Source organism: Triticum dicoccoides, chromosome 4B (genome assembly GCF_002162155.2).
Source record: "Triticum dicoccoides isolate Atlit2015 ecotype Zavitan chromosome 4B, WEW_v2.0, whole genome shotgun sequence".
NCBI classification, from domain to species: Eukaryota; Viridiplantae; Streptophyta; class Magnoliopsida; order Poales; family Poaceae; genus Triticum; species Triticum dicoccoides.
The window spans coordinates 280,043,338-280,115,426 of NC_041387.1; the positions used below are offsets into that span (position 1 = coordinate 280,043,338).

At 42.0% G+C, this 72,089-nt stretch overlaps 1 protein-coding gene across 1 annotated transcript; it reads right to left on the minus strand.

The window, feature by feature from the left end:
- Positions 1 to 22,789: 22,789 nt before the first annotated feature.
- Positions 22,790 to 26,428, minus strand: LOC119295965 (XIAP-associated factor 1-like). The gene is made up of 5 exons (XM_037574389.1): positions 26,139 to 26,428; positions 24,638 to 24,773; positions 23,825 to 23,962; positions 23,610 to 23,731; positions 22,790 to 23,186 (listed from the first exon to the last, which is right to left on the minus strand). The coding sequence occupies exons 1-5, from the start codon at positions 26,195 to 26,197 to the stop codon at positions 23,024 to 23,026; spliced, it is 618 nt and encodes a 205-aa protein (XP_037430286.1). The 5' UTR covers positions 26,198 to 26,428; the 3' UTR covers positions 22,790 to 23,023.
- Between the last annotated feature and the right edge of the window lie 45,661 nt (positions 26,429 to 72,089).

A 72,089-nucleotide genomic window follows, 5' to 3' on the forward strand; every position in this document is an offset into this window, starting at 1 on the left:
TATTTAATCCACCCAGAAAACGTGCAAGCATAGCTTCATTCTCCTCAACAATACCTGATGAGGACATCAATACAATTGTTACACCCACAGCCCCTGCTGCTATACATACTGGACCAATTACTAGAGCTCGTGCACGCCAACTAAATTACCAGGTACTTTCGTTTCTTGGTAATGATTCTAATGTTCATGAGAATATGATGCTGCCTAAATTGGATACATTTGTTTTGCTTACAAATGAAGGGCCTAGCTTGGAGAAGGATGAACATTGGAGCAAGAACAAGCATGGAGATGATGGCATGCGCAAGGGAAACAAGAACGGAGTTACAAGTGATGATTTCAGGACTTTGAAGCCACCATAATGGGTGCATGAAGCCTTGGACGAAATATACAAGATGCCACTTCATAAATTTCGTCCTGAGGCTATTTTAGGTGCTGCGTCACCTTATTATTGGGCCAGGCCCATGTAATTTCGAAATACATAAGTATAGGCTATTTTTAGAGTCCGTATGTGTGGGGAAACAAGAGATAGGGTTGATTTCGGACCCCTCCACCAAGGGCCACGAAATTCCCCCCCTCTTCCTCCATATATACAACCCTTAGGGCATCGTTTAGACTTTGGGTTTTGTTTAGATTAAAAGTTCGCCATAGCTGCAACTTCGCGTACTTCGTTTGTGTTCAACGACCAGACAAAGGCGTCACAGAACCCCACCTTGATCAATAAAGCTTTCATCTTATATTCGCAATATCCAGATTGCAATCTTAGTTTCTTGCTTGTTCTTCGTTTGCTCGCAGGAAACAGACCCTCGTGGTCAGGTTGATCGTGCTCCGGCGTGGTCAATAACCTCTCGGAGTTGGTTTAGCGATTGCTAAGGCGCGACGTCCTCGCACGTTCGTAGTCGGATCGTCAAAGTCGACTTCCACCAAAGCGATATCCATCATCTCATCGAAAGACGGGACACCTTTGCCTCTATCAGTTTGGCAGTGAAGCACCGGGAATTAAGTCAATCTGATGCTCAATCCCTCGAATAGGCGGTAATCCCGGTGGCACGTCTTGTGGAAAAACGTCAGCGAACTCCTGCAAAATGTTAGTGACAGCAGGAGGCAAAGAGGAAGGCACGTCCTCGAATGAAAATAATGCCTCTTTGCACACAAAAGCATAGCAAACAGATTTGCTGAAATCTAGCTCATCAATATCAGATTTGGTGGCAAATAAACATGCACTTTTCAATTTAATTTCAGAAGCAACACTAGATGGTTTATTATTAGGCTTCATTTGTTGCTCAAATTCTTTTGCCACAATCTGATTTTCACTCTTATTCTTCTCCTGTTGTGCTTTATTAGCTCTATTAATATCATCTTTCAAAATGGAATCAGGAGTCATAGGAAGCAAAGTAATATTTTTATCCTTATAAACAAGAGTATAGTGATTGTTTCTACCATGGTGTACAGAATTTTTATCAAATTGCCATGGTCTACCAAGTAATAAGGAACATGCTTGCATAGGTACCACATCACAATCAACATAATCAGCATATGTAGAGATACTAAAATGCACACGAACAGTACGTGTTACCTTAACCTTGCCGCTGTTGTTGAACCATTGGATGTAGTAAGGATGTGGATGTGGTCTTGTGGTGAGAGAAAGCTTCTCCACCATCTCCATGCTAGCCAAGTTGTTGCAGCTCCCTCCGTCTATGATGACGCGCACAGAACGTTCCTTCACAACTCCCTTGGTATGGAACAAATTTTGCCTCTGATTTTGCTCAGCTTGTGTGACCTGCACACTCAAAACACGTTGAGCAACTAAACATTCATACCTGTCAGCGTCTTCAGGAGCCATGTATTGCGTCTCATGATCAGAATCATCTCCACCATGTTCTTCACGTGTAATAAGAGCCAAAGTCTCCTCATCATAGTCACTAGCGGACTCATATCCACCATCCGCGGTAGCAATCATCACACGCGGAGATTTGCATTCTCTCGCATAACGACCTCCTCCCTTACAACGACGACAAATAATATCACTTGTGTGCCCTGTTGATGCCATGGAAGAAGAAGAACGCTGTGCAGGCCCCGCAGGTGCGCTCTTGGCAGATAATGGTGGTTGTGCCTGTTTTCTTGTATCACGGCTGGAGGTGGCACCGGATGGAGGTGCTGGTGCAGTTGAAGTAGAAGATGCACGCGGTGTCCATGATGAAGGTCGGCCTGCAGAAAAGTTAGTTCGCGCCAATGCTTGTCGATCCTGCACTTCACGTTCAGCTTTACAAGCAAGATGGAATAAATGAGTGATATTAGTATACTCCTTATAGTCTAGAATGGTCTGAATCTCTCTATTTAATCCACCCAGAAAACATGCAAGCATAGCTTCATTCTCCTCAACAATACCACATCTAATCATGCCAGTTTGTAATTCCTGATAATATTCTTCTACAGAATTTTTCCCTTGTCTTAAACGCTGCAATTTTTGAAGCAATTCACGTTGATAATATGGTGGAACCCAACGCGTACGCATAGCAGTTTTCAAAGCAGCCCAAGTAGTTGGAATAGGATATAATCTACAATGTTCAGACCACCATACACATGCAAAACTAGTGAAAGCACAAACAGCAGCAGCAACTCGTCTCTCCTCAGGATATTGTAAACATGTAAATCGTTGTTCAGTTTCTAACTCCCAAGTAAGATATATATCAGGAACATATCTACCCTCAAATGGTGGAATATTCAATTTCAGTTTAGGAATGTGGACATCATCTCGTACCTGAGGTGGTGGTGCAGGCCTACCATTACGAATATATACCTGAGGTCGACCTGCTGGTGGTTGTGCTGGTGGCTGCTCGTAGATCTGATTTTGATCAACCTCATCCTCATAATCGCCCGCATACTCATCATCCTCCTGGGTACCAGCAGCAGCAGTAGCAGGAGCCAAAGAAGCACCAACAGTAGTAGCAGCGTGATGAGGACATCAATACAATTGTTACACCCACAGCCCCTGCTGCTATACATACTGGACCAATTACTAGAGCTCGTGCACGCCAACTAAATTACCAGGTACTTTCGTTTCTTGGTAATGATTCTAATGTTCATGAGAATATGATGCTGCCTAAATTGGATACATTTGTTTTGCTTACAAATGAAGGGCCTAGCTTGGAGAAGGATGAACATTGGAGCAAGAACAAGCATGGAGATGATGGCATGCGCAAGGGAAACAAGAACGGAGTTACAAGTGATGATTTCAGGACTTTGAAGCCACCATAATGGGTGCATGAAGCCTTGGACGAAATATACAAGATGCCACTTCATAAATTTCGTCCCGAGGCTATTTTAGGTGCTGCGTCACCTTATTATTGGGCCAGGCCCATGTAATTTCGAAATACATAAGTATAGGCTATTTTTAGAGTACGTATGTGTGGGGAAACAAGAGATAGGGTTGATTTCGGACCCCTCCACCAAGGGCCACGAAATTCCCCCCCTCTTCCTCCATATATACAGCCCTTAGGGCATCGTTTAGACTTTGGGGGTTTTGTTTAGATTAAAAGTTCGCCATAGCTGCAACTTCGCGTACTTCGTTTGTGTTCAACGACCAGACAAAGGCGTCACAGAACCCCACCTTGATCAATAAAGCTTTCATCTTATATTCGCAATATCCAGATTGCAATCTTAGTTTCTTGCTTGTTCTTCGTTTGCTCGCAGGAAACAGACCCTCGTGGTCAGGTTGATCGTGCTCCGGCGTGGTCAATAACCTCTCGGAGTTGGTTTAGCGATTGCTAAGGCGCGACGTCCTCGCACGTTCGTAGTCGGATCGTCAAAGTCGACTTCCACCAAAGCGATATCCATCATCTCATCGAAAGACGGGACACCTTTGCCTCTATCAAGTGGTATCAGATTTCCAGCTTGCTCGGTGAGATTTTACAGTTTTTCGTAGTTTAGATCGAGTCTGTTCTTCATACCTACAGTCCACGAAAAAGCCACAAAAAAAATTAGGGTTAGTTCATCATATCCGAACCAATCTGAGCCTTTGCATAATCTTTTTAGGGTTTTGCTTTGTTGAATTTGCGGTTGCATCGTCGTGTCTAGTTGCTGGTTTTAGAGTCTAGTCTTTTAGAGTTTCGAGTTCTGGTCATAAGTTGTCACGCCGCCGCCGCACCATCATCATCACCCCTGCCATCTACCACCACCGCTTATCCGCCACCGCTTCGAATACGTATCCATATACCACCACAGCTGTCATATACCACCACCGCTGCCATCTACCACCATATATCCACCACCAATCCGAGTTCTTGTCATATTAGGTTTGTTTTCGAGATCCATCTAGATTCCGATTCGTGTTTCCTTGCCGGAGTAGGTTTCGGAAAAAAAAAAGACTCGGGTAGCCACGCTCCGTTTAGGCCCAAAATTTTTCGAAAACGCATTTTTCGAAAAAATTTCTGGCTATCCTATTTTTAGGTGTTTCTGAGTGTTTTGAGACAGGTGCCATTATAGGAAGTTTTTTTTGACCCGTTTCCAGTTCTTGGGTCCGGGCAGTCAAAAAAAAAAATTGGTCAAAAAAAAATTTCGTGCCCATCCTGTCAGTTTGAGCTAAGAAGAGTTTTGAGACACTCGCCATTATAGTGATTTTTCGCAAAAAAAAAAAGCAGCGCAAAAAAAAAGAGCGCAAAAAAAAAAGAGCGAAAAAAAAATTCCAGAGTGTGCTTTTCCCTTGTTCACGTGCCGCGCCGTGATTTTGTTAGTGTTCTAGGCTCGCGTCTTTAGCACAGTCTAGCCTAGGACCAGCACAGTACCGTCGTTGAGCGTTTATTCAACTTTGCATCTCTGAATTGATTATTGCTGACCCTTTTTGCTACCATATTATAAGCCTTCCCAGCTCCACATACATCTACGTCGTGCGTTTGACTCTCCCTGGTAATCGCTCTATCCAAGCTTTGAGAGTTTTTGACTACAACGGTTGCCGATCACCGCCTGCTGCTGGGTAAGAACTGGTAAGAATTTGAGATTTGCTTGACGGATTTGTGACACCCACCACCACCACTTGTTCGTAGTCTGTAGGATCATATTCTTGTGTGTTTCTATTGCTGCTAACCATGCCAGGATCACAAGCCGACGAGATTGACTGGGAGAATTTATCGAACAAGGAGCTTCATGATAAGTTTCAGCAAATGATGACTGAACAGGTGCAAGATGTGCTGAACAATTTTGAGGAGGCCATGGAGAAGATCACTGGCTTTGGGAAGACGTTCGAAACAAAGCTCGATAACAAGTTTAATGAATTGCTCGCGCGTCTTCCACCACCACCACCCACTGCAGCTAACGCACCTCTCCAACAACAACAACAACGACTACCTCCACGTCGCGAAGCAGACCTCCGCCGAGCAAGCCGTGTTCCTCTTGCGTTTGGCCAAACTGTTGGTGCTGCTGTTGATACTTCTGTGGCTCCTGCTGCTGATGCGGAGGAGGATGATTATGTGGGAGATTATGAGGATGAGGTTGATCAAAATCAACACTACGTGCAGCCACCTGTACCACCACCAGCAGGTCGACCTCAGGTATATATTCGTAATGGTAGGCCTGCACCACCACCTCAGGTACGAGATGATGTCCATATTCCTAAACTGAAATTGAATATTCCACCATTTGAGGGTAGATATGTTCCTGATATATATCTTACTTGGGAGTTAGAAACTGAACAACGATTTACATGTTTACAATATCCTGAGGAGAGACGAGTTGCTGCTGCCGTTTGTGCTTTCACTAGTTTTGCATGTGTATGGTGGTCTGAACATTGTAGATTATATCCTATTCCAACTACTTGGGCTGCTTTGAAAACTGCTATGCGTACGCGTTGGGTTCCACCATATTATCAACGTGAATTGCTTCAAAAATTGCAGCGTTTAAGACAAGGGAAAAATTCTGTAGAAGAATATTATCACGAATTACAAACTGGCATGATTAGATGTGGTATTGTTGAGGAGAATGAAGCTATGCTTGCACGTTTTCTGGGTGGATTAAATAGAGAGATTCAGACCATTCTAGACTATAAGGAGTATACTAATATCACTCGTTTATTCCATCTTGCTTGTAAAGCTGAACGTGAAGTGCAGGATCGACAAGCATTGGGGCGAACTAACTTTTCTGCAGGCCGACCTTCATCATGGACACCACGTGCATCTTCTACTTCAACTGCACCAGCACCTCCATCCGGTGCCACCTCCAGCCGTGATACAAGAAAACAGGCACAACCACCATGATCTGCCAAGAGCGCACCTGCGGGGCCTGCACAGTGTTCTTCTTCTTCCATGGCATCACCAGGGCACACAAGTGATATTATTTGTCGTTGTTGTAAGGGAGGAGGTCATCATGCGAGAGAATGCAAATCTCCGCGTGTGATGATTGCTACCGCGGATGGTGGATATGAGTCCGCTAGTGACTATGATGAGGAGACTTTGGCTCTTATTATACGTGACGCAATACATGGCTCCTGAAGACGCTGACAGGTATGAATGTTTAGTTGCTCAACGTGTTTTGAGTGTGCAGGTCACACAAGCTGAGCAAAATCAGAGGCAAAATTTGTTCCATACCAAGGGAGTTGTGAAGGAACGTTCTGTGCGCGTCATCATAGACGGAGGGAGCTGCAACAACTTGGCTAGCATGGAGATGGTGGAGAAGCTTTCTCTCACCACAAGACCACATCCACATCCTTACTACATCCAATGGTTCAACAACAGCGGCAAGGTTAAGGTAACACGTACTGTTCGTGTGCATTTTAGTATCTCTACATATGCTGATTATGTTGATTGTGATGTGGTACCTATGCAAGCATGTTCCTTATTACTTGGTAGACCATGGCAATTTGATAAAAATTCTGTACACCATGGTAGAAACAATCACTATACTCTTGTTCATTAGGATAAAAATATTACTTTGCTTCCTATGACTCCTGATTCCATTTTGAAAGATGATATTAATAGAGCTAATAAAGCAAAACAGGAGACGAATAAGAGTGAAAATCAGATTGTGGCAAAAGAATTTGAGCAACAAATGAAGCCTAATAATAAACCATCTAGTGTTGCTTCTGAAATTAAATTGAAAAGTGCATGTTTATTTGCCACCAAATCTGATATTGATGAGCTAGATTTCAGCAAATCTGTTTGCTATGCTTTTGTGTGCAAAGAGGCATTATTTTCATTCGAGGACGTGCCTTCCTCTTTGCCTCCTGCTGTCACTAACATTTTGCAGGAGTTCGCTGACGTCTTTCCACAAGACGTGCCACCGGGATTACCGCCTATTCGAGGGATTGAGCATCAGATTGACTTAATTCCCGGTGCTTCACTGCCAAACCGTGCACCATACCGTACCAATCCAGAGGAGACGAAGGAGATTATGCGTCAAGTACAAGAGCTTCTCGACAAAGGTTATATACGCGAATCCCTTAGTCCTTGTGCTGTTCCTATTATTCTAGTGCCAAAAAAGGATGGTACATCACGTATGTGTCTTGATTGTAGAGGCATTAATAATATTACTATTCGTTATCGTCATCCTATTCCTAGGCTAGATGATATGCTTGATGAATTGAGTGGCTCTACAATATTCTCCAAAGTTGATTTACGTAGTGGATACCATCAAATTCGTATGAAATTGGGAGATGAATGGAAAACAACATTCAAAACTAAGTTTGGATTATATGAGTGGTTAGTCATGCCTTTTGGGTTAACTAATGCACCTAGTACTTTCATGAGATTAATGAACGAAGTTTTACGTGCTTTCATTGGACGATTTGTGGTAGTTTACTTTGATGACATATTGATTTATAGCAGATCTTTGGAAGAACATTTGGAACATTTACATGCTGTTTTTATTGCTCTACGTGATGCACGTTTGTTTGGTAACCTTGGGAAGTGCACCTTTTGCACCGACCGAGTATCTTTTCTTGGCTATGTTGTTACTCCATAGGGAATTGAAGTTGATAAAGCCAAGATTGAAGCTATTGAGAGTTGGCCGCAACCCAAAACGGTCACACAAGTGAGGAGTTTTCTTGGCCTCGCTGGATTCTATAGGCGTTTTGTGAGAGATTTCAGCACCATTGCTGCACCTCTCAATGAGCTTACAAAGAAAGATGTGCTTTTTCTTTGGGGTACCGCACAGGAAGAAGCCTTCACGGTATTGAAAGATAAGTTGACACATGCTCCTTTACTCCAACTTCCTGATTTTAATAAGACTTTTGAGCTTGAATGTGATGCTAGTGGAATTGGATTAGGAGGTGTGTTATTACAAGATGGCAAACCTGTTGCATACTTTTCTGAAAAATTGAGTGGGCCTAGTCTGAATTATTCTACTTATGATAAAGAATTATATGCTCTTGTTCGGACTTTAGAAACATGGCAACATTATTTATGGCCCAAAGAATTTGTTATACATTCTGATCATGAATCTTTGAAACATATTAAAAGTCAAGCTAAACTGAATCGTAGACATGCTAAATGGGTTGAATTCATTGAGACTTTCCCTTATGTCATTAGACACAAGAAGGGAAAAGAAAATGTTATTGCTGATGCATTGTCTCGTCGCTATACTATGCTTTCACAACTTGACTTCAAAATATTTGGTTTGGAGACCATCAAAGATCAATATGTGCATGATGCTGATTTTAAAGATGTAATGCAGAATTGTAAAGAAGGAAGAATGTGGAACAAGTTTGTTGTTAACGATGGATTTGTGTTTCGTGCTAACAAGCTATGCATTCCAGCTAGCTCCGTTCGTCTTTTGTTGTTGCAGGAAGCGCATGGAGGAGGATTAATGGGACACTTTGGCGTGAAGAAGACGGAGGACGTACTTGCTACACATTTCTTTTGGCCAAAGATGAGACGGGATGTTGAGCGTTTTATTGCTCGATGCACTACATGTCAAAAAGCTAAGTCACGACTCAATCCTCATGGTTTATATATGCCTTTGCCTGTACCTAGTGTTCCTTGGGAGGATATATCTATGGACTTTGTTTTAGGTTTACCTCGAACAAAGAAGGGGAGGGATAGCATATTTGTTGTCGTGGATAGATTCTCGAAAATGGCACACTTTATACCGTGTCATAAAAGCGATGATGCTGTTAATGTTGCTGATTTGTTCTTTCGTGAAATTATTCGCTTGCATGGTGTGCCAAATACTATTGTTTCAGATCGTGATACTAAATTTCTTAGCCACTTTTGGAGATGTTTATGGGCTAAGTTGGGGACTAAACTGCTTTTTAGTACTACTTGTCACCCCCAAACTGATGGACAAACTGAAGTAGTCAATAGAACGTTGTCTACTATGCTTCGGGCTGTTTTGAAGAATAATAAGAAAATGTGGGAGGAATGCTTGCCTCATATTGAATTTGCTTATAATCGTTCATTGCATTCTACTACTAAGATGTGCCCTTTTGAAGTTGTGTATGGTTTCCTACCTCGTGCACCTATTGATTTGTTGCCTCTTCCATCTTCGGAGAAGGTTAATTTTAATGCTAAACAACGTGCTGAATTGATTTTAAAAATGCATGAGTTAACTAAGGAAAACATTGAGCGTATGAATGCTAAATATAAACTTGCTGGAGATAAGGGTAGAAAACATGTTGTGTTTGCACCTGGAGATCTTGTTTGGTTACATTTGCGTAAGGATAGATTTCCTGATTTGCGCAAATCAAAGCTAATGCCACGTGCTGATGGTCCCTTTAAGGTGTTAGAGAAAATAAATGATAATGCATATAAACTTGAGCTGCCTGCAGATTTTGGGGTTAGTCCCACTTTTAACATTGCAGATTTGAAGCCTTATTTGGGTGAGGAAGATGAACTTCCGTCGAGGACGACTTCATTTCAAGAAGGGGAGGATGATGAGGACATCAATACAATTGTTACACCCACAGCCCCTGCTGCTATACATACTGGACCAATTACTAGAGCTCGTGCACGCCAACTAAATTACCAGGTACTTTCGTTTCTTGGTAATGATTCTAATGTTCATGAGAATATGACGCTGCCTAAATTGGATACATTTGTTTTGCTTACAAATGAAGGGCCTAGCTTGGAGAAGGATGAACATTGGAGCAAGAACAAGCATGGAGATGATGGCATGCGCAAGGGAAACAAGAACGGAGTTACAAGTGATGATTTCAGGACTTTGAAGCCACCATAATGGGTGCATGAAGCCTTGGACGAAATATACAAGATGCCACTTCATAAATTTCGTCCCGAGGCTATTTTAGGTGCTGCGTCACCTTATTATTGGGCCAGGCCCATGTAATTTCGAAATACATAAGTATAGGCTATTTTTAGAGTCCGTATGTGTGGGGAAACAAGAGATAGGGTTGATTTCGGACCCCTCCACCAAGGGCCACGAAATTCCCCCCCTCTTCCTCCATATATACAGCCCTTAGGGCACCGTTTAGACTTTGGGTTTTGTTTAGATTAAAAGTTCGCCATAGCTGCAACTTCGCGTACTTCGTTTGTGTTCAACGACCAGACAAAGGCGTCACAGAACCCCACCTTGATCAATAAAGCTTTCATCTTATATTCGCAATATCCAGATTGCAATCTCAGTTTCTTGCTTGTTCTTCGTTTGCTCGCAGGAAACAGACCCTTGTGGTCAGGTTGATCGTGCTCCGGCGTGGTCAATAACCTCTCGGAGTTGGTTTAGCGATTGCTAAGGCGCGACGTCCTCGCACGTTCGTAGTCGGATCGTCAAAGTCGACTTCCACCAAAGCGATATCCATCATCTCATCGAAAGACGGGACACCTTTGCCTCTATCAGGCATATATAAACCATGAGGATTGAGTCGTGACTTAGCTTTTTGACATGTAGTGCAGCGAGCAATAAAACGCTCAACATCCCGTCTCATCTTTGGCCAAAAGAAATGTGTAGCAAGTACGTCCTCCGTCTTCTTCACGCCAAAGTGTCCCATTAATCCTCCTCCATGCACCTCCTGCAACAACAAAAGACGAACGGAGCTAGCTGGAATGCATAGCTTGTTAGCACGAAACACAAATCCATCGTTAACAACAAACTTGTTCCACATTCTTCCTTCTTTACAATTCTGCATTACATCTTTAAAATCAGCATCATGCACATATTGATCTTTGATGGTCTCCAAACCAAATATTTTGAAGTCAAGTTGTGAAAGCATAGTATAGCGACGAGACAATGCATCAGCAATAACATTTTCTTTTCCCTTCTTGTGTCTAATGACATAAGGGAAAGTCTCAATGAATTCAACCCATTTAGCATGTCTACGATTCAGTTTAGCTTGACTTTTAATATGTTTCAAAGATTCATGATCAGAATGTATAACAAATTCTTTGGGCCATAAATAATGTTGCCATGTTTCTAAAGTCCGAACAAGAGCATATAATTCTTTATCATAAGTAGAATAATTCAGACTAGGCCCACTCAATTTTTCAGAAAAGTATGCAACAGGTTTGCCATCTTGTAATAACACACCTCCTAATCCAATTCCACTAGCATCACATTCAAGCTCAAAAGTCTTATTAAAATCAGGAAGTTGGAGTAAAGGAGCATGTGTCAACTTATCTTTCAATACCGTGAAGGCTTCTTCCTGTGCGGTACCCCAAAGAAAAGGCACATCTTTCTTTGTAAGCTCATTGAGAGGTGCAGCAATGGTGCTGAAATCTCTCACAAAACGCCTGATGAGGACATCAATACAATTGTTACACCCACAGGCCCTGCTGCTATACATACTGGACCAATTACTAGAGCTCGTGCACGCCAACTAAATTACCAGGTACTTTCGTTTCTTTGTAATGATTCTAATGTTCATGAGAATATGATGCTGCCTAAATTGGATACATTTGTTTTGCTTACAAATGAAGGGCCTAGCTTGGAGAAGGATGAACATTGGAGCAAGAACAAGCATGGAGATGATGGCATGCGCAAGGGAAACAAGAACGGAGTTACAAGTGATGATTTCAGGACTTTGAAGCCACCATAATGGGTGCATGAAGCCTTGGACGAAATATACAAGATGCCACTTCATAAATTTCGTCCCGAGGCTATTTTAGGTGCTGCGTCACCTTATTATTGGGCCAGGCCCATGTAATTTCGAAATACATAAGTATAGGCTATTTTTAGAGTACGTATGTGTGGGGAAACAAGAGATAGGGTTGATTTCGGACCCCTCCACCAAGGGCCACGAAATTCCCCCCCTCTTCCTCCATATATACAGCCCTTAGGGCATCGTTTAGACTTTGGGGGTTTTGTTTAGATTAAAAGTTCGCCATAGCTGCAACTTCGCGTACTTCGTTTGTGTTCAACGACCAGACAAAGGCGTCACAGAACCCCACCTTGATCAATAAAGCTTTCATCTTATATTCGCAATATCCAGATTGCAATCTTAGTTTCTTGCTTGTTCTTCGTTTGCTCGCAGGAAACAGACCCTCGTGGTCAGGTTGATCGTGCTCCGGCGTGGTCAATAACCTCTCGGAGTTGGTTTAGCGATTGCTAAGGCGCGACGTCCTCGCACGTTCGTAGTCGGATCGTCAAAGTCGACTTCCACCAAAGCGATATCCATCATCTCATCGAAAGACGGGACACCTTTGCCTCTATCAATACCACATCTAATCATGCCAGTTTGTAATTCCTGATAATATTCTTCTACAGAATTTTTCCCTTGTCTTAAACGCTGCAATTTTTGAAGCAATTCACGTTGATAATATGGTGGAACCCAACGCGTACGCATAGCAGTTTTCAAAGCAGCCCAAGTAGTTGGAATAGGATATAATCTACAATGTTCAGACCACCATACACATGCAAAACTAGTGAAAGCACAAACAGCAGCAGCAACCCGTCTCTCCTCGGGATATTGTAAACATGTAAAACGTTGTTCAGTTTCTAACTCCCAAGTAAGATATATATCAGGAACATATCTACCCTCAAATGGTGGAATATTCAATTTTTGTTTAGGAATATGCACATCATCTCGTACCTGAGGTGGTGGTGCAGGCCTACCATTACGAATATATACCTGAGGTCGACCTGCTGGTGGTGGTGCTGGTGGGTGCACGTAGTTCTGATTTTGATCAACCTCATCCTCATAATCTCCCACATAATCATCCTCCTCCGCATCAGCAGCAGGAGCCACAGAAGTATCAACAGCAGCACCAACAGTTTGGCCAAACGCAAGAGGAACACGGCTCGCTCGGCGGAGATCTGTTTCGCGACGTGGAGGTAGTCGTTGTTGTTGTTGTTGGAGAGGTGCGTTAGGTGCAGCGGGTGGTGGTGGTGGAAGACGCGCGAGCAATTCATTAAACTTGTTATCGAGCTTTGTTTCGAACGTCTTCTCCATGCCATCTATCTTCTCCATGGCCTCTTCAAATCTGTTTAGCACATCTTGCACCTGTCCACTCACCATTTGCTGAAATTTATCATGCAAATCCTTATTCGTCATGTTCTCCCAATCAGTCTCGTCGGCTTGTGATCCTGGCATGGTTAGAAGCAATAGAAACACACAAGAATATGATCCTACAGACTACTAACAAGAGGTGGTGGTGGGTGTCACAAATCCGTCAAGCAAATCTCAAATTCTTACCAGTTCTTACCCAGCAGCAGGCGGTGATCGGCAACCATTAGTCAAAAACTCTCAAAGCTTGGATAGAGCGATTACCAGGGAGAGTCAAACGCACGACGTAGATGTATGTAGAGCTGGGAAGGCTTATAATATGGTAGCAAAAAGGGTCAGCAATAATCAATTCAGAGATGCAAAGTTGAATAAACGCTCAACGACGGTACTGTGCTGGTCCTAGGCTAGACTGTGCTAGAGACGCGAGTCTAGAACACCAACAAAATCACGGCGCTGCACGTAAACAAGGAAAAAGCACACTCTGGAATTTTTTTCGCTCTTTTTTTTTGCGCTGCTTTTTTTTTGCGAAAAATCACTATAATGACGAGTGTCTCAAAACTCTTCATAGGTCAAACTGACAGGATGGGCACGAAATTTTTTCGACCAAAATTTTTTTTTTCGACTGCCCGGACCCAAAAACTGGAAACGGGTCAAAAAAAACTTCCTATAATGGCACCTGTCTCAAAATACTCAGAAACACCTAAAAATAGGATAGCCAGAAATTTTTTCGAAAAATGCGTTTTCGAAAAAATTTGGGCCTAAACGGAGCGTGGTTTCCGGACTCCTTTTTTTTCCGAAACCTACTCCGGCAAGGAAACACGAATCGGAATCTAGATGGATCTCGAAAACAAACCTAATATGACAAGACTCGGATTGGTGGTGGATATATGGTGGTAGATGGCAGCGGCAGTGGTATATGACAGCTGTGGTGGTATATGGATACGGATTCGAAGCGGTGGCGGATAAGCGGTGGTGGTAGATGGCAGGGGTGATGATGATGGTGCGGCGGCGGCGTGACAACTTATGACCAGAACTCGAAACTCTAAAAGACTAGACTCTAAGACCAGCAACTAGACACGACGATGCAACCGCAAATTCAACAAAGCAAAACCCTAAAAAGATTATGCAAAGGCTCAGATTGGTTCGGATATGATGAACTAACCCTAATTTTTTTTGTGGCTTTTTTGTGGACTATAGGTGTGAACAACAGACTCGATCTAAACTATGAAAAACTGTAAAATCTCATCGAGCAACCTGGAAATCTGATACCACTTGATAGAGGCAAAGGTGTCCCGTCTTTCGATGAGATGATGGATATCGCTTTGGTGGCAGTCGACTTTGACGATCCGACTACGAACGTGCGAGGACGTCGCGCCTTAGCAATCGCTAAACCAACTCCCAGAGGTTATTGACCACGCCGGAGCACGATCAACCTGACCACGAGGGTCTGTTTCCTGCGAGCAAACGAAGAACAAGCAAGAAACTGAGATTGCAATATGGATATTGTGAATATAAGATGAAAGCTTTATTGATCAAGGTGGGGTTCTGTGACGCCTTTGTCTGGTCGTTGAACACAAACGAAGTACGCGAAGTTGCAGCTATGGCGAACTTTTAATCTAAACAAAACCCGCAGTCTAAACGATGCCCTAAGGGCTGTATATATGGAGGAAGAGGGGGGGAATTTCGTGGCCCTTGGTGGAGGGGTCCGAAATCAACCCTATCTCTTGTTTCCCCACACATACGTACTCTAAAAATAGCCTATACTTATGTATTTCGAAATTACATGGGCCTGGCCCAATAATAAGGTGACGCAGCACCTAAAATAGCCTCGGGACGAAATTTATGAAGTGGCATCTTGTATATTTCGTCCAAGGCTTCATGCACCCATTATGGTGGCTTCAAAGTCCTGAAATCATCACTTGTAACTCCGTTCTTGTTCCCCTTGCGCATGCCATCATCTCCATGCTTGTTCTTGCTCCAATGTTCATCCTTCTCCAAGCTAGGCCCTTCATTTGTAAGCAAAACAAATGTATCCAATTTAGGCAGCATCATATTCTCATGAACATTAGAATCATTACCAAGAAATGAAAGTACCTTGTAATTTAGTTGGCGTGCACGAGCTCTAGTAATTGGTCCAGTATGTATAGCAACAGGGGCTATGGGTGTAACAATTGTATTGATGTCCTCATCAGTGTCTCCCCGTAGGATCCACTCCAAACGTGAAAGATCGACGCTATAGGGTTCCACCCTACATCAATATGATATATTGTGATGCTATGGCTATTACTTACAAGCTCTTTGCTCACTCTTTTTCTTTGCTTAAAAGCTTATTCTCTTTTTTTTGTATGGCCACTATGCAAAATGCACAAACCAAGATATGGGGATCCCGGTATATGGCTAACCCGGTGTAGACCGATCTTTCATGTTTGGAGTGGGATCCCTCGAAGAACACGATGAACACGGGGAAGAACGGGGAGAAATCACAAGGGAAACATTCAAGAACAAGTCCAATCACACATCCACTAGACAATCAAACACACAAGATCACAAGGTACATGAACAACAAAGAGAAAGATACAAGGTAGAGTTCATCCCAAATCCTATGAAGGAGATGAGGGCTTGAATCCTAGAAGGATCTTCCCATGAAGGGGGTCTTGAATCCCGCGGGATCTTCTCACATGGAGGTCTTGAACTCCATGGGAGTGGTAGTCTCTCTCTCTCTCAAGAGTAGAGGTAGGAGCAAAGCTCACCTAAGAATGAGCTATCATATTTGCTAACCCTAGAAAGGATGAGGGGAAGGTGTATTTATAGTCTAAGCCACGAAGGGGTAAGTGGGAGAGGGATACAAGGCCAAAGGCCGAGCTGCGCACAGGCAGTGTCGGACGTCCGGACGGGGTCGGACGTCCGGTCGCTCGCGGGGGTCCGGACGTCCGGAAGGCGTCGGACATCCGACGTTTTGGCTCTGGACAGGTGGTGCCGGTCGTCCGGTCGGTGTCGGTCGTCCGGTCCCTGGTACTTGTCGGACGTCCGGAGGTCGTCGGTCGTCCGACTATTGTAGAGTGTCGGATGTCTGGTGGCACGTCGGTCGTCCGGTTGTTGTAGACGTCGCAGCTCCGTCTTCTTCCGTCTTCTCTTCCATGCCTCCCTCGCGGATGGTGTAGGTGTTTCTTGGCGCTTGCACTCCTCGTCGTCGTCCGTGAAGCTCCGGCAATACCTATGCATGTACACGAGTGGAGTGTCAAGTAGTATACCATCCTCGAAGGGGTCAAGTGAGCACGTGATGAGGACATCAATACAATTGTTACACCCACAGCCCCTGCTGCTATACATACTGGACCAATTACTAGAGCTCGTACACGCCAACTAAATTACCAGGTACTTTCGTTTCTTGGTAATGATTCTAATGTTCATGAGAATATGATGCTGCCTAAATTGGATACATTTGTTTTGCTTACAAATGAAGGGCCTAGCTTGGAGAAGGATGAACATTGGAGCAAGAACAAGCATGGAGATGATGGCATGCGCAAGGGGAACAAGAACGGAGTTACAAGTGATGATTTCAGGACTTTGAAGCCACCATAATGAGTGCATGAAGCCTTGGACGAAATATACAAGATGCCACTTCATAAGTTTTGTCCCGAGGCTATTTTAGGTGCTGCGTCACCTTATTATTGGGCCAGGCCCATGTAATTTCGAAATACATAAGTATAGGCTATTTTTAGAGTCCGTATGTGTGGGGAAACAAGAGATAGGGTTGATTTCGGACCCCTCCACCAAGGGCCACGAAATTCCCCCCCTCTTCCTCCATATATACAGCCCTTAGGGCATCGTTTAGACTTTGGGTTTTGTTTAGATTAAAAGTTCACCATAGCTGCAACTTCGCGTACTTCGTTTGTGTTCAACGACCAGACAAAGGCGTCACAGAACCCCATCTTGATCAATAAAGCTTTCATCTTATATTCGCAATATCCAGATTGCAATCTCAGTTTCTTGCTTGTTCTTCGTTTGCTCGCAGGAAACAGACCCTCGTGGTCAGGTTGATCGTGCTCCGGCGTGGTCAATAACCTCTCGGAGTTGGTTTAGCGATTGCTAAGGCGCGACGTCCTCGCACGTTCGTAGTCGGATCGTCAAAGTCGACTGCCACCAAAGCGATATCCATCATCTCATCGAAAGACGGGACACCTTTGCCTCTATCAAGTGGTATCAGAGTTCCAGGTTGCTCGGTGAGATTTTATAGTTTTTCGTAGTTTAGATCGAGTCTGTTCTTCATACCTATAGTCCACGAAAAAGCCACAAAAAATATTAGGGTTAGTTCATCATATCCGAACCAATCTGAGCCTTTGCATAATCTTTTTAGGGTTTTGCTTTGTTGAATTTGCGGTTGCATCGTCGTGTCTAGTTGCTGGTCTTAGAGTCTAGTCTTTTAGAGTTTCGAGTTCTGGTCATAAGTTGTCACGCCGCCGCCGCACCATCATCATCACCCCTGCCATCTACCACCACCGCTTATCCGCCACCGCTTCGAATCCGTATCCATATACCACCACAGCTGTCATATACCACCACCGCTGCCATCTACCACCATATATCCACCACCAATCCGAGTTCTTGTCATATTAGGTTTGTTTTCGAGATCCATCTAGATTCCGATTCGTGTTTCCTTGCAGGAGTAGGTTTCGGAAAAAAAAAAGAGTCCGGAAACCACGCTCCGTTTAGGCCCAAAATTTTTTGAAAACGCATTTTTCGAAAAAAATTCTGGCTATCCTATTTTTAGGTGTTTCTGAGTGTTTTGAGACAGGTGCCATTATAGGAAGTTTTTTTTGACCCGTTAACAATGCTCTAGAAATTTCTCATGATGCATTACATCCTTTGAGTCTCCATTATACCATTCATAACAACAAACCTATCATGATGGATGACATGTTTATATATCACGCATCGCATTTATTTGAGCATTGGCTATTTTGTGCTAACCGACACATACATGTGCGCATCATGATGGATGATGTGTACATATACCATGCACACACAATTTTTCCTTTGTCTTTATTTTGTGTAGGTACTCATGTATACTCGTCAACCTCTCAATCCCAAGAGTTGACGAAACGAGGTCTTGAGAGCAACGATGCTTTGGGATCCTGTGGACTATCCTTACCACCGTTCCCTTCGCGCAAGGACTACGCGCACCTCTTCTACTTGGCTCTCACACGGCTATGGGCTATATACCATTTGTACCCTTATGCTCATTTTACCATGTTCACTTTGCATGCTATACTTGCTTCTATGCCTTTGCCATGCAATTGTGACCCTTGCTTGCATTTACCCATGATGCACCATTATGATACTCCTATGTGCATTTGCATGCTTGGTGGAGATCCTTGTTGCTATTGCCATGTTTATCATGTGCCCCATGTTATTGATACTTGTTGTGTTGGGAGAGTCATGATGACCCATTGCTATTTATATATGAGTTCTCACCAATACATTCATGCTATTTTCCTCACATCTTGCTTTCATGCTTGTGTTATGTCATGTGAAGTATTCATGCCCACTATTTGCACCAATGACATGCTTGCCATGATTCCTTCTAGTATGTTGCATCTTCGCACTACTAGCATGTTTGACTTGATCGCTATGATTGCTTGCTATATTGCATCACCCATGTTCCACTATTACTTGCTTTCTTGGGTTGATGACATAGATGTTGATGCCTCTCACTTGATTTGTCATGATCATTGCCTCTTGTCTCCATTAGTTGCATCTCTCATATCACCTTGTATTGAGTGCCAACTTACTATGCTTATTAATCTTGGAGACTTGGACACTTTACTTGTGATGCATGATTGTTTGATTGAGCCTCTTGTATTTGGTTGTTCTTACATCATATGCCTCCATACTATGAAATGCTCCCTTATCCTTTCTTATGATGAGCATGATGCATACACTTGTTGGCTGTATTACCACTCGAATGATAGGTTTTGCATGTCCGCTGACCTCATTTGTTTTTCCAAGTGTTTGTCATGTTCTTTCATTTTGGAGGATTCACAAGGCGGTGCCGTTATGCGACATATTGGTTATGTGAAGGCATACATGATGTGCAACACCAATATTTTTGACATCCTCATAAAGGTGAACTCCTTCTCTTTGAGCCATCCTCAAATACGCATATTGGATGGGTCACTCTTTCATTGTTGTTTCCTTCTTGTTGTCTACATGATACATCTCATGAATGGAGGAGCGACATTGGAGATTGGCTACATGGACCTTCACATTAAGGAGCGCTCGCACTTATTGGATGCACCTTCGAAACTCCACTCATGCCTCGACATCGAGCATTGGTATACCACCACCTCCACTTTTGTTGATTGTGTTCATACATGTCATGCTCGATGGACATATCATACTCACCACAAGTTTGCACCCCATGCATGGATTGACTCACATTATGATTGCCTTGTTGCATCTTGTATTCCCATGCCGTCCATGATATACGAGCTTGTTCACTTCCTTAGCAAATTTGTTGTGGTTTACCTTGATGGCAATTTCATACATCATGGTCATATTGTCGACCATCAATTGCATGATAATATACACATATTGAGCATCCATTGCCATTTTCATGCATTTGATACACCATCCCATTATGACATCATTTTGCACCGTGGTTGCATTGCTCATATTTACAACACATTTGTGTACACAATGATTGCATTTCCTCCCATGAATGCTTTGCATCTCATTCTAGATCATCTTGATAAGCTTCATGCACTTTGTCACGACCAATCTTACCGCACGGACTCATTCTTGCATGATGGACACTTTGTGTGCGCTAACCATTGTATTTTCAAGTGTTGCTTGTGTTTGCTCTTTTTGCATGTCTATCACTCCGGCGACACCTTGGACTACTTGGATTGCGCAATGCCTTCATCGATGTCCAACTACAAGTCCGTCCACGACAACCGTTTCCATGGTGATGAGGATCACGATCCGAGGTCGGATCTTTCCCGGGGGGGGGGGGAGATGATGCGGAGCATCCCATGTCCATCCCCATGTACACTCCGACTACTCTCCAAACCCCAAGTGGACTTATGATGAGACCTCAACTATGCGCCATTGGACACAAGGTGAACTCGCTCCTCTCTGAATCGTCACTTTCCACATGTGAGACATGGCTACTACCTCAAACGTGTGTGCTATGCATGTCCAGCAACCAAGAGGAAGGCCATGGAACAACTACGAGCATTGGACAAGACGGCGAGGACACCAAGCGCGAGGAACAAGAGGAAGAGCTGCTGGGAAGCTACAGCGCTCGGACGTCCGATAGCCTCCGGACGACCGACAATCTCCGGACGTCCGACGCCTGGAGACTCCACCAGCCAGACCGACCGCAGCCAAGGCAACCTACAGCGCCTGGACGACCGCCAGACACCGGACGTCCGACGACTCCCAGGGCCACGGACGACCGACGCCACCGGACGACCGAACGACCAGCACCCGAGCCGAAACTACGGATGTCCGACATCTCCGGACGTCCGGACCGTCCTGAAGCTCCGGACGACCGACGTCCTCCGGACGTCCGACGCCTGTGCGTTCGCCCGTGTGTTGGGCCGACGCCACTTACCCTTTCATTTACCCATGACTATATATACTCCTCCACCTCCTCCTAGTTAGAGCAGCATAGGTTTAGCTCATATTTTGTGTGAGAGCCTTGCTCATCCACTTGGCTACTTCTCCTTGGAGCTCAGGACCTCTTCGGAGAAGATCCTCCAAGCGGATTCAAGACCCCTTTCTAGGGAAGACCATCAAGACCTCCTTACGGAGAAGAACTGTTCCTTTGTATCCTTACCTTGGTTGATTGTGGATCATATGTCACTCTATGTTGTCGGTGATCTAGCACTCGTGTGATTGATTCTATGTCAATTTAGTGATTCTCTCTCTCGTTGTCCCCGTGTTTCCCCTTTGTGCTTCTGCGTGTTCTTCGTGATTCCCCGTAGGATCCACTCCAAACGTGAAATATCGTCCACCTAGGGTTCCGCCCTACATCACATACCCTCTATAGTCTCCTTGTTTTTTCCTTTGTCTAAATATACTACAGACCATCATATATATGTAATACTGATTACCTGATGTCCTTTTAGCTGAGAAGATGGATGAAGCCAGTGCTCGAGGGCCAACATTGTTAGCACATATGTTTTGAGCAAACAACTAAAAGAGTGTACTATGCTGGACACACATGAACTGGTCGGGCGCACTCTGTCTCACGAAGCCGCCTGTACAAGATTTGATCAAATTTAATATTGATGGGGCATTTACATTAGGCAGCTCCTTTGCTGGATGGGGGGTTGTCCCTCGCGATGAAGAAAGAGCTATGATCCTATCACGGGCAAGAACAGGTGATAATACCCAGGATGCATTTGGGGCGGAGCTTCTCGCCATTTCCAATGATGTCAATATGACGGCGTAGATAGGAGTGCTAGATGCTCGACGTGTTTGATTCCTCCCCTTATTATGCTGTTGTCATCGAGGATGTAAAGTTTCAAATGAGGTTGTGGTTCCCTAGATGCAGAGTTTTGGCATGTAAAAGAGAAGTAAATAATGTTGCACATGAACCGGCCAGGCTAGGCCATCATTGTAATCTTGAGACCCTCTGGTGGGACTCCAACGTACCTGCCCTTGTGGCAGCCGCTGCAGTGGGTGAAATGCCTACTAAGTATTAGTAATATAGTTGTTGCTTTCCCTTAAAAAAATATACTGTAGGTGCTTGTGTGATGCCGTTTTAGGTGAGAAGATACAAGCGAGAGCCCAAGTATTAAGTCAAAGCACTTTTAACTCGTTCTTGTTTCTTTCTTGTGGACCATTTATAATTGTATGCTCACGATATATTATGTACTGCTATGTTATTTGGATGTATCTATTGCTGCCATTTTTCTTCACATTTTAGTCTGGTTTTGCCTAATATACTAGCACCAAATTAGCATTGTTGAATCCTTGAATAAAAGGTAACAACATATCTTGTTCTTTGTCCTCTCAATATGGGAGAGTCATGAGAAAATTGGGTTGGGAAACAGTCTTATGTAAGGTGAAAATGGAGATTATAAATGTACAAGGGGGATTATCAGTTGGAAATCATATGTTTGATTTTGCTCAATGTGTACCTATCAACAATATGACATCATTTTGATCAATGTCTACATATTTTATTGTTCACTAGACTTCAAAATAATGTTCCACCTGATCTTTTGTGATTCCGTAGCGTAGCACAGGCATCTTACTAGTATAGATTAATGGAATGCGTTGTCTTCAAAAAGAAAATCATGAGCAGCTGCCCACTGAAAATCATGAGCAACTGCCCACTGAAACGGCAGTACCAACATGGCAGCAGTACGTCTATGCCAAGTCCACCTAGTAAGGTCCAACTGAAAAAGGACTATAAATCGCTTCTTTCAGACGTTTAAACATAGCACTGAGAACAACAAATATTTGGATGGTTATTTCGATTCTTCCAACAAGGCCATGACTGGAACTGTACTCTTAAGCAAGCAAGACGTGCCAACTGAATATGGGGATAACATTATACATCAAAAGATTATATTATCTTATCATACTACTGTTGAAAACAACTCTGGCATATGAAGTCCATGGCTGCCGGACCTAGAAACTCTCCTCCTTCTGGAACAGTATTGATCCAACCATGACGGCGATTCCAGTTACAGCAATCGTAAAGATAAGTCGCCTGTGTTGTGCAGCAGGCACAGCACGCGCTGGTCGTACCGGTGGAGGAGGCCGCACTTCTCTCTCTGGAATGGTTCTGGCACTGAATTTCAAACATCTGATTAGCTAAGAGGTCTACTATAGTATCTTCAAAATTCTAGCAACAATATACTTGCTTATAAAATCAAAACAAAAAAACATCAACATACAGGATCTACGAAAAGGTTATCATCTTTGACTTGTAACCTAATCAAATTTTGAACTGATTTTGAATTACATTGACTAAGTATGCAAGGATCCGTCTAGGATATACTATTTGCAGATAATGGATTGCATTTAGTTTAGCAACACAAATAAAGATCACTGAAAACAAGCAGTCAATGTATGGACTGTGCAACACTAATCTTTAAATGGATCATACATTGTACGATGCCCGATAACCAAAATGGATCATACATTGTACAATACCCGATAACCAAAATAACAAAATTCAACAACTCCTTGGGACATGTGAGAACATGTTTACCTTGATGATTCTTCAGAACCATTTGAGCTAACGTGGCACTGCATTTCATGCCCTATCCATTCACGAAGTCTAATATACTTCTTGCATGTTTGACAAAACTCCGTTCGGTTTCCACATACATCCTGTATCTCAAACTACTATGATCAGAACAAATCGACATGTATCAAACAAGTTCAAATAAATATGTACCTTCAAAGGTAAACAACAAACTACACCTGATGTTCATGAATATCAATTGCAGGCAATTCGTACTCACAATATGCACACGCAACCATCCTCTGTGTGCACTGTTCACTTTTGTGAAGATCAAGTATCTCCGGTCGCAAGGTTTCTTTGCACAGGGAGCAATTTACCTGCATTTGATAAGATAAACTTACTGCACATGTACAACAGAAAAAAAAACTATTACCAAAATCCTGGAATATGTGCATTTTACTCCTCTTGTTCCTATGGAAAGCAATGTTGCATTAGCTCCTGGTTTCAATTGTGATAAAATTAGCATAGCAGAGGAAATGTGCTTTTCTTATTTGCAGGTACAAGAAAAGGCGAATAAGCTAAGGAGATGTGTGCCCAGTTTACAAGTACAAGAAGAAGATAACTGGCCATCATGTGCTGGAAGAAGAATAATTATTCCTATAATTTTGATTCGAACATGACTTGGTTTCTATACTTGTTGCAGCTAGTGGCTTAGACATCATGTCACGTTAGCTTCAGTTTCTTTTGGCTATGTTTTTAAACTCTGTCATGTGCTTTCTTACTCTCTACCTTAAATATCACTTGCAGTCACCAAATAAATAGTGTAATCAATAAAGTCTTCTATACACTTTAGACGAGATATAGAATATGCACCACCAAAATGAAAAATGTAGCATAAACTACAGAAAGAGAACCAACGTTATGGCATAATCTTCTGAAATACACAATGAGAACCAACATTATGGCATAATCTTTTGAAAACTCAAAACGTGGCATTTAGGATCAGACTGTAAAACTCAAAACATGCATTTAGAATCAGACTGCAAACATACCGGAGCGTGATTTTCATTGTAGTGTTCTTCCATAAGCTTCCTGGGAACCATTTCTCCACAGTGCTCGCACTTTTGAAGGTTACGAGCACAGTGTACGGAATGCAAGTCGATGTTTGACGATGGAATTTCTCGTTGACTGGAGAAAAGAAGATGCAAAAACTAAAATAGTTAACCAACTTGTGACATTGTCAGACCCAAGATGGTCTGAAGACTAAATTCAGACAAGTATTCACTGAATAACAGAACTTAGCAAAAGTTGAGATTGATTGCAAAAGTTAGAACGAGTTCTGATACACCCAAGGGCCAACCAGGAACACTGGCGGCTAGGGTTTACCCCAATGCAAGCAGAATGTCCCGGAAGGCTCTAGAATCCTGGCTTTATAGCCTTACAAGATTGTAGGAAACGAAAGAAAAGCAGATGGGGCAGTTGGCCACTGTAGCCCTTTTGCCAGAAAGCAAACAACAACACTCTGACACCTTCCAGCCGTCCGATGAAGAATCGACGTCGTCTCAGTCATCTTCAACAGTGAAGCGGTAAGGAGGAACTATAAGACATTGGATGATAGATGGACGGCCCACAGTGCTTCGTGCCAGCGGATCATGATTCAAACTTAACTGACTAGTTCTCAATGTCGAAATCTTCTGAGAAATACCGCTAGGGTCCTGGCAGATATCAATCAAACTACAACAATAGAAGTCATAGACTGTGAAGAGCTTGATTGAGAGGGTTTTTTTTTTTTTGACACAAAACTGACAGTGGTAGTTAGAAGCATTCCAGATCGATAAGGTACTGATCCCATAGCTCTACCAACTAATACTAGGTTCATCCTTTATACTTGTGATTAGAATATGATGCCAAAAGCAAATAATGCATAATTAATATAAAGAAATGTATTATCAATGTCCTGGCACCTATGATCACGAATTGTAATCTAATCCGTTTAATATTTTTTTCTCCAACTAACAATGGATTGCTTTGAAACAATAGTTGTTCAAACCTACTCCATCAGGAACCTCCGTTAAGTAAGTAGAGAAACCAAGCATCAGAGTACTTTCCCCTCCACTCAGTTTGATGGTTTCTCATGGAAGTTAATATTAGCAAGTATGCCCAGGCATTGGCGGGACAAGATGGTCTAGAACATCATGCAAGATGCTACATCGGTTGCTAGTGTGACCTTTTTCAATAAGCTGCACAATGAACACATTCTCAGGAGTACCGACGGTCACCTATCCAGCCGGCTTATAACTAGCAAACACGGAGATCACCTAGTTAGTCCAAGAATGTCCGTTTAATCGTGTGGGCGTGTGGCACGCTCGAGTAATTAATCCAATACACAACCTCGGTCTTTCAGGACCAATCAAACCGGGTCTTCCTTAGCTCAGATCCAAAACGAAGAGAACGCACGATATGTAATCGCCCTGGCACCGGCGCACGCACGCACGCACACCACCAAGGAAGAGCCGAAGAGTAGCGGCGCGGAACGGGAACAGGGTAACCAACCAGTGGGCGCAGATGGAGGTGGCGACGACGGCGGCGATATGAGAGCCGGCGTCTGCCATGGCGCTCGTCTTGGGGCCGGACGGACGGATCGCGCTCTCCTGTGGCACACTCTCCTCGTTCCCGATCGGACAGGGGAGTGCTGCGGTGGTCCAGCGGGGACAGCGCGGAGCGGAGGGAGGCCTTGGCGGGTGGGTGGCCGGAGGTCTCGAGGAAGGGGTGGAAGTTTGGTGGGGGGAGGGAAAAGCTGGAAAAGAGAGGAGACTCGGAGAGAGGTTGTGTGATCCGGGAAAGGGGAGAGAATTTATGACGAGAGGAAAGAGATCGGGTCTGGTCTCTGTCCGGAGGATGAACCCAAGCGTGGCACGGTATGATTTATTTATTTTTTAATGTTGGTAGGAGTTGTACCAAATTCATTGATCAGTAAGGAGTGAAAACACGAACCAACCTATTGTTGGATGATTAGAGGGACAATGGTATTTCTAGCCTATCAGGGTTTAAATCCTGGTGCTCGCACTATTTCTAAATTTATTTCAGGGTTTCCGGCGATGCACTTTCACTGGGAGGTGACGTTCTCGTCGAGGACGAGGCGCCTACAGTGACTTCGTAAATCTCAAGATGGTATGCCGGCTCAGTCTCTATAAGGTCCTCAAAGATGTAGGGTGTGCGTGTGTGAGCTCATAGGAATGAGTATATGCGTGTATGTATGAGCGTTTGCGTTTATATTATGTTTAAAAAAGTAAGGAGTGAAAACAGTACAGAGGGGTGCCAAAAAAACTAGCAAAGCACCTAAAAAAGGGTGCTAAAGGAGGAAAAAACAAGGCAACAAATCAGCCTGGGTCGAAGGGGGTCCCTGCTCCTACCGTGTTTCAGATTCTAATTTCATCCTTAATTCTCCTCAGCAGCATACCAGTATCCATCTCTTTATTGTCAACAGCTGTCTATTTCGTTCGCACCATATTTCCCAAGAGATTAGGTGCAGAAGAGACAAGGTCTGTTATACGGTGTAACCCTAAGAGGGATCTTTTTACACTTGGATGGAGGAAAAGAGATGAACTCACAAGCACACAAGGGAAAACCACTCAAACAAACCCAATCACACATCCTAGAGTATCACACATGAGATCCACAAGCATACAAGAACAGTTCAAGGAAAATAGCACTAGGGTAAAGTTCTTCCCACTCCAAAAGAGGTGGGGCTTGGTGATGATCTTCTCCAAGAGGAGGTATTGGTAACCCACAAGGATTCTTCCCTATAGGGTCTTGATCTCCAAGAGGAGGAGGAGATGAGCAAAGCTCTCTCAATGTCTATCCAATACTTTGCTGACCATAAAAATGAGCTAGGAGAAGAGTACTTATAGGCTAGGGACGAAATGGGAGGAAATGGGGGTACAAAGGGTCAAATGCCCATAGTGCTCGCAGGCACACCCGGAGGGGTTCGGGCACCCGGGAAAAAGGGGTCCGGGCACCCGGACCGCTCAGAGGTCGGCGCCCAGGGAGGCCGGGTGTCGGTGTCAAAATCGGCAGACCTCGGGGTAGGGGGTCCCGAGCTGTGGATCTAGGATCGATGGGTAACAAGGGACGATGAACACGGTGTTTACCCAGGTTCAGGCCCTCTCGAAGAGGTAATACCCTACATCTTGCCCTATTGTATTGGATGTATAGTATGATTTACAGAGTAGATCTACCTCAAGATCAGCATGACCTAAACCCTAAGGTGATGAGGTGCTGAATATAGCTCTACCCCTAAAGACTACAACCCTCGGTTTATATAGACACATGTAGGGTTAGGGTTACCGGAGATAAATTACAATAAGGGATAAAGAGGTCCTGCCTATCCTTGACTTGGAGGGCACACCACGGCTTCATAGATCTCCCGTCACTATACGACTTCTCCAGTCCGGCCCATATTCAATGGGTCGACGCCCTGAGGACCCCTTAGTCCATAACTACCTTAGTAGCCCCCGAACTAGCCTCCAATGCCAGGGATAGTCCTCTAAAATCTTCATATCATCGGCTTGCGAGACGAGTTCTTCCATTCCTTTATTCAGTTTGGAGTCGTATCAATCTCGCCGAACACTATCCGGAGTCCGAATTAATGTGCTCGGGCCCGGACAATTTCAAGATTCTGGGATCCGAAGATATCTCGAGATCGAGGTGGGGCCATCAGAGTTTAATGTCATTCCTTGGGGCAAGGGCTTCGTGCACCTTTTCAGAAGGCGTGTGGCCCAATGCCATCCTTCCATGAGCCCGTCCTTCCAGCTTCACGGTGAGACGCTTATTTATAGATCCAAAGGTGCGGGGGATAGCTTACCTTCCCCCTTTCTCAAAGAACGAAACCGAAGAAATTCCTCGACGCTATGGTCGACCTCCCAGGATCATCCTCGCGCTAGCACGGCCCACTTCCAGGCGATTGGTCGAGCTGTTCAGTTTCACACCTTCAGCTGAGGCACTTGCAGACGAAGTGCTTCCTCCCTCCAGCAGATTTGGTCCCCATTCGCGTCGGTCTCATCTTCGTCGATGGTCGCGCCCTCGCCAAGAACTCCCCCGCTCCGAGAAAGGAGGAGAGGGTATGTCTCATGCCCTTCCTTCTAAGAGGTTTGGGCTTTCCCATCCGTCCCTTTTTATGGGGTTTGTTGGAGTTCTATGGGATCCAGCTTCACAACCTCACCCTGGGGTCCATATTGCATATTTTTGGCTTTGTAGCCCTTTGCGAGGTATTTTTGAGTTGCGAGGCTGCTACCTCTTGAGCTTGCGTTGGTTTTCCCTTGAAGAGGAAAGGGTGATGCAACAAAGTAGCGTAAGTATTTCCCTCAGTTTTGAGAACCAAGGTATCAATCCAGTAGGAGACAACGCACAAGTCACCGAATACCTGCACAAACAATCAACAACTTGCACCCAACGCGATAAAGGGGTTGTCAATCCCTTCACGGTCACTTGCAAAAGTGAGATCTAATAGAGATAGATAAACGGTAAAGTAAATATTTTTGGTATTTTTGGTTTATAGAATGGAAAGTAAAGATTGCAAAATAGTAGATCGAAAACTAGAAAGATGTAAGCGAGATTCAATAATATAGAAAAGAGACTTGGGGGCCATAGGTTTCACTAGTGGCTTCTCTCGAGATAACAAGTATTACAGTGGGTGAACAAATTACTATCGAGCAATTGATAGAAAAGCGCATAGTTATGACGACATCTAAGGCAATGATCATGAACACAGGTATCACGTCCGTGTCAAGTAGACCGACTCCTGCCTGCATCTACTACTATTACTTCACATATCAACCGCTATCCAGCATGCATCTAGAGTATTAAGTTCATAAAGAACAGAGTAACGCATTAAGCAAGATGACATGATGTAGAGGAATTAACTCAAGCAATATGATGAAAATCCCATCTTGTTATCCTCGATGGCAACAATACAATACGTGCCTTGCTGCCCCTACTGTCACTGGGAAAGGGCACCGCAAGATTGAACCCAAAGCTAAGCACTTCTCCATTGCAAGAAAGATCAATCTAGTAGGCCAAACTAAACCGATAACTCGAAGAGACTTGCAAAGATATCAAATCATGCATATAAGAATTCAAAGAAGAACCAAATAATATTCATAGATAATCTTGGTCATAAATCCACAATTCATCGGATCTCGGCAAACACACCGTAAAAGAGTATTGCATCGAATAGATCTCCAAGAACATCAAGGAGAACATGGTATTGAGAATCAAAGAGAGAGAAGAAGCCATCTAGCTAATAACTATGGACCCGAATGATGAGGACATCAATACCATTGTTACACCCATAGCCCCTTCTGCTATACATACTGGACCAATTACTAGAGCTCGCGCACGCCAACTAAATTACCAGGTACTTTCGTTTCTTGGTAATGATTCTAATGTTCATGAGAATATGATGCTGCCTAAATTGGATACATTTGTTTTGATTACAAATGAAGGGCCTAGCTTGGAGAAGGATGAACATTGGAGCAAGAACAAGCATGGAGATGATGGCATGCGCAAGGGGAACAAGAACAGAGTTACAAGTGATGATTTCAGGTCTTTGAAGCCTCCATAACGAGTGCATGAAGCCTTGGACGAAATATACAAGATGTCACTTCATAAATTTCGTCCAGAGGCTATTATAGGTGCTGCGTCACCTTTTTATTGGGCCAGGCCCATGTAATTTCAAAATACCTAAGTATAGGCTATTTTTAGAGTCCGTATGTGTGGGGAAACAAGAGATAGGGTTGATTTCGCACCCCTCCACCAAGGGCCACGAAATTCCCCCTCTCTTCCTCCATATATACAGCCCTTAGGGCACCGTTTAGACTTTGGGTTTTGTTTAGATTAAAAGTTCGCCATAGCTGCAACTTCGCGTACTTCGTTTGTGTTCAACGACCAGACAAAGGCGTCACAGAACCCCACCTTGATCAATAAAGCTTTCATCTTATATTCGCAATATCCAGATTGCAATCTTAGTTTCTTGCTTGTTCTTCGTTTGCTCGCAGGAAACAGACCCTCGTGGTCAGGTTGATCGTGCTCCGGCTTGGTCAATAACCTCTCAGAGTTGGTTTAGCGATTGCTAAGGCGCGACGTCCTCGCACGTTCGTAGTCGGATCGTCAAAGTCGACTTCCACCAAAGCGAAAATCCATCATCTCATTGAAAGACGGGACACATTTGCCTCTATCAAGTGGTATCAGATTTCCAGGTTGCTCGGTGAGATTTTACAGTTTTTCGTAGTTTAGATCGAGTCTGTTCTTCATACCTACAGTCCACGAAAAAGCCACAAAAAAAATTAGGGTTAGTTCATCATATCCGAACCAATCTGAGCCTTTGCATAATCTTTTTAGGGTTTTGCTTTGTTGAATTTGCGGTTGCATCGTCGTGTCTAGTTGCTGGTCTTAGAGTCTAGTCTTTTAGAGTTTCGAGTTCTTGATAGAGGCGAGGGTGTCCCGATCTTTCGATGAGATGATAACTATCGATTTGGTGGAGACGACTTTGACGATCCGACTACAAACGTGCACGACATTGCGCCTTAGCAATCGCTAAACCAATCTCCTGAGGTTACTGACGATGCCGGAAGCACGGTCAGCCTGACCACGAAGGTCTATTCCTGCAAGCAATCGAAGAACGAGCAAGAATATGATAAAGCAATCTGAATATTGCAAATATATATGAGGTATTGATAATGGTGGGGATCCGTAAGCGGTCTTGGTCTGGTCGTTGGACACAAACGAAGTACACGAAGTTGCAATGGCTAACTTTTAACTAAACAAATCCCAAGGAAAAAGCTACTAGATGGATCTACTTATATAGGAGCAAGGGGTGGCGGCCAAGGAGGTGGGAGGACGTCCCAAGGCAGCCTAAAACTAAATCTAGGTCGTACAAGGCCAATGGGCCCAAGTGGAGGTGATGTAACACCTTTGGACTTGTAGTTTGACTCGGATTCTGCTGCAGCATCAGATTGTTTCGTCCACAACTCAACGCTCCGGACGAATTTGAAGGTGATTCCAATTGGGTTAGAAAGTGCACGAAATCTAGTTTCCAACAAAAAAAGAATCACCCAATTCGGAGTCCGTATGAAAAACTTGTGTGCGTTTTGAGTCAGGTATGTCTGTGCAGTCCAAATCTGAATCCAGAACGTGAGAGACTTGGACTCTATCTTCTCTTGGGCCAAAAGTGACGTGAGAGAACTTTTTGAACAGCAAATAAACATCTCTTTCTTCCTTATCTTCATATGTGGATTGTACAAATGTCCCATACACCTGCAATTAGACAAAACACAAAAGTGTGTGAAGTATTTTTGTTCTGGATAACATAAATAGATTATTGAATAGTTTGCACTAGAAATCACCTGACAAATATGCATATATGCAATATTTTTGGTCATATCCAAGGTAGTCATGTCCTCATCATCCTCCCCTTCTTGAAAATAAAGCCGTCCTCGGCGTTGCTTAATCTGAAATTTGGCTAACAAAAGAGACAAGGTGTACATGTTGTATATGTATATGTCATCCATTTTTACTTCCCTTGATTTTTGCATATATAACACATGAATAGATGAGTAACTTGCATAGTTCATAAAATCTAAAGCCAAAAAATTAGCACAAGTAGAAGGCATAAAAATATTGCAACTCAGTTTGCACATATAAGTGAAGCACTTATTCATTTCAAAAGATTGACAATGTTCATCATTAAACCATCCCAACATTGGTGAATAAACCTTACTTGCATCAAATTTACATGCTACAACATGCTTAAATAAGCAAACATGCAATAAGTCATTTAACACAGAATCATCACCAAGATTAGAGGTCATATCAAAATGATTAAACATTGGTTCTTTTGCATCAATAGTTAATTCAATGGGTGCACTCAAAATTGTTGGTATTTCAGTTGTTTGATCACATGGCAAAGTCAAATTATCAACGTAGTCCTCTAAAATAGGTGGTGTGATCAAAGTAGTGGGTAGCTCATCAGATGGTGCATTCAAATTGACAAGGCATTCATCATTCTCATGTAGAGATGGAAGATCAGTACCTTTCTCATTACCTCTTATGATCAACTCAGATGATGTAGCCACTCTCGGGGGCGATGTGTCACATGGTGGAGGTGATGTAGTCCTGACAACAACGGATGTGGTTGTCATAGTATGCCTAGTAGTTGAAGGAACAATCATATCAACTCTTGGAATGTGCACCGTGCGCTTGTTCTCCTCGTGGCCAACACGTCGTTTTATTTCCTGTTCAGCTTTGCAAGCAAGATGAAACAAATGGTCCATAGGATAACACTCTTCATGAATTAGTATCTCTTGAATATCACGGTTTAATCCTCCTCAAAATCTATCCATAAAATCATCTTCACTTTCTTCTAAAGAGGAATGCAACAAGGTAGTTTGTAAATCATCATAATATTTTGTTACAGTTTCACTACCTTGTTTTAAGTGTTGCAACTTCTTAATCATGTCACGAGTATAATAAGCAGGGACGAAAGTATGTCGCATGGCAAGTTTCAAATCATCCCAAGTAGTAGGTATATAATCAGGGTGTAACCGACAATATTCACTCCACCAAACCAAAGCATAACCAGTGAAAGAACCAACCGCAATCTTAACCTTTTTATGTTCATCGAAATTATGGGAAGCAAATATATTTTTTATGTCGAACTCCCATTCAATATATAAAGCAGGTTTAAAACGGCCATTAAATGGTGGTATAGATACATTAACCTGATCATGTGCATTTGGATGTTTGTGCACTTCTCGTGACGGTTGTGGTATTTGCAAAGGTGGTGGCACGTCTCCCGCGATCGACAAAGCCCATGAATTGACTCTGGATCCTGTCATGATTAGTAGAACAAGAAACAAAACCCAAAAATAATGTTCCTATAACTACTAGGATGTGGTGGTAAAACGCTCACAGTAAAGCAAATATCAATGTCTTACAAGTTCTTACCATGCAACAGGCGGTGATCGGCAACCAGCGGTGTCAAGTAACTCCGAATATTGAGTAAAGCGATTGCCAGGGGAGCGTACGTATACACGGTGTAGAAATATGTGGAACTGGGTTGGCTATATATGGTAGCAAAAGATTAGCAATAATCAATTCAAAGATGCAATGTTGAATAAACGCTCAACGACGGTACTGTGCTGGTCCTAGGCTAGACCGGACTAGAGACGCGAGCCTAGAACACTAATGAGGTCACGGCGTAGCACAACTAGCATCAATGAAGGATACTAAGTAGCTCTTGACAGCAAGATATAAGTGAAGATCACAACGGCAGTGAAGATAATGATGAAAAACAACTGCCAAGCAGGATATACAACAACTCTCTCTCCAACTTTCCTCTTGAAAAGTTTGAGACAATTTTCTGATAAATTCTTTCAAAGAATGCTACTAACTCAATCTTTCCAATGCAAAAAGAATCACTCAATTCCGAGTTGATATGAGGAGTCAAAGAATTCTAAAACTGGCCTGAAAAATTGGAACAAGTTGTGTTCACGAACTTCGGAGGGCAAAAAGACCTATTTAGAAGCCGATTTTGAGGTGTCAAATATTGAAATAGCTTCTGCAACTATTTAGATCCGGCTCGTTGCTATCTTCAATTTGAATACTCACGGAGCCAAAACTGACTTCGTATGAGGAAGATACACCTGTTTTACTGAACAGTGCGCAAAACAGATTCCAATCCGAATTCAGGTACGAGATTGATTCTAGATAGATCCAATTTTTTTTTCTTCTCTCTTTTTTTTCTCACGCCTTTTTTTTCTTTTTCTTCTCCCTCTTTTTCTTTTTTTTCTTTCCTTTTTTCTCTTTTTTTTTCTTTATCTTCTTTTTCTCCCTCTTTCCAAGACAAACTAGATAAGATGCATATTCGATCAGGCGAAGATGTGAGTGACCTCAACTATGATTATGACAATAAACAGTGCGTAGCACATGGTGGAAATTGGTGGATGGGATGGTGGATAGCGGATGGGATAATGATGCAGCGGCTGCGTAACTAATGTGAACAGAACTCGAAACTCTAAAGGAACTAGACACTAAGACCAGCAACTCGACACGGCGATGCAACCGATAATTCAATAATGCAAACAATGAAAAGAAAATTGCAAAGGCTCAGTCTGGCTAGGACAAAGGATGAATAGATCTAACTTTTGTTTTGTGGCTTTTTCTTGGACAATAGGTAAGAAAATAAATCTAATCTAGGAAAAACTGGAAATTCTCACCGAGCAACCTGAAAACTGATACCACTTGATAGAGGCGGGGTGTCTCGATCTTTCGATGAGATGATACTACCGATTTGGTGGAGACGACTTTGACGATCCGACTACAAACGTGCACGATGTTCCGCCTTAGCAATCGCTAAACCAATCTCCTGAGGTTATTAACCACGCCGGAGCACGATCAACCTGACCACGAAGGTCTATTCCTGCAAGCAATCGAAGAACGAGCAAGAATATGATAAAAGCAATCTGAATATTGCGAATATATATGAAGTATTGATAAAGGTGGGGATCCGTAAGCGGTCTTGGTCTGGTCGTTGGACACAAACGAAGTACACGAAGTTGCAATGGCTAACTTTTAACTAAACAAATCCCAAAGAAAAAGCTACTAGATGGATCTACTTATATAGGAGCAAGGGGTGGCGGCCAAGGAGGTGGGAGGACGTCCCAAGGCAGCCTAAAACTAACCCTAGGTCGTACAAGGCTCATGGGCCCAAGTGGAGGTGATGTAACACCTTTGGACTTGTAGTTTGACTCGGATTCTGCTGCAGCATCAGATTGTTTCGTCCACAACTCAACGCTCCGGACGAATTTGAAGGTGATTCCAATTGGGTTGGAAAGTGCACGAAATCTAGTTTCCAACAAAAAAAGAATCACCCAATTCGGAGTCCGTATGAAAAACTTGTGTGCGTTTTGAGTCAGGTATGTCTGTGCAGTCCGAATCTGAATCCAGAACGTGAGAGACTTGGACTCTATCTTCTCTTGGGTCAAAAGTGACGTGAGAGAACTTTTTGGACAGGAAATAAACATCTCTTTCTTCCTTATCTTCATATGTGGATTGTACAAATGTCCCATACACCTGCAATTAGACAAAACACAAAAGTGTGTGAAGTATTTTTGTTCTGGATAACATAAATAGATTATTGAATAGTTTGCACTAGAAATCACCTGACAAATATGCATATATGCAATATTTTTGGTCATATCCAAGGTAATCATGTCCTCATCATCCTCCCCTTCTTGAAAATAAAGCCGTCCTCGGCGTTGCTTAATCTGAAATGTGGCTAACAAAAGAGACAAGGTGTACATGTTGTATATGTATATGTCATCCATTTTTACTTCCCTTGATTTTTGCATATATGACACATGAATAGATGAGTAACTTGCATAGTTCATAAAATCTAAAGCCAAAAAATTAGCACAAGAAGTAGAAGGCATGAAAATATTGCAACTCAGTTTGCACATATAAGTGAAGCTCTTATTCATTTCAAAAGATTGACAATGTTCACCATTAAACCATCCCAACACTGGTGAATAAACCTTACTTGCATCAAATTTACATGCTACAACATGCTTAAATAAGCAAACATGCAATAAGTCATTTAACACAGAATCATCACCAAGATTAGAGGTCATATCAAAATGATTAAACATTGGTTCTTTTGCATCAATAGTTAATTCAATGGGTGCACTCAAAATTGTTGGTATTTCAGTTGTTTGATCACATGGCAAAGTCAAATTATCAACGTAGTCCTCTAAAATAGGTGGTGTGATCAAAGTAGTGGGTAGCTCATCAGATGGTGCATTCAAATTGACAAGGCATTCATCATTCTCATGTAGAGATGGAAGATCAGTACCTTTGTCATTACCTCTTATGATCAACTCAGATGATGTAGCCACTCTCGGGGGCGATGTGTCACATGGTGGAGGTGATGTAGTCCCGACAACAACGGATGTGGTTGTCATAGTATGCCTAGTAATTGAAGGAACAATCATATCAACTCTTGGAATGTGCACCGTGCGCTTGTTCTCCTCGTGGCCAACACGTCGTTTTATTTCCTGTTCAGCTTTGCAAGCAAGATGAAACAAATGGTCCATAGGATAACACTCTTCATGAATTAGTATCTCTTGAATATCACGGTTTAATCCTCCCCAAAATCTATCCATAAAATCATCTTCACTTTCTTCTAAAGAGGAATGCAACAAGGTAGTTTGTAAATCATCATAATATTTTGTTACAGTTTCACTACCTTGTTTTAAGTGTTGCAACTTCTTAATCATGTCACGAGTATAATAAGTAGGGACGAAAGTATGTCACATGGCAAGTTTCAAATCATCCCAAGTAGTAGGTATATAATCAGGGTGTAACCGACAATATTCACTCCACCAAACCAAAGCATAACCGGTGAAAGAACCAACCGCAACCTTAACCTTTGTATGTTCATTGAAATTATGGGAAGCAAATATATTTTTTATGTCGAACTCCCATTCAATATATAAAGCAGGTTTAAAATGGCCATTAAATGGTGGTATAGATACATTAACCTGATCATGTGCATTTGGATGTTTGTGCACCTCTCGTGACGGTTGTGGTATTTGCAAAGGTGGTGGCACGTCTCCCGCGATCGACAAAGCCCATGAATTGACTCTGGATCCTGTCATGATTAGTAGAACAAGAAACAAAACCCAAAAATAATGTTCCTATAACTACTAGGATGTGGTGGTAAAACGCTCACAGTAAAGCAAATATCAATGTCTTACAAGTTCTTACCATGCAGCAGGCGGTGATCGGCAACCAGCGGTGTCAAGTAACTCCGAATATTGAGTAAAGCGATTGCCAGGGGAGCGTACGTATACACGGTGTAGAAATATGTGGAGCTGGGTTGGCTATATATGGTAGCAAAAGATTAGCAATAATCAATTCAAAGATGCAATGTTGAATAAACGCTCAACGACGGTACTCTGCTGGTCGTAGGCTAGACCGGACTAGAGACGCGAGCCTAGAACACTAATAAGGTCACGGCGTAGCACAACTAGCATTAATGAAGGATACTAAGTAGCTCTTCACAGCAAGATATAAGTGAAGATCACAACGCAGTGAAGATAATGATGAAAAACAACTGCCAAGCAGGATATACAACAACTCTCTCTCCAACTTTCCTCTTGAAAAGTTTGAGACAATTTTCTGATAAATTCTTTCAAAGAATGCTACTAACTCAAGCTTTCCAATGCAAAAAGAATCACTCAATTCCGAGTTAATATGAGGAGTCAAATCATTCTAAAACTGGCCTGAAAAATTGGAACAAGCTGTGTTCACGAACTTCGGAGGGCAAAAAGACCTATTTAGAAGCCGATTTTGAGGTGTCAAATATTGAACTAGCTTCTGCAACTATTTAGATGCGGCTCGTCGCTATCTTAAATTTGAGTACTCACGGAGCCAAAACGGACTTCGTATGAGGAAGATACACCTGTTTTACTGAACAGTGCGCAAAACAGATTCCAATCCGAATTCAGGTATGAGATTGATTCTAGATAGATCCAATTTTTTTTCTTCTCTCTTTTTTTTTCTCACACTTTTTTTTTTCTTTTTCTTCTCCCTCTTTCCAAAACAAACTAGATAAGATGCAGATTGGATCAAGTGAAGATGTGAACGATCTCAACTATTATTATGACAATGAATGATGGGTAGCACGTGGTGGAAGTTGATGGATGGGTGGTGAACAGCGGAAGAGATAATGATGCAGCGGTGGCGTGACTAATGTGAACAGAACTCAAAACTCTAAACGAACTAGACACTAAGACCAGCAACTCGACACGACGATGCAACCGATAATTCAACTATGCAAGCAATGAAAAGAAAATTGCAAAGGCTCAGATTGGCTTGGACAAAGGATGAATAGATCTAACTCTTTTTTGTGGCTTTTTCTTGGACAATAGGTAAGAAAATAAATCTAATCTAGGAAAACTGGAAATTCTCACCGAGCAACCTGAAAACTGATACCACTTGATAGAGGCGAGGGTGTACAGCAAATAAACATCTCTTTCTTCCTTATCTTCATATGTGGATTGTACAAATGTCCCATACACCTGCAATTAGACAAAACACAAAAGTGTGTGAAGTATTTTTGTTCTGGATAACATAAATAGATTATTGAATAGTTTGCACTAGAAATCACCTGACAAATATGCATATATGCAATATTTTTGGTCATATCCAAGGTAGTCATGTCCTCATCAGTTCTGGTCATAAGTTGTCACGCCACCGCCGCACCATCATCATCGCCTCTGCCATCTACCACCACCGCTTATCCGCCACCGCTTCGAATCAGTATCCATATACCACCACCGCTGTCATATACTACCACCGCTGCCATCTACCACCATATATCCACCACCAATCCGAGTTCTTGTCATATTAGGTTTGTTTTCGAGATCCATCTAGATTCCGATTCGTGTTTCCTTGCCGGAGTAGGTTTCGGAAAAAAAAAGTCCGGAAACCACCCTCCGTTTAGGTCCAAAATTTTTCGAAAACGCATTTTTCGAAAAAATTTCTGGCTATCCTATTTTTAGGTGTTTCTGAGTGTTTTGAGACAGGTGCCATTATAGGAAGTTTTTTTTGACCCGTTTCCAGTTTTTGGGTCCGGGCAGTCGAAAAAACAAAAAAAAAATTGGTCGAAAAAAATTTCGTGCCCATCCTGTCAGTTTGACCTAGGAAGAGTTTTGAGACACTCGCCATTACAGTGATTTTTCGCAAAAAAAAAAGCTGCGCAAAAAAAAAGGAGCGCAAAAAAAAGAGCGAAAAAAAAATTCCAGAGTGTGCTTTTTTCTTGTTTACGTGCAGCGCCGTAATTTTGTTAGTGTTCTAGGCTCGCGTCTCTAGCACGGTCTAGCCTAGGACCAGCACAGTACCGTCGTTGAGCGTTTATTCAACTTTGCATCTCTGAATTGATTATTGCTGACCCTTTTTGCTACCATATTATAAGCCTTCCCAGCTCCACATACATCTACGTCGTGCGTTTGACTCTCCCTGGTAATCGCTCTATCCAAGCTTTGAGAGTTTTGACTACAACGGTTGCCGATCACCGCCTGCTACTGGGTAAGAACTGGTAAGAATTTGAGTTTTGCTTGACGGATTTGTGACACCCACCACCACCTCTTGTTAGTAGTCTGTAGGATCATATTCTTGTGTGTTTCTATTGCTGCTAACCATGCCAGGATCACAAGCCGACGAGACTGACTGGGAGAACATGACGAATAAGGATTTGCATGATAAATTTCAGCAAATGATGAGTGGACAGGTGCAAGATGTGCTAAACAGATTTGAAGAGGCCATGGAGAAGATAGATGGCATGGAGAAGACGTTCGAAACAAAGCTCGATAACAAGTTTAATGAATTGCTCGCGTGTCTTCCACCACCACCACCCGCTGCACCTAACGCACCTCTCCAACAACAACAACAACAACGACTACCTCCACATCGCGAAACAGACCTTCGCCGAGCGAGCCGTGTTCCTCTTGCGTTTGGCCAAACTGTTGGTGCTGCTGTTGATACTTCTGTGGCTCCTGCTGCTGATGCGGAGGAGGATGATTATGTGGGAGATTATGAGGATGAGGTTGATCAAAATCAGCACTACGTGCAGCCACCTTCACCACCACCAGCAGGTCGACCTCAGGTATATATTCGTAATGGTAGGCCTGCACCACCACCTCAGGTACGAGATGATGTCCATATTCCTAAACTGAAATTGAATATTCCACCATTTGAGGGTAGATATGTTCCTGATATATATCTTACTTGGGAGTTAGAAACTGAACAACGATTTACATGTTTACAATATCCTGAGGAAAGACGAGTTGCTGCTGCTGTTTGTGCTTTCACTAGTTTTGCATGTGTATGGTGGTCTGAACATTGTAGATTATATCCTATTCCAACTACTTGGGCTGCTTTGAAAACTGCTATGCGTACTCGTTGGGTTCCACCATATTATCAACGTGAATTGCTTCAAAAATTACAGCGCTTAAGTCAAGGAAAAAATTCTGTAGAAGAATATTATCAGGAATTACAAACTGGCATGATTAGATGTGGTATTGTTGAGGAGAATGAAGCTATGCTTGCACGTTTTCTGGGTGGATTAAATAGAGAGATTCAGACCATTCTAGACTATAAGGAGTATACTAATATCACTCGTTTATTCCATCTTGCTTGTAAAGCTGAACGTGAAGTGCAGGATCGACAAGCATTGGCGCGAACTAACTTTTCTGCAGGCCGACCTTCATCATGGACACCGCGTGCATCTTCTACTTCAACTGCACCAGCACCTCAATCACGTGCCTCCTCCAGTCGTGATACAAGAAAACAGGCACAACCACCATTATCTGCCAAGAGCGCACCTGCTGGGCCTGCACAAAGTTCTTCTTCTTCCATGGCATCAACAGGGCACACAAGTGATATTATTTGTCGTCGTTGTAAGGGAGGAGGTCATTATGCGAGAGAATGCAAATCTCCGCGTGTGATGATTGCTACCGCGGATGGTGGATATGAGTCCGCTAGTGACTATGATGAGGAGACTTTGGCTCTTATTACACGTGAAGAACATGGTGGAGATGATTCTGATCATGAGACGCAATACATGGCTCCTGAAGACGCTGACAGGTATGAATGTTTAGTTGCTCAACGTGTTTTGAGTGTGCAGGTCACACAAGCTGAGCAAAATCAGAGGCACAATTTGTTCCATACCAAGGGAGTTGTGAAAGAACGTTCTGTGCGCGTCATCATAGATGGAGGGAGCTGCAACAACTTGGCTAGCATGGAGATGGTGGAGAAGCTTTCTCTCACCACAAGACCACATCCACATCCTTACTACATCCAATGGTTCAACAACAGCGGCAAGGTTAAGGTAACACGTACTGTTCGTGTGCATTTTAGTATCTCTACATATGCTGATTATGTTGATTGTGATGTGGTACCTATGCAAGCATGTTCCTTATTACTTGGTAGACCATGGCAATTTGATAAAAATTATGTAAACCATGGTAGAAACAATCAGTATACTCTTGTTCATAAGGATAAAAATATTACTTTGCTTCCTATGACTCCTGATTCTATTTTGAAAGATGATATTAATAGAGCTAATAAAGCAAAAAAAGAGAAGAATAAGAGTGAAAATCAGATTGTGGCAAAAGAATTTGAGCAACAAATGAAGCCTAATAATAAACCATATAGTGTTGCTTCTAAAATTAAATTGAAAAGTGCATGTTTATTTGCCACCAAATCTGATATTGATGAGCTAATTTTCAGCAAATCTGTTTGCTATGCTTTTGTGTGCAAAGAGGCATTATTTTCATTCGAGGACGTGCCTTCCTCTTTGCCTCCTGCTATCACTAACATTTTGCAGGAGTTCGCTGACGTCTTTCCACAAGACGTGCCACCGGGATTACCACCTATTCGAGGGATTGAGCATCAGATCGACTTAATTCCCGGTGCTTCACTGCCAAACCGTGCGCCATACCGTAGCAATCCAGAGTAGACGAAGGAGATTATGCGTCAAGTACAAGAGCTTCTCGACAAAGGTTATATACGCGAATCCCTTAGTCCTTGTGCTGTTCATATTATTCTAGTGCCGAAAAAGGATGGTACATTGCGTATGTGTGTTGATTGTAGAGGCATTAATAATATTACTATTCGTTATCATCATCCTATTCCTAGGCTAGATGATATGCTTGATGACTTGAGTGGCTCTACAATATTCTCCAAAGTTGATTTGCGTAGTGGATACCATCAAATTCGTATGAAATTGGGGGATGAATGGAAAACAACATTTAAAACTAAGTTTGGATTATATGAGTGGTTAGTCATGCCTTTTGGGTTAACTAATGCGCCTAGTACTTTCATGATACTAATGAACGAAGTTTTACGTGCTTTCATTGGACGATTTGTGGTAGTCTATTTTGATGATATACTGATTTATAGCAGATCTTTGAAAGAACATTTGGAACATTTACGTGCTGTTTTTATTGCTCTACGTGATGCACGTTTGTTTGGTAACCTTGGGAAGTGCACCTTTTGCACCGACCGAGTATCTTTTCTTGGCTATGTTGTTACTCCATAGGGAATTGAAGTTGATAAAGCAAAGATTGAAGCTATTGAGAGTTGGCCGCATCCCAAAACGGTCACACAAGTGAGGAGTTTTCTTGGCCTCGCTGGATTCTATAGGCGTTTTGTGAGAGATTTCAGCACCATTGCTGCACCTCTCAATGAGCTTACAAAGAAAGATGTGCCTTTTCTTTGGGGTACCGCACAGGAAGAAGCCTTCTCGGTATTGAAAGATAAGTTGACACATGCTCCTTTACTCCAACTTCCTGATTTTAATAAGACTTTTGAGCTTGAATGTGATGCTAGTGGAATTGGATTAGGAGGTGTGTTATTACAAGATGGCAAACCTGTTGCATACTTTTCTGAAAAATTGAGTGGGCCTAGTCTGAATTATTCTACTTATGATAAAGAATTATATGCTCTTGTTCGGACTTTAGAAACATGGCAACATTATTTATGGCCCAAAGAATTTGTTATACATTCTGATCATGAATCTTTGAAACATATTAAAAGTCAAGCTAAACTGAATCGTAGACATGCTAAATGGGTTGAATTCATTGAGACTTTCCCTTATGTCATTAAACACAAGAAGGGAAAAGAAAATGTTATTGCTGATGCATTGTCTCGTCGCTATACTATGCTTTCACAACTTGACTTCAAAATATTTGATAGAGGCAAAGGTGTCCCGTCTTTCGATGAGATGGTGGATTTCGCTTTGGTGGAAGTCGACTTTGACGATCCGACTACGAACGTGCGAGGACGTCGCGCCTTAGCAATCGCTAAACCAACTCCGAGAGGTTATTGACCACGCCGGAGCACGATCAACCTGACCACGAGGGTCTGTTTCCTGCGAGCAAACGAAGAACAAGCAAGAAACTAAGATTGCAATCTGGATATTGCGAATATAAGATGAAAGCTTTATTGATCAAGGTGGGGTTCTGTGACGCCTTTGTCTGGTCGTTGAACACAAACGAAGTACGCGAAGTTGCAGCTATGGCGAACTTTTAATCTAAACAAAACCCAAAGTCTAAACGATGCCCTAAGGGCTGTATATATGGAGGAAGAGGGGGGAATTTCGTGGCCCTTGGTGGAGGGGTCCGAAATCAACCCTATCTCTTGTTTCCCCACACATACGGACTCTAAAAAGAGCCTATACTTATGTATTTCGAAATTACATGGGCCTGGCCCAATAATAAGGTGACGCAGCACCTAAAATAGCCTCGGGACGAAATTTATGAAGTGGCATCTTGTATATTTCGTCCAAGGCTTCATGCACCCATTATGGTGGCTTCAAAGTCCTGAAATCATCACTTGTAACTCCGTTCTTGTTCCCCTTGCGCATGCCATCATCTCCATGCTTGTTCTTGCTCCAATGTTCATCCTTCTCCAAGCTAGGCCCTTCATTTGTAAGCAAAACAAATGTATCCAATTTAGGCAGCATCATATTCTCATGAACATTAGAATCATTACCAAGAAACGAAAGTACCTGGTAATTTAGTTGGCGTGCACGAGCTCTAGTAATTGGTCCAGTATGTATAGCAGCAGGGGCTGTGGGTGTAACAATTGTATTGATGTCCTCATCATGATGCACGTTTGTTCGGTAACCTTGGGAAGTGCACCTTTTGCACCGACCGAGTATCTTTTCTTGGCTATGTTGTTACTCCACAGGGAATTGAAGTTGATAAAGCCAAGATTGAAGCTATTGAGAGTTGGCCGCAGCCCAAAACGGTCACACAAGTGAGGAGTTTTCTTGGCCTCGCTGGATTCTATAGGCGTTTTGTGAGAGATTTTAGCACCATTGCTGCACCTCTCAATGAGCTTACAAAGAAAGATGTGCCTTTTCTTTGGGGTACCGCACAGGAAGAAGCCTTCACGGTATTGAAAGATAAGTTGACACATGCTCCTTTACTCCAACTTCCTGATTTTAATAAGACTTTTGAGCTTGAATGTGATGCTAGTGGAATTGGATTAGGAGGTGTGTTATTACAAGATGGCAAACCTGTTGCATACTTTTCTTAAAAATTGAGTGGGCCTAGTCTGAATTATTCTACTTATGATAAAGAATTATATGCTCTTGTTCGGACTTTAGAAACATGGCAACATTATTTATGGCCCAAAGAATTTGTTATACATTCTGATCATGAATCTTTGAAACATATTAAAAGTCAAGCTAAACTGAATCGTAGACATGCTAAATGGGTTGAATTCATTGAGACTTTCCCTTATGTCATTAAACACAAGAAGGGAAAAGAAAATGTTATTGCTGATGTATTGTCTCGTCGCTATACTATGCTTTCACAACTTGACTTCAAAATATTTGGTTTGGAGACCATCAAAGATCAATATGTGCATGATGCTGATTTTAAAGATGTAATGCAGAATTGTAAAGAAGGAAGAATGTGGAACAAGTTTGTCGTTAACGATGGATTTGTGTGTCGTGCTAACAAGCTATGCATTCCAGCTAGCTCTGTTAGTCTTTTGTTGTTGCAGGAGGCGCATGGAGGAGGATTAATGGGACACTTTGGCATGAAGAAGACGGAGGACGTACTTGCTACACATTTCTTTTGGCCAAAGATGAGACGGGATGTTGAGCGTTTTATTGCTTGCTGCACTACATGTCAAAAAGCTAAGTCACGACTCAATCCTCATGGTTTATATATGCCTTTGCCTGTACCTAGTGTTCCTTGGGAGGATATATCTATGGACTTTGTTTTAGGTTTACCTCGAACAAAGAAGGGGAGGGATAGCATATTTGTTGTCGTGAATAGATTCTTGAAAATGGCACACTTTATACCATGTCATAAAAGCGATGATGCTGTTAATGTTGCTGATTTGTTCTTTTGTGAAATTATTCGCTTGCATGGTGTCCCAAATACTATTGTTTCAGATCGTGATACTAAATTTCTTAGCCACTTTTGGAGATGTTTATGCGCTAAGTTGGGGACTAAACTGCTTTTTAGTACTACTTGTCACCCCCAAACTGATGGCCAAACTGAAGTAGTCAATAGAACATTGTCTACTATGCTTAGGGCTGTTTTGAAGAGTAATAAGAAAATGTGGGAGGAATGCTTGCCTCATATTGAATTTGTTTATAATCGTTCATTGCATTCTACTACTAAGATGTGCCCTTTTGAAGTTGTGTATGGTTTCCTACCTCGTGCACCTATTGATTTGTTGCCTCTTCCATCTTCGGAGAAGGTTAATTTTGATGCTAAACAACGTGCTGAATTGATTTTAAAAATGCATGAGTTAACTAAGGAAAACATTGAGCGTATGAATGCCAAATATAAACTTGCTGGAGATAAGGGTAGAAAACATGTTGTGTTTGCACCTGGAGATCTTGTTTGGTTACATTTGCGTAAGGATAGATTTCCTGATTTGCGCAAATCAAAGCTCATGCCACGGGCTGATGGTCCCTTTAAGGTGTTAGAGAAAATAAATGATAATGCATATAAACTTGAGCTGCCTGCAGATTTTGGGGTTAGTCCCACTTTTAACATTGCAGATTTGAAGCCTTATTTGGGTGAGGAAGATGAGCTTCCGTCGAGGATGACTTCATTTCAAGAAGGGGAGGATGATGAGGACAGCAATACCATTGTTACACCCACAGCCCCTGCTGCTATACATACTGGATCAATTACTAGAGTTCGCGTACGCCAACTAAATTACCAGGTACTTTTGTTTCTTGGTAATGATTCTAATGTTCATGAGAATATGATGCTGCCTAAATTGGATACATTTGTTTTGCATGGAGATGATGGCATGCGCAAGGGGAATAAGAACAGAGTTACAAGTGATGATTTCAGGTCTTTGAAGCCTCCATAACGAGTGCATGAAGCCTTGGACGAAATATACAAGATGTCACTTCATAAATTTCGTCCAGAGGCTATTATAGGTGCTGTGTCACCTTTTTATTGGGCCAGGCCCATGTAATTTCGAAATACCTAAGTATAGGCTATTTTTAGAGTCCGTATGTGTGGGGAAACAAGAGATAGGGTTGATTTCGGACCCCTCCACCAAGGGCCACGAAATTCCCCCTCTCTTCCTCCATATATACAGCCCTTAGGGCACCGTTTAGACTTTGGGTTTTGTTTAGATTAAAAGTTCGCCATAGCTGCAACTTCGCGTACTTCGTTTGTGTTCAACGACCAGACAAAGGCGTCACAGAACCCCACCTTGATCAATAAAGCTTTCATCTTATATTCGCAATATCCAGATTGCAATCTTAGTTTCTTGCTTGTTCTTCGTTTGCTCGCAGGAAACAGACCCTCGTGGTCAGGTTGATCGTGCTCCGGCGTGGTCAATAACCTCTGGGAGTTGATTTAGCGATTGCTAAGGCGCGACGTCCTCGCACGTTCGTAGTCGGATCGTCAAAGTCGACTTCCACCAAAGCGAAAATCCATCATCTCATCGAAAGACGGGACACCTCCGCCTCTATCACCGAAGGTCTGTGGTAAACTACTCACGCTTCATTGGAGAGGTAATGGTGTTGATGTAGAAGCCCTCCATGATCGAATCCCCCTCCGGCAGGACGGCAGAAAAGGCCCCTAGATGGGATCTCATGGGTACAGAAGGTTGCGGTGGTAAAAGTGGTTTTGTGGCTCTCCTGAATGTTTTCAGGGTATATGAGTATATATAGGCGAAGGAACTTGGTCAGGGGAGCCACGAGGGGCCCACGAGGGTGGGGGGGCGCGCCCTACCCTCCTGGGCGCGTCCTCCTACCTCGTGGCTTCCTCGTTGCGTCTCGGACTTCATCTCCAAGTCTTCTGGTTTGCTTTCGGTCCAAGAAAGATCATCGTGAAGGTTTCATTCCGTTTGGACTCTGTTTGGTATTCCTTTTCTGCAAAACTCGGCAATAGGCAAAAAAACAGAAACTGGCACTAGGCCCTCGGTTAATACGTTAGTCCAAAAAATAATATAAAATAGCATATAAGTGCCCATTAAACATCCAAACAGTTAATATAATAGCATGGAACAATAAAAAATTATAGATACGTTGGAGACGTATCAAGCATCCTCAAGCTTAATTCATACTCGTCCTCGAGTAGGTAAATGATAAAAACAGAATTTTTGATGTGGAATGCTACCTAACATATTTATCCATGTCATTTTCTTTATTGTGGCATGAATGTTCAGATCCGAAAGATTCAAGACAAAAGTTTAATATTGACATAAAGACAATAATACTTCAAGCATACTAACAAAGCAATCATGTCTTCTCAAAATAACATGGCCAAAGAAAGCTATCCCTATAAAATCATATAATCTGGCTATGCTCTATCTTCATCACACAAAATATTTAAATCATGCACAACCCCGGTTTCAGCCAAGAAATTGTTTCATACTTTAGTATTTTCAAACTTTTTCAATCTTCACACAATACGTGAGCTGAGCCATGGACATAGCACTATAGGTGGAATATAATGGTGGTTGTGGAGAAGATAAAAAGGAGAAAATAGTCTCACATTAACTAGGCGTATCAACGGGCTATGGAGATGCTCATTAATAGATATCAATGTGAGTGAGTAGGGATTGCCATGCAACGGATCGACTAGAGCTATAAATGTATGAAAGCTCAAAAAGAAACTAAGTGGGTGTGCATCCAACTTGCTTGCTCACGAAGACCTAGGGCACTTTGAGGAAGCCCATCATTAGAATATACAAGTCAAGTTCTATAATGAAAATTCCCACTAGTATATGAAAGTGACAACATAGGAGACTCTCTATCATGAAGATCATGGTGCTACTTTGAAGCACAAGTGTGGAAAAGGATAGTAACATTGCCCCTTCTTTCTTTTTCTCTCAGTTTTTTTATTTGGGCATTCTCCCTTTTTTATGGCCTCTTTTATTTTTTATTTTTCGTTCGGAGTCTCAACCCGACTTGTGGGGGAATCATTGTTGGGGAACGTAGTAATTTCAAAATTTTCCTACGCACACGCAAGATGATGAGGACATGACTATCTTGGATATGACCAAAAATATTGCATATATGCATATTTGTCAGGTGATTTCTAGTGCAAACTATTCAATAATCTATTTATGTTATCCAGAACAAAAATACTTCACACACTTTTGTGTTTTGTCTAATTGCAGGTGTATGGGACATTTGTACAATCCACATATGAAGATAAGGAAGAAAGAGATGTTTATTTGCTGTCCAAAAAGTTCTCTCACGTCACTTTTGGCCCAAGAGAAGATAGAGTCCAAGTCTCTCACGTTCTGGATTCAGATTCGGACTGCACAGACATACCTGACTCAAAACGCACACAAGTTTTTCATAAGGACTCCGAATTGGGTGATTCTTTTTTGTTGGAAACTAGATTTCGTGCACTTTCCAACCCAATTGGAATCACCTTCAAATTCGTCTGGAGCGTTGAGTTGTGGACGAAACAATCTGATGCTGCAGCAGAATCCGAGTCAAACTAAAGTCCAAAGGTGTTACATCACCTCCACTTGGGCCCATTGGCCTTGTACGACCTAGATTTAGTTTTAGGCTGCCTTGGGACGTCCTCCCACCTCCTTGGCCGCCACCCCTTGCTCCTATATAAGTAGATCCATCTAGTAGCTTTTCCTTGGGATTTGTTTAGTTAAAAGTTAGCCATTGCAACTTCGTGTACTTCGTTTGTGTCCAACGACCAGACCAAGACCGCTTCCGGATCCCCACCATTATCAATACCTCATATATATTTGCAATATTCAGATTGCTTTATCATATTCTTGCTTGTTCTTCGATTGCTTGCAGGAATAGACCTTTGTGGTCAGGCTGACTGTGCTTCCGGCATCGTCAGTAACCTCAGGAGATTGGTTTAGCGATTGCTAAGGCGCAACGTCGTCCACGTTTGTAGTCGTATCGTCAAAGTCGTCTCCACCAAATCGATAGTTATCATCTCATCGAAAGATCGGGACACCCTCGCCTCTATCAAGTGGTATCAGTTTTCAGGTTGCTCGGTGAGAATTTCCAGTTTTCCTAGATTAGATTTATTTTCTTACCTATTGTCCAAGAAAAAGCCACAAAAAAGAGTTAGATCTATTCATCCTTGGTCCAAGCCAGTCTGAGCCTTTGCAATTTTCTTTTCATTGCTTGCATAGTTGAATTATCGGTTGCATCGTCGTGTTGAGATGCTGGTCTTAGTGTCTAGTTCATTTAGAGTTTCGAGTTCTGTTCACATTAGTCACGCAGCCGCTGCATCATTATCCCATTCGCTGTCCACCATCTCATCCACCAATTTCCACCATGTGCTACGCACTGTTTATTGTCATAATCATAGTTGAGGTCACTCACATCTTCGCCTGATCGAATCTGCATCTTATCTAGTTTGTCTTGGAAAGAGGGAGAAAAAGAAGATAAAGAAAAAAAAAGAGAGAAAAAAGGAAAAAAAAAGAAAAAGAGGGAGAAGAAAAAGAAAAAAAAGGCGTGAGAAAAAAAAGAGAGAAAAAAAAATTGGATCTATCTAAAATCAATCTCGTACCTGAATTCGGATTGGAATCTGTTTTGCGCACTGTTCAGTAAAACAGGTGTATCTTCCTCATACGAAGTCAGTTTTGGCTCCGTGAGTATTCAAATTGAAGATAGCGACGAGACGCATCTAAATAGTTGCTGAAGCTAGTTCAATATTTGACACCTCAAAATCGGCTTCTAAATAGGTCTTTTTGCCCTCCGAAGTTCGTGAACACAACTTGTTCCAATTTTTCAGGCCAGTTTTAGAATTCTTTGACTCCTCATATCAACTCGGAATTGAGTGATTCTTTTTGCATTGGAAAGCTTGAGTTAGTAGCATTCTTTGAAAGAATTTATCAGAAAATTGTCTCAAACTTTTCAAGAGGAAAGTTGGAGAGAGAGTTGTTGTATATCCTGCTTGGCAGTTGTTTTTCATTATTATCTTCACTGCCGTTGTGATCTTCACTTATATCTTGCTGTCAAGAGCTACTTAGTATCCTTCATTGATGCTAGTTGTGCTACTCCGTGACCTCATTAGTGTTCTAGGCTTGCGTCTCTAGTCCGGTCTAGCCTAGGATCAGCACAGTACCGTCGTTGAGCGTTTATTCAACATTGCATCTTTGAATTGATTATTGCTAATCTTTTGCTACCATATATAGCCAACCCAGCTCCACATATTTCTACACCGTGTATACGTACGCTCCCCTGGCAATCGCTTTACTCAATATTCGGAGTTACTTGACACCGCTGGTTGCCGATCACCGCCTGTTGCATGGTAAGAACTTGTAAGACATTGATATTTGCTTTACTGTGAGCGTTTTACCACCACATCCTAGTAGTTATAGGAACATTATTTTTGGGTTTTGTTTCTTGTTCTACTAATCATGACAGGATCCAGAGTCAATTCATGGGCTTTGTCGATCGCGGGAGACGTGCCACCACCTTTGCAAATACCACAACCGTCACGAGAGGTGCACAAACATCCAAATGCACATGCTCAGGTTAATGTATCTATACCACCATTTAATGGCCGTTTTAAACCTGCTTTATATATTGAATGGGAGTTCGACATAAAAAATACATTTGCTTCCCATAATTTCAATGAACATAAAAAGGTTAAGGTTGCGGTTGGTTCTTTCACTGGTTATGCTTTGGTTTGGTGGAGTGAATATTGTCGGTTACACCCTGATTATATACCTACTACTTGGGATGATTTGAAACTTGACATGCGACATACTTTCGTCCCTGCTTATTATACTCGTGACATGATTAAGAAGTTGCAACACTTAAAACAAGGTAGTGAAACTGTAACAAAATATTATGATGATTTACAAACTACCTTGTTGCATTCCTCTTTAGAAGAAAGTGAAGATGATTTTATGGATAGATTTTGGGGAGGATTAAACCGTGATATTCAAGAGATACTAATTCATGAAGAGTGTTATCCTATGGACCATTTGTTTCATCTTGCTTGCAAAGCTGAACAGGAAATAAAACGACGTGTTGGCCACGAGGAGAACAAGCGCACGGTGCACATTCCAAGAGTTGATATGATTGTTCCTTCAACTACTAGGCATACTATGACAACCACATCCGTTGTTGTCAGCAATACATCACCTCCACCATGTGACACATCGCCCCCGAGAGTGGCTACATCATCTGAGTTGATCATAAGTGGTAATGACAAAGGTACTGATCTTCCATCTCTACATGAGAATGATGAATGCTTTGTCAATTTGAATGCACCATCTGATGAGCTACCCAGTACTTTGATCACACCACCTATTTTAGAGCACTACGTTGATAATTTGACTGTGTCATGTGATCAAACAACTGAAATACCAACAATTTTGAGTGCACCCATTGAATTAACTATTGATGCAAAAGAACCAATGTTTAATCATTTTGATATGACCTCTAATCTTCGTGATGATTCTGTGTTGAATGACTTATTGCATGTTTGCTTATTTAAGCATGTTGTAGCATGTAAATTTGATGCAAGTAAGGTTTATTCACCAATGTTGGGATGGTTTGATGATGAACATTGTCAATCTTTTGAAATGAATAAGAGCTTCACTTATATGTGCAAACTGAGTTGCAATATTTTCATGCCTTCTACTTCTTGTGCTAATTTTTTGGCTTTAGATTTTATGAACTATGCAAGTTACTCATCTATTCATGTGTCATATATGCAAAAATCAAGGGAAGTAAAAATGGATGACATATACATATACAACATGTACACCTTGTCTCTTTTGTTAGCCACATTTCAGATTAAGCAACGCCGAGGACGGCTTTATTTTCAAGAAGGGGAGGATGATGAGGACATGACTATCTTGAATATGACCAAAAATATTGCATATATGCATATTGGTCAGGTGATTTCTAGTGCAAACTATTCAATAATCTATTTATGTTATTCAGAACAAAAATACTTCACACACTTTTGTGTTTTGTCTAATTGCAGGTGTATGGGACATTTGTACAATCCACATATGAAGATAAGGAAGAAAGAGATGTTTATTTGCTGTCCAAAAAGTTCTCTCACGTCACTTTTGGCCCAAGAGAAGATAGAGTCCAAGTCTCTCACGTTCTGGATTCAGATTCGGACTGCACAGACATACCTGACTCAAAACGCCCACAACTTTTTCATACGGACTCCGAATTGGGTGATTCTTTTTTTGTTGGAAACTAGATTTCGTGCACTTTCCAACCCAATTGGAATCACCTTCAAATTCGTCCGGAGCGTTGAGTTGTGGACGAAACAATCTGATGCTGCAGCAGAATCCGAGTCAAACTACAAGTCCAAAGGTGTTACATCACCTCCACTTGGGCCCATTGGCCTTGTACGACCTAGATTTAGTTTTAGGCTGCCTTGGGACGTCCTCCCACCTCCTTGGCCGCCACCCCTTGCTCCTATATAAGTAGATCCATCTAGTAGCTTTTCCTGGGGATTTGTTTAGTTAAAAGTTAGCCATTGCAACTTCGTGTACTTCGTTTGTGTCCAACGACCAGACCAAGACCGCTTCCGGATCCCCACCATTATCAATACCTCATATATATTTGCAATATTCAGATTGCTTTATCATATTCTTGCTCGTTCTTCGATTGCTTGCAGGAATAGACCTTCGTGGTCAGGCTGACCGTGCTTTCGGCATCGTCAGTAACCTCAGGAGATTGGTTTAGCGATTGCTAAGGCGCAATCTCGTGCACGTTTGTAGTCGGATCGTCAAAGTCGTCTCCACCAAATCGATAGTTATCATCTCATCAAAAGATCGGGACACCCCCGCCTCTATCAAATCCAGAGGAGGCGAAGGAGATTATGCGTCAAGTACAAGAGCTTCTCGACAAAGGTTATATACGCGAATCCCTTAGTCCTTGTGCTGTTCCTATTATTCTAGTGCCGAAAAAGGATGGTACATCACGTATGTGTGTTGATTGTAGAGGCATTAATAATATTACTATTCATTATCGTCATCCTATTCCTAGGCTAGATGATATGCTTGATGAATTGAGTGGCTCTACAATATTCTCCAAAGTTGATTTGCGTAGTGGCTACCATCAAATTCGTATGAAATTGGGAGATGAATGGAAAACAACATTTAAAACTAAGTTTGGATTATATGAGTGGTTAGTCATGCCTTTTGGGTTAACTAATGCACCTAGTACTTTCATGAGATTAATGAACGAAGTTTTACGTGCTTTCATTGGACGATTTGTGGTAGTTTACTTTGATAACATATTGATTTATAGCAGATCTTTGGAAGAACATTTGGAACATTTACGTGCTGTTTTTATTGCTCTACGTGATGCACGTTTGTTTGGTAACCTTGGGAAGTGCACCTTTTGCACCGACCGAGTATCTTTTCTTGGCTATGTTGTTACTCCACAGGGAATTGAAGTTGATAAAGCCAAGATTGAAGTTATTGAGAGGTGGCCGCAACCCAAAACGGTCACAGAAGTGAGGAGTTTTCTTGGCCTCGCTGGGTTCTATAGGCGTTTTCTGAGAGATTTCAGCACCATTGCTGCACCTCTCAATGAGCTTACAAAGAAAGATGTGCCTTTTCTTTGGGGCACCGCACAGGAAGAAGCCTTCTCGGTATTGAAAGATAAGTTGACACATGCTCCTTTACTCCAACTTCCTGATTTTAATAAGACTTTTGAGCTTGAATGTGATGCTACTGGAATTGGATTAGGCGGTGTATTATTACAAGATGGCAAACCTGTTGCATACTTTTCTGAAAAATTGAGTGGGCCTAGTCTGAATTATTCTACTTATGGTAAAGAATTATATGCTCTTGTTCGGACTTTAGAAACATGGCAACATTATTTATGGCCCAAAGAATTTGTTATATATTCTGATCATGAATCTTTGAAACATATTAAAAGTCAAGCTAAACTGAATCGTAGACATGCTAAATGGGTTGAACTCACTGAGACTTTTCCTTATGTCATTAAACACAAGAAGGGAAAAGAAAATGTTATTGCTGATGCATTGTCTCGCCGCTATACTATGCTTTCACAACTTGACTTCAAAATATTTGGTTTGGAGATCATCAAAGATCAATATGTGCATGATGCTGATTTTAAAGATGTAATGCATAATTGTAAAGAAGGAAGAATGTGGAACAAGTTCGTCGTTAACGATGGATTTGTGTTTCGTGCTAACAAGCTATGCATTCCAGCTAGCTCCGTTCGTCTTTTGTTGTTGCAGGAGGCGCATGGAGGAGGATTAATGGGACACTTTGGCGTGAAGAAGATGGAGGAGGTACTTGCTACACATTTCTTTTGGCCAAAGATGAGACGGGATGTTGAGCGTTTTATTGCTCGATGCACTACATGTCAAAAAGCTAAGTCACGACTCAATCCTCATGGTTTATATATGCCTTTGCCTGTACCTAGTGTTCCTTGGGAGGATATATCTATGGACTTTGTTTTAGGTTTACCTCGAACAAAGAAGGGGAGGGATAGCATATTTGTTGTCGTGGATAGATTCTCAAAAATGGCACACTTTATACCATGTCATAAAAGCGATGATGCTGTTAATGTTGCTGATTTGTTCTTTCGTGAAATTATTCGCTTGCATGGTGTGCCAAATACTATTGTTTCAGATCGTGATACTAAATTTCTTAGCCACTTTTGGATATGTTTATGGGCTAAGTTGGGGACTAAACTGCTTTTTAGTACTACTTGTCACCCCCAAACTGATGGACAAACTGAAGTAGTCAATAGAACGTTGTCTACTATGCTTAGGGCTGTTTTGAAGAATAATAAGAAAATGTGGGAGGAATGCTTGCCTCATATTGAATTTGCTTATAATCGTTCATTGCATTCTACTACTAAGATGTGCCCTTTTGAAGTTGTGTATGGTTTCCTACCTCGTGCACCTATTGATTTGTTGCCTCTTCCATCTTCGGAGAAGGTTAATTTTGATGCTAAACAACGCGTTGAATTGATTTTACAAATGCATGAGTTAACTAAGGAAAACATTGAGCGTATGAATGCTAAATATAAACTTGCTGGAGATAAGGGTAGAAAACATGTTGTGTTTGCACCTGGAGATCTTGTTTGGTTACATTTGCGTAAGGATAGATTTCCTGATTTGCGCAAATCAAAGTTAATGCCACGTGCTGATGGTCCCTTTAAGGTGTTAGAGAAAATAAATGATAATGCATATAAACTTGAGCTGCCTGCAGATTTTGGGGTTAGTCCCACTTTTAATATTGCAGATTTGAAGCCTTATTTGGGTGAGGAAGATGAACTTCCGTCGAGGACGACTTCATTTCAAGAAGGGGAGGATGATGAGGACATCAATACAATTGTTACACCCACAGCCCCTGCTGCTATACATACTGGACCAATTACTAGAGCTCGTGCACGCCAACTAAATTACCAGGTACTTTCGTTTCTTGGTAATGATTCTAATGTTCATGAGAATATGGTGCTGCCTAAATTGGATACATTTGTTTTGCTTATAAATGGAGGGCCTAGCTTGGAGAAGGATGAACATTGGAGCAAGAACAAGCATGGAGTGGCATGCGCAAGGGGAACAAGAATGGAGTTACAAGTGATGATTTCAGGACTTTGAAGCCACCATAATGGGTGCATGAAGCCTTGGACAAAATATACAACATGCCACTTCATAAATTTCATCCCGAGGCTATTTTAGGTGCTGCGTCACCTTATTATTGGGCCAGGCCCATGTAATTTCGAAATACATAAGTATAGGCTATTTTTAGAGTCCGTATGTGTGGAGAAACAAGAGATAGGGTTGATTTCGGACTCCTTCACCAAGGGCCACGAAATTCCCCCCTCTTCCTCCATATATACAGCCCTTAGGGCATCGTTTAGACTTTGGGTTTTGTTTAGATTAAAAGTTCGCCATAGCTGCGACTTCGCGTACTTCGTTTGTGTTCAACAACCAGACAAAGGCGTCACAGAACCCCACCTTGATCAATAAAGCTTTCATCTTATATTCGCAATATCCAGATTGCTATCTTAGTTTCTTGCTTGTTCTTCGTTTGCTCGCAGGAAACAGACCCTCGTGGTCAGGTTGATCGTGCTCCGGCGTGGTCAATAACCTCTCGGAGTTGGTTTAGCGATTGCTAAGGCGCGACGTCCTCGCACGTTCGTAGTCGGATCATCAAAGTCGACTTCCACCAAAGCGATATCCATCATCTCATCGAAAGACGGGACACCTTTGCCTTTATCATATTCACACATGTATTATGTTTCTGGTTAATACAATTCTAGCATGAATAATAAACATTTATCATGAAATAAGGAAATAAATAATAACTTTATTATTGCCTCTAGGGCATATTTCCTTCAATCATAGTCTCCATCATCCTTTCTTCACATGGGACAATGCTCTAATAATGAAGATTATCACACTTTTATTTACTTACAACTCAATAATTACAACTCAATACTTAGAACAAAATATGACTCTATGTGCATGCCTTCGGTGGTGTACTGGGATGTGCAATGATTCAAGAGTGACATGTATGAAAAAATTATGAACTGTTGCTTTGCCACAAATACAATGTCAACTACATGATCATCCAAAGCAATATGACAATGATGAAGCGTGTCATAATAAACGGAACTGTGGAAAGTTGCATGGCAATATATCTCGGAATAGCTATGGAAATGCCATAATAGGTAGGTATGGTGGCTGTTTTAAGGAAGGTAATGGTGGGTGTTATGGTAGCGGGAAAAGTTGCGCGGCACGAGAGAGGCTAGCAATGGTGGAAGTGATAGAGGCAAAGGTGTCCCGTCTTTCGATGAGATGGTGGATTGCGCTTTGGTGGAAGTCGACTTTGACGATCCGACTACGAACGTCCAAGGACGTCGCGCCTTAGCAATCGCTAAACCAACTCCGAGAGGTTATTGACCATGCCGGAGCACGATCAACCTGACCACGAGGGTCTGTTTCCTGCAAGCAAACAAAGAACAAGCAAGAAACTAAGATTGCAATTTGGATATTGCGAATATAAGATGAAAGCTTTATTGATCAAGGTGGGGTTCTGTGACGCCTTTGTCTGGTCGTTGAACATAAACGAAGTACGCGAAGTTGCAGCTGTGGCGAACTTTTAATCTAAACAAAACCCCAAAGTCTAAACGATACCCTAAGGGCTGTATATATGGAGGAAGAGGGGGGAATTTCGTGGCCCTTGGTGGAGGGGTCCAAAATCAACCCTATCTCTTGTTTCCCCACACATACGGACTCTAAAAATAGCCTATACTTATGTATTTCGAAATTACATGGGCCTGGCCCAATAATAAAGTGACGCAGCACCTAAAATAGCCTCGGGACGAAATTTATGAAGTGGCATCTTGTATATTTCGTCCAAGGCTTCATGCACCCATTATGGTGGCTTCAAAGTCCTGAAATCATCACTTGTAACTCCGTTCTTGTTCCCCTTGCGCATGCCATCATCTCCATGCTTGTTCTTGCTCCAATGTTCATCCTTCTCCAAGCTAGGCCCTTCATTTGTAAGCAAAACAAATGTATCCAATTTAGGCAGCATCATATTCTCATGAACATTAGAATAATTACCAAGAAACGAAAGTACCTGGTAATTTAGTTGGCGTGCACGAGCTCTAGTAATTGGTCCAGTATGTATAGCAGCAGGGGCTGTGGGTGTAACAATTGTATTGATGTCCTCATCATCCTCCCCTTCTTGAAATGAAGTCGTCCTCGACGGAAGTTCATCTTCCTCACCCAAATAAGGCTTCAAATCTGCAATGTTAAAAGTGGGACTAACCCCAAAATCTGCAGGCAGCTCAAGTTTATATGCATTATCATTTATTTTCTCTAACACCTTAAAGGGACCATCAGCACGTGGCATTAGCTTTGATTTGCGCAAATCAGGAAATCTATCCTTACGCAAATGTAACCAAACAAGATCTCCAGGTGCAAACACAACATGTTTTCTACCCTTATCTCCAGCAAGTTAATATTTAGCATTCATACGCTCAATGTTTTCCTTAGTTAACTCATGCATTTTTAAAATCAATTCAGCACGTTGTTTAGCATCAAAATTAACCTTCTCCGAAGATGGAAGAGGCAACAAATCAATAGGTGCACGAGGTAGGAAACCATACACAACTTCAAAAGGGCACATCTTAGTAGTAGAATGCAATGAACGATTATAAGAAAATTCAATATGAGGCAAGCATTCCTCCCACATTTTCTTCTTATTCTTCAAAACAGCCCTAAGCATAGTAGACAACGTTCTATTGACTACTTCAGTTTGTCCATCAGTTTGGGGGTGACAAGTAGTACTAAAAAGCAGTTTAGTCCCCAACTTAGCCCATAAACATCTCCAAAAGTGGCTAAGAAATTTAGTATCACAATCTGAAACAATAGTATTTGGCACACCATGCAAGCGAATAATTTCACGAAAGAACAAATCAGCAACATTAACAGCATCATCGCTTTTATGACATGGTATAAAGTGTGCCATTTTCGAGAATCTATCCACGACAACAAATATGCTATCCCTCCCCTTCTTTGTTCGAGGTAAACCTAAAACAAAGTCCATAGATATATCCTCCCAAGGAACACTAGGTACAGGCAAAGGCATATATAAACCATGAGGATTGAGTCGTGACTTAGCTTTTTGACATGTAGTGCATCGAGCAATAAAACGCTCAACATCCCGTCTCATCTTTGGCCAAAAGAAATGTGTAGCAAGTACGTCCTCCGTCTTCTTCACGCCAAAGTGTCCCATTAATCCTCCTCCATGCGCCTCCTGCAACAACAAAAGACGAACGGAGCTAGCTGGAATGCATAGCTTGTTAGCACGAAACACAAATCCGTCATTAACAACAAACTTGTTCCACATTCTTCCTTCTTTACAATTCTGCATTACATCTTTAAAATCAGCATCATGCACATATTGATCTTTGATGGTCTCCAAACCAAATATTTTGAAGTCAAGTTGTGAAAGCATAGTATAGCGACGAGACAATGCATCAGCAATAACATTTTCTTTTCCCTTCTTGTGTTTAATGACATAAGGGAAAGTCTCAATGAATTCAACCCATTTAGCATGTCTACGATTCAGTTTAGCTTGACTTTTAATATGTTTCAAAGATTCATGATCAGAATGTATAACAAATTCTTTGGGCCATAAATAATGTTGCAATGTTTCTAAAGTCCGAACAAGAGCATATAATTCTTTATCATAAGTAGAATAATTCAGACTAGGCCCACTCAATTTTTCAGAAAAGTATGCAACAGGTTTGCCATCTTGTAATAACACACCTCCTAATCCAATTCCACTAGCATCACATTCAAGCTCAAAAGTCTTATTAAAATCAGGAAGTTGGAGTAAAGGAGCATGTGTCAACTTATCTTTTAATACCGTGAAGGCTTCTTCCTGTGCGGTAACCCAAACAAAAGGCACATCCTTCTTTGTAAGCTCGTTGAGAGGTGCAGCAATGGTGTTGAAATCTCTCACAAAACACCTATAGAATCCAGCGAGGCCAAGAAAACTCCTCACTTGTGTGACCGTTTTGGGCTGCGGCCAACTCTCAATAGCTTCAATCTTGGCTTTGTCAACTTCAATTCCCTGTGGAGTAACAACATAGCCAAGAAAAGATACTCGGTCGGTGCAAAAGGTGCACTTCCCAAGGTTACCAAACAAACGTGCATCACGTAGAGCAATAAAAACAGCACGTAAATGTTCCAAATGTTCTTCCAAAGATCTGCTATAAATCAGTATGTCATCAAAGTAAACTACCACAAATCGTCCAATGAAAGCACGTAAAACTTCGTTCATTAATCTCATGAAAGTACTAGGTGCATTAGTTAACCCAAAAGGCATGACTAACCACTCATATAATCCAAACTTAGTTTTAAATGCTGTTTTCCATTCATCTCCCAATTTCATACGAATTTGATGGTAGCCACTACGCAAATCAACTTTGGAGAATATTGTAGAGCCACTCAATTCATCAAGCATATCATCTAGCCTAGGAATAGGATGACGATAACGAATAGTAATATTATTAATGCCTCTACAATCAACACACATACGTGATGTACCATCCTTTTTCGGCACTAGAATATTAGGAACAGCACAAGGACTAAGGGATTCGCGTATATAACCTTTGTCGAGAAGCTCTTATACTTGACGCATAATCTCCTTCGTCTCCTCTGGATTGGTACGGTATGGTGCACGGTTTGGCAGTGAAGCACCGGGAATTAAGTCAATCTGATGCTCAATCCCTCGAATAGGCGGTAATCCCGGTGGCACGTCTTGTGGAAAAATGTCAGCGAACTCCTGCAAAATGTTAGTGACAGCAGAGGCAAAGAGGAAGGCACGTCCTCGAATGAAAATAATGCCTCTTTGCACACAAAAGCATAGCAAACAGATTTGCTGAAATCTAGCTCATCAATATCAGATTTGGTGGCAAATAAACATGCACTTTTCACTTTAATTTCAGAATCAACACTAGATGGTTTATTATTAGGCTTCATTTGTTGCTCAAATTCTTTTGCCACAATCTGATTTTCACTCTTATTCTTCTCCTGTTGTGCTTTATTAGCTCTATTAATATCATCTTTCAAAATGGAATCAGGAGTCATAGGAAGCAAAGTAATATTTTTATCCTTATGAACAAGAGTATAGTGATTGTTTCTACCATGGTGTACAGAATTTTTATCAAATTGCCATGGTCTACCAAGTAATAAGGAACATGCTTGCATAGGTACCACATCACAATCAACATAATCAGCATATGTAGAGATACTAAAATGCATACGAACAGTACGTGTTACCTTAACCTTGCCGCTGTTGTTGAACCATTGGATGTAGTAAGGATGTGGATGTGGTCTTGTGGTGAGAGAAAGCTTCTCCACCATCTCCATGCTAGCCAAGTTGTTGCAGCTCCCTCCGTCTATTATGACGCGCACAGAACGTTCCTTCACAACTCCCTTGGTATGGAACAAATTGCGCCTCTGATTTTTCTCAGCTTGTGTGACCTGCACACTCAAAACACGTTGAGCAACTAAACATTCATACCTGTCAGCGTCTTCAGGAGCCATGTATTGCGTCTCATGATCAGAATCATCTCCACCATGTTCTTCACGTGTAATAAGAGCCAAAGTCTCCTCCTCATAGTCACTAGCAGACTCATATCCACCATCCGCGGTAGCAATCATCACACGCGGAGATTTGCATTCCCTCGCATAATGACCTCCTCCCTTACAACGACGACAAATAATATCACTTGTGTGCCCTGTTGATGCCATGGAAGAAGAACGCTGTGCAGGCCCCGCAGGTGCGCTCTTGGCAGATAATGGTGGTTGTGCCTGTTTTCTTGTATCACGGCTGGAGGTGGCACCGGATGGAGGTGCTGGTGCAGTTGAAGTAGAAGATGCACGTGGTGTCCATGATGAAGGTCGGCCTGCAGAAAAGTTAGTTCGCCCCAATGCTTGTCGATCCTGCACTTCACGTTCAGCTTTACAAGCAAGGTGGAATAAAGAGTGATATTAGTATACTCCTTATAGTCTAGAATGGTCTGAATCTCTCTATTTAATCCACCCAGAAAACGTGCAAGCATAGCTTCATTCTCCTCAACAATAACACATCTAATCATGCCAGTTTGTAATTCCTGATAATATTCTTCTACAGAATTTTTCCCTTGTCTTTAACGCTGCAATTTTTGAAGCAATTCACGTTGATAATATGGTGGAACCCAACGCGTACGCATAGCAGTTTTCAAAGCAGCCCAAGTAGTTGGAATAGGATATAATCTACAATGTTCAGACCACCATACACATGCAAAACTAGTGAAAGCACAAACAGCAGCAGCAACTCGTCTCTCCTCAGGATATTGTAAACATGTAAATCGTTGTTCAGTTTCTAACTCCCAAGTAAGATATATATCAGGAACATATCTACCCTCAAATGGTGGAATATTCAATTTCAGTTTAGGAATATGGACATCATCTCGTACCTGAGGTGGTGGTGCAGGCCTACCATTACGAATATATACCTGAGGTCGACCTGCTGGTGGTGGTGCTGGTGGCTGCTCGTAGATCTGATTTTGATCAACCTCATCCTCATAATCGCCCGCATACTCATCATCCTCCTGGGTACCAGCAGCAGCAGTAGCAGGAGCCAAAGAAGCACCAATAGCAGTAGCAGCTGCACCAGAATTTTGTCCTGGCTCAATAGGAACACGCTGTGCTCGTCTGATAGAGGCGAGGTGTCCCGATCTTTCGATGAGATGATAACTATCGATTTGGTGGAGACGACTTTGACGATCCGACTACAAACGTGCACGACGTTGCGCCTTAGCAATCGCTAAACCAATCTCCTGAGGTTACTGACGATGCCGGAAGCACGGTCAGCCTGACCACGAAGGTCTATTCCTGCAAGCAATCGAACAACGAGCAAGAATATGATAAAGCAATCTGAATATTGCAAATATATATGAGGTATTGATAATGGTGGGGATCCGTAAGCGGTCTTGGTCTGGTCGTTGGACACAAACGAAGTACACGAAGTTGCAATGGCTAACTTTTAACTAAACAAATCCCAAGGAAAAGCTACTAGATGGATCTACTTATATAGGAGCAAGGGGTGGTGGCCAAGGAGGTGGGAGGACGTCCCAAGGCAGCCTAAAACTAAATCTAGGTCGTACAAGGCCAATGGGCCCAAGTGGAGGTGATGTAACACCTTTGGACTTGTAGTTTGACTCGGATTCTGCTGCAGCATCAGATTGTTTCGTCCACAACTCAACGCTCCGGACGAATTTGAAGGTGATTCCAATTGGGTTGGAAAGTGCACGAAATCTAGTTTCCAACAAAAAGAATCACCCAATTCGGAGTCCGTATGAAAAACTTGTGTGCGTTTTGAGTCAGGTATGTCTGTGCAGTCCGAATCTGAATCCAGAACGTGAGAGACTTGGACTCTATCTTCTCTTGGGCCAAAAGTGACGTGAGAGAACTTTTTGGACAGCAAATAAACATCTCTTTCTTCCTTATCTTCATATGTGGATTGTACAAATGTCCCATACACCTGCAATTAGACAAAACACAAAAGTGTGTGAAGTATTTTTGTTCTGGATAACATAAATAGATTATTGAATAGTTTGCACTAGAAATCACCTGACAAATATGCATATATGCAATATTTTTGGTCATATCCAAGGTAGTCATGTCCTCATCATCCTCCCCTTCTTGAAAATAAAGCCGTCCTCGGCGTTGCTTAATCTAAAATGTGGCTAACAAAGGAGACAAGGTGTACATGTTGTATATGTATATGTCATCCATTTTTACTTCCCTTGATTTTTGCATATATGACACATGAATACATGAGTAACTTGCACAGTTCATAAAATCTAAAGCCAAAAAATTAGCACAAGAAGTAGAAAGCATGAAAATATTGCAACTCAGTTTGCACATATAAGTGAAGCTCTTATTCATTTCAAAAGATTGACAATGTTCATCATTAAACCATCCCAACATTGGTGAATAAACCTTACTTGCATCAAATTTACATGCTACAACATGCTTAAATAAGCAAACATGCAATAAGTCATTCAACACAGAATCATCACCAAGATTAGATGTCATATCAAAATGATTAAACATTGGTTCTTTTGCATCAATAGTTAATTCAATGGGTGCACTCAAAATTGTTGGTATTTCAGTTGTTTGATCACATGGCAAAGTCAAATTATCAACGTAGTCCTCTAAAATAGGTGGTGTGATCAAAGTAGTGGGTAGCTCATCAGATGGTGCATTCAAATTGACAAGGCATTCTTCATTCTCATGTAGAGATGGAAGATCAGTACCTTTGTCATTACCTCTTATGATCAACTCAGATGATGTAGCCACTCTCGGGGGCGATGTGTCACATGGTGGAGGTGATGTAGTCCTGACAACAACGGATGTGGTTGTCATAGTATGCCTAGTAGTTGAAGGAACAATCATATCAACTCTTGGAATGTGCATCGTGCGCTTGTTCTCCTCGTGGCCAACACGTCGTTTTATTTCCTGTTCAGCTTTGCAAGCAAGATGAAACAAATGGTCCATAGGATAACACTCTTCATGAATTAGTATCTCTTGAATATCACGGTTTAATCCTCCCCAAAATATATCCATAAAATCATCTTCACTTTCTTCTAAAGAGGAATTGATAGAGGCGGAGGTGTCCCGTCTTTCGATGAGATGGTGGATTTCGTTTTGGTGGAAGTCGACTTTGACGATCCGACTACGAACGTGCGAGGACGTCGCGCCTTAGCAATCGCTAAACAAACTCTGAGAGGTTATTGACCACGCCGGAGCACGATCAACCTGACCACGAGGGTCTGTTTCCTGCGAGCAAACGAAGAACAAGCAAGAAACTAAGATTGCAATCTGGATATTGCGAATATAAGATGAAAGCTTTATTGATCAAGGTGGGGTTCTGTGACGCCTTTGTCTGGTCGTTGAACACAAACGAAGTACGCGAAGTTGCAGCTATGGCGAACTTTTAATCTAAACAAAACCCAAAGTCTAAACGATGCCCTAAGGGCTGTATATATGGAGGAAGAGGGGGGAATTTCGTGGCCCTTGGTGGAGGGGTCCGAAATCAACCCTATCTCTTGTTTCCCCACACATACGGACTCTAAAAATAGCCTATACTTATGTATTTCGAAATTACATGGGCCTGGCCCAATAATAAGGTGACGCAGCACCTAAAATAGCCTCGGGACGAAATTTATGAAGTGGCATCTTGTATATTTCGTCCAAGGCTTCATGCACCCATTATGGTGGCTTAAAAGTCCTGAAATCATCACTTGTAACTCCGTTCTTGTTCTTGCTCCAATGTTCATCCTTCTCCAAGCTAGGCCCTTCATTTGTAAGCAAAACAAATGTATCCAATTTAGGCAGCATCATATTCTCATGAACATTAGAATCATTACCAAGAAACGAAAGTACCTGGTAATTTAGTTGGCGTGCACGACCTCTAGTAATTGGTCCAGTATGTATAGCAGCAGGGGCTGTGGGTGTAACAATTGTATTGATGTCCTCATCAGCGGAGATTTGCATTCTCTCGCATAATGACCTCCTCCCTTACAACGACGACAAATAATATCACTTGTGTGCCCTGTTGATGCCATGGAAGAAGAAGAACGCTGTGCAGGCCCCGCAGGTGCGCTCTTGGCAGATAATGGTGGTTGTGCCTGTTTTCTTGTATCACGGCTGGAGGTGGCACCGGATGGAGGTGCTGGTGCAGTTGAAGTAGAAGATGCACGTGGTGTCCATGATGAAGGTCGGCCTGCAGAAAAGTTAGTTCGCCCCAATGCTTGTCGATCCTGCACTTCACGTTCAGCTTTACAAGCAAGATGGAATAAACGAGTGATATTAGTATACTCCTTATAGTCTAGAATGGTCTGAATCTCTCTATTTAATCCACCCAGAAAACGTGCAAGCATAGCTTCATTCTCCTCAACAATACCACATCTAATCATGCCAGTTTGTAATTCCTGATAATATTCTTCTACAGAATTTTTCCCTTTTCTTAAACGCTGCAATTTTTGAAGCAATTCACGTTGATAATATGGTGGAACCCAACGCGTACGCATAGCAGTTTTCAAAGCAGCCCAAGTAGTTGGAGTAGGATATAATCTACAATGTTCAGACCACCATACACATGCAAAACTAGTGAAAGCACAAACAGCAGCAGCAACTCGTCTCTCCTCAGGATATTGTAAACATGTAAATCGTTGTTCAGTTTCTAACTCCCAAGTAAGATATATATCAGGAACATATCTACCCTCAAATGGTGGAATATTCAATTTCAGTTTAGGAATATGGACATCATCTCGTACCTGAGGTGGTGGTGCAGGCCTACCATTACGAATATATACCTGAGGTCGACCTGCTGGTGGTGGTGCTGGTGGCTGCTCGTAGATTTGATTTTGATCAACCTCATCCTCATAATCGCCCGCATACTCATCATCCTCCTGGGTACCAGCAGCAGCAGTAGCAGGAGCCAAAGAAACACCAACAGCAGTAGCAGCGGCACCAGAATTTTGTCCTGGCTCAATAGGAACACGCTGTGCTCGTCCATACTGATTCGGAAGGGGGCGTAGTTGTTGTTGTTGCAGAGGTGCGACAGGTGCAGCCGGTGGTGGAAGACGCGCAAGCAGTTCATTAAATCTGTTATCGAGCTTTGTTTCGAACGTCTTCTCAAGGCCAGTGATCTTCTCCATGGCCTCTTCAAAATTGTTCAGCACATCTTGTACCTGTTCAGTCATCATTTGCTGAAACTTATCATGAAGCTCCTTGTTCAATAAGTTCTCCCAGTCAATCTCGTCGGCTTGTGATCCTGGCATGGTTAGCAGCAATAGAAACACACAAGAATATGATCCTACAGACAACTAAGAAGTGGTGGTGGTTTATCACAAATCCGTCAAGCAAATCTCAAATTCTTACCAGTTCTTACCCAGCAGCAGGCGGTGACCGGCAACCATTGTAGTCAAAAACTCTCAAAGCTTGGATAGAGCGATTACCAGGGAGAGTCAAACACACGACGTAGATGTATGTGGAGCTGGGAAGGCTTATAGTATGGTAGCAAAAAGGGTCAGCAATAATCAATTCAGAGATGCAAAGTTGAATAAACGCTCAACGACGGTACTGTGCTGGTCCTAGGCTAGACTGTGCTAGAGACGCGAGCCTAGAACACCAACAAAATCACGGCGCGGCACGTAAACAAGGGAAAAGCACACTATTAAATTTTTCTTTTCGCTCTTTTTTTTGCGCTCTTTTTTTTGCGCTGCTTTTTTTTTGCGAAAAAGCACTATAATGGCGAGTGTCTCAAAACTCTTTGATAGAGGCGGGGTGTCCCGATCTTTCGATGAGATGATAACTATCGATTTGGTGGAGACGACTTTGACGATCCGACTACAAACGTGCAACGACGTTGTGCCTTAGCAATCGCTAAACCAACTCCGAGAGGTTATTGACCACGCCGGAGCACGATCAACCTGACCACGAAGGTCTATTCCTGCAAGCAATCAAAGAACAAGCAAGAATATGATAAAAGCAATCTGAATATCGCGAATATGTATGAAGTATTGATAATGGTGGGGATCCGAAAAGTGGTCTTGGTCTGGTCGTTGGACACAAACGAAGCACACGAAGTTGCAATGGCTAACTTTTAACTAAACAAATCCCAAGGAAAAGCTACTAGATGGATCTACTTATATAGGAGCAAGGGGTGGCGGCCAAGGAGGTGGGAGGATGTCCCAAGGCAGCCTAAAACCAAATCTAGGTCGTACAAGGCCAATGGGCCCAAGTGGAGGTGATGTAACACCTTTGGACTTGTAGTTTGACTCGGATTCTGCTGCAGCATCAGATTGTTTCGTCCACAACTCAACGCTCCGGACGAATTTGAAGGTCATTCCAATTGGGTTGGAAAGTGCATGAAATCTAGTTTCCAACAAAAAAAGAATCACCCAATTCGGAGTCCGTATGAAAAACTTGTGTGCGTTTTGAGTCAGGTATGTCTGTGCAGTCCGAATCTGAATCCAGAACGTGAGAGACTTGGACTCTATCTTCTCTTCGGCCAAAAGTGACGTGAGAGAACTTTTTGGACAGCAAATAAACATCTCTTTCTTCCTTATCTTCATATGTGGATTGTACAAATGTCCCATACACCTGCAATTAGACAAAACACAAAAGTGTGTGGAGTATTTTTATTCTGGATAACATAAATAGATTATTGAATAGTTTGCACTAGAAATCACCTACAAATATGCATATATGCAATATTTTTGGTCATATCCAAGGTAGTCATGTCCTCATCATCCTCCCCTTCTTGAAAATAAAGCCGTCCTCGGCGTTGCTTAATCTGAAATGTGGCTAACAAAGGAGACAAGGTGTACATGTTGTATATGTATATGTCATCCATTTTTACTTCCCTTGATTTTTGCATATATGACACATGAATAGATGAGTAACTTGCACAGTTCATAAAATCTAAAGCCAAAAAATTAGCACAAGAAGTAGAAGGCATGAAAATATTGCAACTCAGTTTGCACATATAAGTGAAGCTCTTATTCATTTCAAAAGATTGACAATGTTCATCATTAAACCATCCCAACATTGGTGAATAAACCTTACTTGCATCAAATTTACATGCTACAACATGCTTAAATAAGCAAACATGCAATAAGTCATTTAACACAGAATCATCACCAAGATTAGAGGTCATATCAAAATGATTAAACATTGGTTCTTTTGCATCAATAGTTAGTTCAATGGGTGCACTCAAAATTGTTGGTATTTCAGTTGTTTGATCACATGGCAAAGTCAAATTATCAACGTAGTCCTCTAAAATAGGTGGTGTGATCAAAGTAGTGGGTAGCTCATCAGATGGTGCTTTCAAATTGACAAGGCATTCATCATTCTCATGTAGAGATGGAAGATCAGTACCTTTGTCATTACCTCTTATGATCAACTCAGATGATGTAGCCACTCTCGGGGGCGATGTGTCACATGGTGGAGGTGATGTAGTCCTGACAACAACGGATGTGGTTGTCATAGTATGCCTAGTAGTTGAAGGAACAATCATATCAACTCTTGGAATGTGCACCGTGCGCTTGTTCTCCTCGTGGCCAACACGTCGTTTTATTTCCTGTTCAGCTTTGCAAGCAAGATGAAACAAATGGTCCATAGGATAACACTCTTCATGAATTAGTATCTCTTGAATATCACGGTTTAATCCTCCCCAAAATCTATCCATAAAATCATCTTCACTTTCTTCTAAAGAGGAATGCAACAAGGTAGTTTGTAAATCATCATAATATTTTGTTACAGTTTCACTACCTTGTTTTAAGTGTTGCAACTTCTTAATCATGTCACGAGAATAATAAGCAGGGACGAAAGTATGTCGCATGGCAAGTTTCAAATCATCCCAAGTAGTAGGTATATAATCAGGGTGTAACCGACAATATTCACTCCACCAAACCAAAGCATAACCAGTGAAAGAACCAACCGCAACCTTAACCTTTTTATGTTCATCAAAATTATGGGAAGCAAATATATTTTTTATGTCGAACTCCCATTCAATATATAAAGCAGGTTTAAAACGGCCATTAAATGGTGGTATAGATACATTAACCTGATCATGTGCATTTGGATGTTTGTGCACCTCTCGTGACGGTTGTGGTATTTGCAAAGGTGGTGGCACGTCTCCCGCGATCGACAAAGCCCATGAATTGACTCTGGATCCTGTCATGATTAGTAGAACAAGAAACAAAACCCAAAAATAATGTTCCTATAACTACTAGGATGTGGTGGTAAAACGCTCACAGTAAAGCAAATATCAATGTCTTACAAGTTCTTACCATGCAGCAGGCTGTGATTGGCAACCAGCGGTGTCAAGTAACTCCGAATATTGAGTAAAGCGATTGCCAGGGGAGCGTACGTATACACGGTGTAGAAATATGTGGAGCTGGGTTGGCTATATATGGTAGCAAAAGATTAGCAATAATCAATTCAAAGATGCAATGTTGAATAAACGCTCAACGACGGTACTGTGCTGGTCCTAGGCTAGACCGGACTAGAGACGCGAGCCTAGAACACTAATGAGGTCACGGCGTAGCACAACTAGCATCAATGAAGGATACTAAGTAGCTCTTGACAGCAAGATATAAGTGAAGATAATGATGAAAAACAACTGCTAAGCAGGATATACAACAACTCTCTCTCCAACTTTCCTCTTAAAAAGTTTGAGCCAATTTTCTGGTAAATTCTTGCAAAGAATGCTACTAACTCAAGCTTTCCAATGCAAAAAGAATCACTCAATTCCGAGTTGATATGAGGAGTCAAAGAATTCTAAAACTGGCCTGAAAAATTGGAACAAGCTGTGTTCACGAACTTCAGAGGGCAAAAAGACCTATTTAAAAGCCGATTTTGAGGTGTCAAATATTGAACAAGCTTCTGCAACTATTTAGATGCGGCTCGTCTCTAGCTTCAATTTGAGTACTCACGGAGCCAAAACGGACTTCGTATAAGGAAGATACACCTGTTTTACTGAACAGTGCGCAAAACAGATTCCAATCCGAATTCAGGTATGAGATTGATTCTAGATAGATTCGATTTTTTTTCTCTCCTTTTTTTTCTCACGCTTTTTTTTTCTTTCTTTTTTTATCTCTGACTTTTTTTTACTTTTTTTTCTCTCGTTTTTTTCTCTATCTTTTTTTCTCTCTTTCCAAAACAAACTAGATAAGACGCAGATTGGATCAAGCGAAGATGTGAACGGTCTCAACTATTATTATGACAATGAATGGTGGGTAGCACATGGTGGAAATTGATGGATGGGTGGTGGACAGCGGAAGAGATAATGATGCAGCGGTGGCGTGACTAATGTGAACAGAACTCGAAACTCTAAACGAACTAGACACTAAGACCAGCAACTCGACACGATGATGCAACCGATAATTCAACTATGCAAGCAATGAAAAGAAAATTGCAAAGGCTCAGTCTGGCTTGGACCAAGGATGAATAGATCTAACTTTTGTTTTGTGGCTTTTTCTTGGACAATAGGTAAGAAAATAAATCTAATTTAGGAAAAAAACTGGAAATTCTCACCGAGCAACCTGAAAACTGATACCACTTGATAGAGGCGGGGTGTCCCGATCTTTCGATGAGATGATAACTATCGATTTGGTGGAGACGACTTTGACGATCCGACTACAAACGTGCAACGACGTTGTGCCTTAGCAATCGCTAAACCAACTCCGAGAGGTTATTGACCACGCCGGAGCACGATCAACCTGACCACGAAGGTCTATTCCTGCAAGCAATCAAAGAACAAGCAAGAATATGATAAAAGCAATCTGAATATCGCGAATATGTATGAAGTATTGATAATGGTGGGGATCCGAAAAGTGATCTTGGTCTGGTCGTTGGACACAAACGAAGCACACGAAGTTGCAATGGCTAACTTTTAACTAAACAAATCCCAAGGAAAAGCTACTAGATGGATCTACTTATATAGGAGCAAGGGGTGGCGGCCAAGGAGGTGGGAGGACGTCCCAAGGCAGCCTAAAACCAAATCTAGGTCGTACAAGGCCAATGGGCCCAAGTGGAGGTGATGTAACACCTTTGGACTTGTAGTTTGACTCGGATTCTGCTGCAACATCAGATTGTTTCGTCCACAACTCAACGCTCCAGACGAATTTGAAGGTGATTCCAATTGGGTTGGAAAGTGCACGAAATCTAGTTTCCAACAAAAAAAGAATCACCCAATTTGGAGTCCGTATGAAAAACTTGTGTGCGTTTTGAGTCAGGTATGTCTGTGCAGTCCGAATCTGAATCCAGAACGTGAGAGACTTGGACTCTATCTTCTCTTGGGCCAAAAGTGACGTGAGAGAACTTTTTGGACAGTAAATAAACATCTCTT

Bases quoted from the DNA above. Each gene is read 5' to 3' on its own strand.
- LOC119295965 (XM_037574389.1), bottom strand. From the start codon at position 26,197: ATGGCAGACGCCGGCTCTCATATCGCCGCCGTCGTCGCCACCTCCATC. The intron at 23,963-24,637 runs GTATGTTTGCAG...TATCAAATGCAG, and splicing joins ACAATGAAAATCACGCTCCG to GTAAATTGCTCCCTGTGCAA. The intron at 23,187-23,609 runs GTAAACATGTTC...TTTGAAATTCAG, and splicing joins GGTTCTGAAGAATCATCAAG to TGCCAGAACCATTCCAGAGA.